Raw genomic sequence first — 71,838 nt, forward strand, 5'->3', positions numbered from 1 at the left:
TTCTCGCACAAAAAGTGTTCTCGTTGCTTTATAATATTAAGGTTGAAACACTGTACTCACATGAACTGTTTTAAATATAACTTTAGTATCTTTCTGGGCATTGAAAAAGGAAATTAACCTGCTGGCAACGCAGGCCTCACTGAGCCATCAGATTTCATCAAAAATATCTTAATTTGTGTTCTGAAGATGAACAAAGGTTTTACGGGTGTGGAACGACATGAGGGTGAGTAATTAATGACTGAATTTAAAATGTTTGTGCATTCACTCATTAATGAGAAGTTACTGATTAGATACAATATGGTTTTAGTTCCCAGACCTGGGATTAAAAAAGGTATATACAGTTTTTAAATGCATTAGGAGGGTTAAAAATAAAGGTTCCAAAAGAGGGTTCTTGCTGCGATGCCATAGAACAACAGTTGTGGGTTCCCTAAAGAACCTTTCAGTGGACAGTTCTTAAAAACATGTTTTTTCTTATAGTGTGCAAAAATTAACATTTTTTTCCACTATAAAGAACCTTTTGTGTAATAGAAAGGTTTCCATGGATGTTAAAGGTTCTTAATGGAACCATTAATGACAATAAGGAACATTTATTTTTAAGAGAGGTCTCAGGCTTTTGTATATATTGTAAATTCTATATGCAAATAGCAATTATAAAATAATAGCCTATAAATCCCTATAAATATTAATAGTACTTTAATTAAAGCATTTGTTACTGGGAAAATTACTTTGCCAAGTCGAGATAAAAGGAATTTAATTATTAATGAGACACTCATTATGTAATGAGCAGAGGTCATTTCCTGTACATTGTCATGTGGTGCACAATTCCACAATACCACAGATTTGAGAACCCATTTTTCCCAATCTTCCAGTTTTGAGCAGGGAATAAAATTTAAAAATATGTTCTTTTTTTCTTTTTTTTTTTACATTAAAATGTCTGGACCTATTAAAGTAATGTAGTGTCAAACTGTCATATTAAACAAATTGCTGTGATTTCCCTGAGGACAAAATCAAAGGTTTAGGATAATGCTGATGACGGGGCAACAGGAGGGGATGTGGGCAGTTCCGTTGTGTGAACATCAGAACAGCTCAATTAGGCTTTTCAAAAGGGACCTTTAAACAAACTTGAAGGTTCTCCTCCAACAAACAGCAATTTGGCAGTGCCAACAATCCCATAATTCCCCTTCATAAGGGCAGCCAATGAGGGGGACCGCAAATAGTACATACAGTGTGTGTGTGTGTGTGTGTGACAAAGACGAGAGCTGCTCACACACAGGGAAGAGTTCACAGGGAACTCATTAACACATTCAAGCGTCCATCGCAGGCGGTGACCTAGAAATAAGGGACAATTCTACAAAAGGAAAAACAAAACAATAAGGCCCTTCTTTTCCATGGATGGCATCCACTCAATCAGATGGATCCAATTAGAAAAGACGCTACAGTCTTTATAAGTATGGATACCATTGTGGCCCATACACCTAAAACTGTTCCCATCAGCGTAAACATTGTCTGGGAAGATAGTGTGCATATCCCACAAAAAGGACAGACAAGGCAACATTAACAGATGCCCTAGTAAATCTTGATTATGATATAAGAAATTATGACATTAGTGATAAGATGCCCTAATAATAAGCTATAAGAGAAAACAAATGTCTAAACAACAACGTAGTGGCATGAAGCAATCATCATTCATGAAATATTAATATGACACATGCTTTTCAAAAGAATGACTGTTTGTTAGTGCCTATGAATCATTTATTAGGCCAAAGTGTGGGTCTGAATGATGCAATCTACTTAAATATGCATGAGAATGTCATCACTGAACAATCTGAGAGCGCCTTAAAATAAAATACAAGCTAATCTTCTTTATGATAGAAACAGATTTTGATTAGATAAGTCAAGCTAGGTACAAGTGGAAACTATACAGAGAAGACCTGTATGACTTTCTTTCTTCTGTGCAATACAAAAGATATTTTGAAATTTTTTCAAATGTTTTTGTCCATTCAGTTAGTCATTGGAATTCAAATTAACATTGGCCTGAATATTTTTCAAAATATCCACAGTAGAAAGCGTCATACTGTAGGTTTGGAACGACATGAGGGTAAATGTCAAAATGATGACAGAATTTTCATTTTTGGGGTGAACTACACTACCATCTAATATGATGATTTGCTTCTCAGGAAACATTTCTTATTTATTAGCAATGTTGAAAATAGTTGTGCTGTTTAATATTTTTGTGGATTCATTTTTAAGGAATAGAAAGTAAAAAAAAAAAAACACCATTTATTTGAAATAGAAATCATTTCCAATAATGTAAAAGTCTTTACCTGCACTTTACTGTTAAAGGATTAGTTCACTTTGAAATGAAAATTAGTCCAAGCTTTACTCACCCTCAAGCCATCCTAGGTGAATAAGACTTTCTTCTTTCTGAAGAACACAGAGTTATATTAATAATTATTCTGACACATCTAAGCTTTATAATGGTAGTGAATGGGATCAACGAGTATGAAGCTCAAGAAAGTGCATCCATCCATCATAAACGTACTTCACACGGCTCCGGAGGGTTAATTAAGGCCTTCTGAAGCGAAGCGTTGCATTTGTGTAAGAAAAATATCCATATTTAAAAAGCCTTCCGTATTCAACTTACGAAGACAGTGTAAAACTCTCGCAGTTAAAAACGCTTACACTATGTCCTACGACTTCCGTATTCAAATTACGTAAAAAGCGTAACTGACACAATGTAAGTTACGCTTTCTTCGTAAGTTGAGTACGGAAGGCAGTCTGGCGGAAGCTAGATATTTTACTTTATAACTTGTTAAATATGGATATTTTTCTTACACAAACTCACTTAGGGTGTACTCACACTAGGCACTCTGAACCGTGCCCAAGCACGCTTGACCCCCAAAGCCCGGTTCGTTTGACAAGTGTGTTCGCTCCGTTCCATGCCCTGGCACGGTTCGTTTAGCCGTCCCTGGCCCGCTTGGAAGAGGTGGGCCAGAGCGCGGTTCACATGCAATGTGAGCGCTAACCGCACCCGAGCACGGAACAGATACTACTTTTGTGTGCACTACTGTCATCGTTACGATGGCAAACATCTTTATTACTACTCTGATAGTACATTTATCAATTCATGTAATTAATTCGAGTGTATTTGGGTTTATAACAGGGTCTGCTTCTCACCTTATTGATGAACAGGAATTGTATTTTGTGAGTAAAGCTGCAAATTCCTCCATTAATGTCAGCTGCCTTCATAATAATCCTCTGATACGTGCAAGAGAAAATCGCTGCACGGCATAAATGATAAATATATTAGGCAGTATCTTAGCGAAAGTGCATTTCTTCCTGTTTTTTTCCATTCAAGAAGTTGCATCGTATATGACGTAAGCGTGCTCCGGTCGGGAACGTTAAGTGCAACGTGAGTGTGGGCCAGCGGGGGAGTGGGGAGGGGGGACAATTGCACTCGGGCTCGGTTCAAGGCAACCGTGCCTAGTGTGAGTACACCCTTAGATTCAATTTCTATTAAGATGCTGCCTTGGAAGGAAGCTTCCTGTGTAGGAAGTAGACAGCAAGGCAGCTCACTAGGTTTTGGAGCTGATCTTAAATGTATAGTAAAAGAGATGAGATTGCTCCTCAAGCAGTTCAAAAGTACAATTTTCTCTTTGATGCTAAATGGCCAATAAACAACCAGACCACAATGACGAAACTCCAGCTGTCCTGTTAAGTCAAACAGGCTTTCTACATCTTTCCCCACACTCCCAATCCAATCCGCACTTCTGTCCCTGAGGTCATGGAATCCGCTGCAGTATGAATGCCTAATGCTGAACTGGCCATGGCCTTAAACAATAGCCTCTGTGTGCTAGGAGAGTACTGTACGGCATTGATGACCCAGAGGCCTGTGAACCAACACCATCGAGAATGAACCAGCCATCGGAGAAGAATTGATTGGACAAGAATATACAGATATATATAGTGGCATGATCTCCAGTTTCAGTTCATAACACTCAAGTTTTATCTGTAAGAAAATCCTTTTAAGACCTTTCAATTTATGTTTTTTTATTATTATTGAAAAGTGACATGTCTTGGCTAAATCAACAGCTTCTTCAGTGCTTTCCAGAGGCTGAAGAGCATCACAAGTTCTGCTAGCAAATACAGAGTGAATTTAATACTTACATAGCAAGGGAGCTAGGCTTAACGTTAAATCGATTCACAAGAATCGCCAATTTCCACAACACCAAAACATACTACAAACAGCCATTTTCTATATATTATCTTCCATAAGTCTCAGAGACACTTTGATCAAAAATACAAATACACCAAATTAAAATGAAAAGATACTGGGATAAGAAAATTGTGCAAATATAACAAATGCATGTGAGTTAATTCATAATCCTTCTAGACTTCCTATAAACTTGCAAGAAACTATACAAGGTACATATGTCTTCTTTTGTAAACATCAACAGGCAGTTGCATCTCTAAGGCCGTTTACACTTGGTATTAAGATGCGCTTTGGTCGATCGGATCACAAGTAGACGAGGCAGACACATACCTGTTTACACCTGGTGTTTTAATCTATCTCTTTTGTCAACTTTCGACCACTTCTGTCCTGATTTCTTTGAGGGGAGGGTCTGTGGGTGGGTAAATGAATGGGTTTTTTCTGATCTTTCGATCTAATGGATGAAATAAGTTCACACAATTTACATGTGATCGCGTTTCGTTCGTTTCTGCTTTGACAGCCACAAGACCACGCCAAACACGGTGAGTGCATGTTAGAAATCAGGAATGGTGGAGAACATTGTGCTTGGTACATTTTTTTTATCTTTAAACCAAACTTGGGTCTTCAGCCTACAAAGTTTAAATCCGGTCTGGCTCGCGTGCTTCCTATGTTTATGCGTTAGGTCAGCAGGTGGAAAGTAGGCACTCTTTTGTGGCTGTCGAACGCATTCGACCACATGAGCGTCTACACTACGAAAGCAATCCGTTCTAATACGATTTCAACTACTTCTGGAAGTGGTCATAAGTGGACAAGCTCAAAGCGTTTTAGACCCCGTTTACACCTGTATTATTTAGCATCATCCACTTGTGATCCGATAGTCCAAAACACATCTTAATACCAGGTGTAAACAGGGCCTAAGACAATGTGTTTTGTAATGAACATGTGGCTCTTTGTCCCTATTTTTACAAGTTAAAATATCCAGTTTGTGGACATCTCTCCCAAAACAAAGCAAAATAAAATCAGAAACCGCACAAAACTATGCCGCCTGTGAACAACAACATCTCTGGACTGGTTTATTCTGTATGTTTCAGCCCTTGGTAATGTGTACCCCTTAGGTAAGGTACAACCTTAGCAGTGCGTTCCTGCTATTGGGAAGGTAGATGGATCCCTGCGGACTACAGTGCTATAGGGTGAAAGCTCCAGCTCGGTGGTGCCGTCCTGATCGTTGTCATCACTGTTGGGCTCGGAGGACTTTGGTGGGCCGCACTCCTCAAAGCAGCAGCAGCAGCAGTCCAGAAAGGCTTTGCTGAAGGGCCGACAGAGAACCAGAAGCAGCACAGGTGTAACCGCGGACTTGCAGAACAGCATCATCTGACTCACCAGATGCAGGATATCCAGCGTGCGACGTGGCACACCTGTAGCCATGTACACCGATACGATGTTGCTGATGTTCTCCGGAATGATGCAAAATCCATATAGGATAGCCAGAGCAACAACAATGCAGTTCATTTGGCTCTCCAACTGGATCTGATTACGGTTGCCTCGGACGCTGGCGCGCTCGGCTTGGCGGATCTTGCGTGCGGTCACCACTGAGCTGATGATGGTGAAGAGAGTGGGAAGGCAGAAGTAGCAGCCGAAGTACCACCAGAGACGAGCACTGTTGTAGGTGAGTCCGAGAACGTAAAGCGTGTCCGGGAGAGCCGTGGAGATTCGGACCACACAATGTTCGCAAGGCGTCACCTCCGGTGGCTCACGCTCCTCTTTCACCAGCTGCCGGATTAGAAGCTCGGGCAGGGCGAGGAGAAGAGCACCGATCCAAATCACTGTTAGCTTGGCTGCAGTGGAGGTGCAGTTCTCGATCATCTCGTAGTACATCTGGACGTTGCTCGCGGCACGGAAACGGTCAATGCACAAAGCACAAAGAGTGAAGGTAGTTACTCCTAAAGACGCCACCTGCAAAGTAAAGGGGATGTGTGGTCATTACTAATAAACTTTTAGAAAATCCTTCCACTGACAAACCTGGAAACAGCGTTGGGATTAGGGGTGGGAATCACAGAGTACCTCACGATACGATACGATACACGATACATGGCTCACAATACCGATAATATCATGATACAGCAATTCTGCAATAATCAATATATTGCTAGACAATCCTATAATGATACATCACAATATCTGCCTAACTATGAAAACAAAATGCCCATGAAAAGGTTAAGTGCAGGTTTTCCAGACTTTGGACTTAAACGTGGCCGGGGCATCTATTATTTTACTCACACTGCTGTCCGTCATCCCGTTAAAAACCTCTTTTTCTTGGGCTAGTTAACTTATGTTCACGTTTCCCTCATTCATGAGTTGAGCGCCACCTCAAGGAGACATGAAGTAGCGACGCTGGGAGCACGGATATATATTTAAAGCACCTTATTTTGTTAATTAAAATATCGATATTTGGGACCAGTGTATCGATTCTCGTATCGCACGGAGAAGGACAACGATATATTGCCCTATTGATATTTTGTCCCACTCCTAGTTGGGATCTTAAAGGAACATTGCGGGTTCAATTAAAGCTAAGCCTAATTGACAGCACTTGTAGCATAAAGTTGATTACCAAAAAAAGAAATTCAACAAGAAGCAAAAATTCTAGGTTACAGTTGAGGCACTTACAATGGAAATTTTTTGCTTTTAAAGCCTCCAAAAATTGGAACCATTCACTTAAATTGTAAGGGCGTTAAACCGTAACCTTGTTTTCTGATTTTATTTTTATTTTTTTCTCTCCCAGGAAAACAAGAAATGAGTCTGAAAGCATTTGTGGCATAATATTGACCATAAAAATGAAATCGATTGAGCAAAACTTGTACTGAACTCCTGAGTCTGTGGAACAATACGGAAATTCAATCCTACTAGATTGTGCATAAATACCACAGCCTTTCCATTTAGGGCCATAGACTTCATTGTTAGGCTGAAACATTGTGATCAAGTAATCGGGTTGCTTTGAATCAAGGGTGTAGGCATTGGTGCTCTGTAGTGTGTCAGGAGATTAAAGCCACAACTATGGCACCAATCAGGTCAATTCCTCAAAAACACAAGATATAATCTGAACGCTGCCCCAGGGCAATCCCACATCTCTTTGTGTCTGCAGAGGAGACACTCCCCCTTACTCAAAAAGACAAAACACAACAAAGATTGTCTGTCCTGACCTACACATACACATTTGCATTGGATTTCTGTCTACAGACACTTTCACACATACAGCCTTCATGTTAATTTAACAGCATTTTTAATTTAGATTATTTTTTCACGCATGATCTAAATTAAAATGCCAACAAATCAGCTCTGGAAATTTGTTGGCTTAAGAATGTTACAAGGACACTTCAGTCTGAATGTTATATGATACAATAGCCATAAGATTATTGGTTTGAGCATGTACAATACGCAGTTAGGGTGCTTTGATGAAAGAAGTCTTTCAAGAATTGGAATCAGAAAGTTAAGTAGCAGACGCAAACACAAGCCAAAAATTGTGATTATCGTATGTTGTGGAATTACATTGTGAAATTGGACAGATGCTAAATGGAGTATCTTATGCAAATACGTGAATCTAGAAACTTGAGCAAATTTAATAACGCAGCGCAAGTAGCCCTACATGTTGCAATCTCAACGGTGCCACAAAAAGTGTGCTATAGCTGTTAATGGTGTTTCTTTCATGTCAATAACTGTCTTGGGTGAGAAACAGTACCAAAAATCTTGCTAAGCAAGTTTGTTTAAGTCAATATGTACAGTAACTTACTTGACTAATAACACATATGGCTGAGTAGCACAAACATTTGAAGGAAACTTTAACACCTTCCTTAAGTATAGTTTTGTTACTAGCAGACAAATATTTGTGTAAAAGTATGTTTCTGCCATAAACGTTCTGGCATTTCAGATTCAAATAATAAATTTTAAACAGTTTAGATATTAATAAGCATAACATGCTGATACAGATAAAATGACGAAAGCAGTTATATATGAATAGCATATGCATTTACCAGAAAGTACAAACCAGCAATTTAACCAGTTTCAGGTGTAAAAGTGGCTTACTGTATGCAGCGTTGGGGAAGGTTACTTTTAAAGGTAATGCGTTAAAATATTGTGTTACTCCCTAAAAAAGTAACTAGTTGCCTAGTTACAGTATATTACGGTTAACATAATTATTGCAGGTTTGCGTAATATTCTGAGCTTAATTTTACTGTTTTTATTCATTTCGAGGAATACCGAATCTGTTTTTGTGCAAGTGAGATGAGTAAATGCTCACATTTAGTCTAGATTAGAACTACAATTCCCTTCATGTTCACACATCACACAACGCCTCTGCACTTACTCGTGATTTCTCTCAATATGGCGACAGGAGAGCGGTCAGTCAATACATGGGAAAACTAAGTAACTTGCCTTACTTTCTGTTTTTTGAAAAAAGTAACTCGGATATTTAGTTGTAAATTTAAAAGTAATGCGTTACTTTTCTAGTTACTTGAAAAAGTAATCTGATTACGTAACTTGCGTTACTTGTAATGTGTTACCACTGACTGTACGTCTCCAAGAACCCGCTAGACTAAAGTCAATCTTGAAACCAGGCTCGGCTCTACAGGTGGACTTGGCCCACCCTAAAATCGATCTTTCTTATATTATTAATGATTGTTTTTAGTATCAATCTCACCCCATGTAGCTACCACAAACATTATTTTTCAAGTATTAATACCAAGAATTTGACACCATCAGTAACAGAAAAAAAAAAAAATGCATTTCAATCACCCATTGAAAGTGACCAACCACACTTCTCTTAATCCAATATGGCGTTTACCTCAATGTATGGAATGATTTTACAGGAGAATTCCCCAAGGAGCCAATCCTTAGTGAGTTCATGGAATATAACAAGTGGCAAGCAGAAAAAGAGGATGACAAAATCCCACAGGGCGAGGTTGGCCAGCAAGGAGTTTGAAATGCTTCTCATGTAGTAATTGTGGCACACTATGCACATGATTGCAATATTCCCAACAATCCCCACAGTGAAAATGAGGATGGAGATGCACATGACAGCATATGCACCATACGATTCACCTGTCACAGGATAAAACGGATTCTTCACCCCTGGGGTTTTTGATCGTGTATTAAAGGGAATGAACGGAGTGAAGACTTCCTCGTCTTCCACAGGTGAGGTGCCCCATTCAGGAATAGACGTGACATCAGTAGGGAAGTCTGTAGGCTGGATCTGTGCTACAGGCTTCGGCAATGACTCCACGCGCTCAAGTTCATTCTCAGGAGATTCGATGGCTTGATTCCTCTCGGGTTCATTTCCGGCCGTCGCTCTTTCTCGTCGATGATAACGACGTTTTACGCTAAATCCGCTGCTTATTACCGTCAGAAGTGATTTTGTTTTGATATATTTGTCCATTTTAGAAGTTTTATTATACTTCTGTCTGAAAGATGCGCTCACCGTTGTGTCATCTCTCCCATTCACCGACATTAATTGTATCGTAGTAACGTTACTAGCCGTTGAAATCACATCTGTAGGTTCCTTACCTGTTTCATAACTGATTTTATTTAACATTACACGTTGTTCCTGGCTGTCTGTGTTGATTTCACGCGCTTTATAGGAGGAAACTATTTTTGACGTTAAAACAGTCGTTTTATTGCTACTCGTGAGAACTACTGAGAGTTCACAAGAAGTGAGCAAACAAAATACAGTTAAAAATTGCATTTTCCATTGCGTTTCCAGTAAGTATATCCCTCGAAAATATCCAAACCTGATAAATCCAGTATTTTTAAGGCGTAGTTGTAGAATAAACATCAAGTTTCGTTCCACTCGCTGGTCTCTCGTTTAGATTAACATCTGTAGTTTCCATTTTTTTTAATCACAGGAGTAGTATTGTAACAGCAGAATTGTGAGGAAAAAAAATGTGGAAATAGCCTACTTGGTCAAACAGGTGTTCAACCAAACAAAACAAAACTAGTTCAAGCCCTTGAACCTCGGAGATATTTCCAAGCGTTCCGTAGAAAATGAAAAATACACGTCAAGGAAAGATCATCCAGCATCTCGATAAAGTGAAAGTCCTTGAGTGCCGTTCATGAGCTCCTGAAGCATCTCTGATGTGGAGCTCTGGCAGGGAGGCACCGCTTTCCGATACAACACAGTGAATGCGCCACCTGGTGGACTGAAACAGAACGCCATTTTGTTTCTGGCAACAACCACCTGCTGTCAATGCTCATCAGTTTCACTACAGATGGCTTGTTAAGTAATGCCACACACAGGTCCAAGCAGAACAAGTAGGCTATGACAACAAAGGTAGATGTATTATAAATAGAAATATACTTTATTTTATAGATACGAATTTATGGATTGCATTTGACCATAAAACATATATTTACATTTCTTAACACAAAACATTTCTGGCAACTCTGATTTTCAAACTGAATCAAACTGTCTAACTTAACTTCTCTATTCTTCTCTAATTTCTGTGTTAGTGATCTGGTAGCAAACTTTATTTCTGTCATCGTCCTTTACAGCGTAGACAGAGAGGCAAATATCCAGCCATGGACGTTCTTCTGCAAAGAAAATATAGAAAAAAGACATTTTCTTACTCTAAATACTGAAGGAAATGTAAAGAAAAAATCTTAGGAAATAAAATCTTTACCCAAACTGCTTTCTGGTGGTTGAATTGTGTCCATGATGGTCTGAATCTTGTCCTGCAAATCCTGACTACCTGAAGCATCTACAGCAGAAACATGGAAGAACTTCTCCTACAAAAAATAAGATGGAGACGATCAATAAAGCCTATTTCAAAAGAGGAAATAGCGCCCTCTGCTGATCAGGTAATGTACAGCATTTTTACACTTTTGAGAGTCTACTTAGATTTCAGAAACTAAAGACATCAAGTGACTTGTTCACTTATAGTAGTTTTTGTTTAAATAAAAAATGGAAAAATGATTTTACTACTTTTAACAAGATAAATATGTGCACTTTATTCAGATATTTAATGAAATGGCATTGATGTACTCACAGCGTTCTCCCACAGCAGAGCCTCTAATGTGTCCGTCTGATCATCCAGTTCAAACTGGATTAACAATCTGTACTGCATCAGCTGAACTCCCAGAGCTGAGTGACAGAAACACAGATGAACTGCCTAAATATACATTCGCACATTTTTTAAGTGTAGCTGAAGTGTCCAAATTCTTTTTAGGACAACAGTGTCACAAGAGACATTCAAAATGTTGGAAAAAGAAACACAGAAGTGATGCAAGGATCAGCCTTTTTTAAACACGCACCCGCAGACCCAATAAAAAAGAAAAAAAAAAAGATAACTCTCGGCCACATATTTTGAGGTCCCCGTTTGTGACCACTCTTCCATCTTTTCTTTTTTATATTTAAAGGTGCAGTAAGCGATTTCTGAGAAACACTGTTGAAAGTGGATCGGACCGAGCACCAGACACACTTGTAGCCAATCAGCAGTAGGGGGCGTGTCCACTCATGATGGGGGAGGAGAGAGAGTGAGCAAGAGGGAGACTTGAAGAAACACTGTAGAAAGAGAGATGGCTGAGAGACATTACAAAAGAGAAAAGGTCAAAGGAATATCACAGGAAAAAGAAGGGCTAAGATCAGGCAAGAGCTTTAGGACCCACGTTAATATTAGAAAAGCTTTAGAGACATAAGCAGGAAGGCCTGAAAATGGACGCCATATGTGAGTAACATTGGTTTTGCTGTTTCACAGAACCAAGATATGCTGTTGTTGTAATGTTAGCTGTAGTAACAGGACAGTTTTGAGTGTCATTGTTTGTCTGGAGCTGGTGTGCTGCTCTTGTATATACTCTTGTGTGCTGTATGTTCATTTTTTGTTCTTCCTTGCTTCGCTTTATTTTTCATGAAGCATTATTTTACTTCGCTTCAGCTATGATAAAGGGACATCCATCATGCTTTTTGGAGGCGGAGCAATGAAGGGAGGGGTGTGTTTGTTTGGAATGATTTCAAATATCAACAGTGTTTCTCAGAAATCGCTTACTGCACCTTTAATTATTTCTATCCATTCAGTTCATTTTATATTTTATTACACAATCAACAAAATTTAAATACATATTTTTTTCTCCCCATATTTCTTTCATTTTTCTTATTCTCCTCTCTTTTCATTTCCATTGTTTTTCTTTTGTGTTAATAACACCCACCACCCAAAAAACACAATAAATAAATACATATTTTACAAAATGAAAATTAACTTGTTTTCACTAATATCATGCACTTTTAACCACACCTTTACGACATAATACTTAATAAAATATAAGATGTGGGAAAAAAGTATTCTTTTGCTCTTAATTTCATGTTATCTCCATAGATTGTACTTTGGAAACTAACTATAAACCAATCATTTACAAATGGGGATTCTTGCCTTCTCCAAAATTTTGTTATTGCTTTAAGCGCTATAATTCTCAATATTCCAAATAAATATAACTAATCTTTATTAAGTAACACAGGTCCTATAACCCCAAGACTATATTTAGCATCTTTATTATATTTGGTTTCTTAAAGATTTGTTCTATTATCTAATTACTTATGTTCAATTTTGTCTTATTATTTTACAAGTGTAAAAAATGTGTGTAAAATGTGCACCACAGATATTGCATAGATGATATTTTCCCCCTTTTTATTATAGTTGCGCCACTCAGAACTGAACTGAGAATGTTGTTTCAATTCTTATTTTAATTTTAATTTCAAGTAGAATAACAAAAATAAAAAATGTGAATAAATTCATGTATTATAAAGTATATTTAAAAATCATGTATTATAAAGTATATGTAAAAAACATGATTTAATAATACATTATATTTTTCTGTATGAATGAGTCATCATACAACATCTAGAAACATTAGACATTAATAATCAATGTTTCATGTGGCACCTATAGAAATTTGTTCTTAGTTTGTTTTGATGGCTGTATTAATTTTCACATTACAGAAGTTAGATTAGATAAATGTTTAATCGTAAAAATATTCTACATATCAAGTAATAAATAGGCATAATTAGTCCAAAATGATGATATACTTATTAATTTTTTTGAGGAAGTACCTTCAGCAACCGCCTGTTCATCCCAGGTCTCCACTCCAGCAAACACACGGTTTTCAAACGTGTTCAGAGAGCACCGCTTACACCTGAGACACGCACACAAATATCCATTTAACTAAATATAGATGTGATCGTATCCTTCCCTGGGGTTTGTCAAACGGTGTTTACATGATAAGAGATGTACACACTGAACACCAGGGGAGTTTAAAATGAAATATGTAGGCCTGTCCTCTTACCCATAATATCTTTTGTCTCAGAGAACAGGAAGGGAGCTGTGAGATCCATCAGGGTCATCCTGCCGTTCTCAGATCTCACGGGAACCAGGTTTTTGTAATCGCGTGATAAAACACAAATCTCATCCAGCGTCGTTCCTGTGGATACAAAGCTATATTTTTAAACTAATGTCAAAAATATGTATTAAAAAAGCTTTTGTTTGTAGTCGGACGCACCCTCAACGAATATCAGCTGCATGTGAGTGCTTTCCCCCACCATGTCTCTGGAAATGTGCATTGAGATAGTTCTGCCGGGTTCTCTGGAGCTCGCTGACGAAGTGGCGGCCCACTGCTCATCGCAAGGTTGGTTATCTCTCGCAGAGTCCCGAAAGACTTTAGCAACAGCGCTGTCATCGGGAACGTCTTTCCTGTCACATACAAACAAAGAAAATGTAGACTACCATTCAAAAGTTGGAGTCAAAAAGTTTTTTAAAGTCCCCTATACTCACCAAAGCTGCATTTACTTGATTAAAAATATTATTACAGTTTAAAATAACTGTTTTCTATTTGAATATATTTTAAAATGTCATTTATTCCTTTGATGGCAAAGCTGACTTTTCAGCATCATTACTCCAGTCTTCAGTGTCACATGATCTTTCAGAAACCATTCTAATATGCTAATTTGATGCTTATTTCTTATTATTATCAATGTTGAAAACGGTTGTGCTGCTTAATATTTTTGTGGAAACTAGATACATTTGTTACAGGATTCTTTCATGAATAAGTTCAAAAGAACAGCATTTATTTAAACTAGAAAACTTTTATGACATTAAACATGTCTTTACTGTCACTTTTGGTCAATTTAAAGGGATAGTTCACCCAAAAAATGAAAAGTATCCCATAATTTATTCACCCTCAGAGGTTAATCTTCCACCGGAAATCGACTTGCGTACAGCTGTTACCGGAAACCAGTGATTATAGTTTCTAAAGTTATAAATATGGATATTTTTCTCACAAAAACGCATTGCATCGCTTTAGAAGGCATTTATTTATCCACTGGAGTCATACAAATTACTTTTATGATGGATGGATGCACTTTTTGGAGCTTCAAAAACTCAGGCACCAATCAGTCCCATTACAAAGCTGGAAAGAACCAGGATTTTTTTTAAAGGTGCTCTATGTAAGTTTTTGACTGTACTAAAGCATAAAAATACCATAATATGTTCGCAGATATTTATTAAACATGCTCAGTTCACATATTCGTTTCTCTGAAAAGCATTGCTACAGCCAGTTATTTTACTTTCCGTGTCGGAATTTCTGTTTTTGTTTCGGTCTGTGCAAGACCGCACGTTGCCAATTTACCCAATAGTATTTCGCCACTCCGGTTTGCCAGTTGGCGGAAAACACATGCAGCGAATTGCAGCCATGGAAGCCAGCGAACAAACTGGGTCAGAGATCGCAGATTCTACCCGATCTAAAAAGCCTCAGCATCCATCTAAAAATCTGTATGAACAGGAGCATATTAAAACGCGACCAACTCATCATAAATCAATAAATCAACTAATTATCTTACAGTGTGTAAGTCTCCTCGCCTTCCAATGTCAATTGAGCTCGCTCCTGTTGCGTGTCTTCAAACTGGCAACCCGCGAGAGCATTGAGTCTGAGGAGGAGGGGGCGGGGCAAACAATATTTTGAATTTGGACTGCAGTACCCATTTCAACCACTAGCTGCCATTCTTACACAGAGCACCTTTAATGTAACTCCGATTGTGTTCAACTGAAAGAAGAAAGTCATATACACCTAGGATGGCTTGATGGTGAGTAAATTATGGGATAATTTTCATTTTTGGGTGAACTATCCCTTTAAAAAACATATTACTGACCCCAAACTATTAAACAGTAGTGCAAATGTAACAAAAGGAGCATGTTTGTTTGTTTATTTGTAACATGCCAAGTTACATAACATGCCTGATTTAAATCTTAACTTTTGCAGTTTTGTTCTGCTTAATAGCCACCAGGTGGCAAACAAGACACAGAACAAATCTAGAAGAATAAATCTGAGGTTCGTCTGCTCCTCTAGAACAAAATGTACATAAAATATACTTCTCTTCTAGGATCAAAATGAGACCCATTTTGAATTAAAGATGCCCGTGAACTAGTATAAATCACACAAATGTATTTAAATGTTTAAATTTTATTTAAATGTTTATTGTTTATGTGTTTGTTAATGATTACTCTGCTCTGATTGGTCAGATGGCCCAGTCTGTTGTGATTGTTTCGACTCTGCTCTAATTGGTCAGATGGCCCAGTCTGTTGTGATTGGTAGACTCCGCTCTAACTGGTCAGATGGCCCAGTCTGTTGTGATTGGTCGACTCCGCTCTAACTGGTCAGATGGCCCAGTCTGTTGTGATTGGTCTACTGCTTACAGAACGAGTGGGAAAAGAAACGGCCGAAACCATACCAGATCTTCCTCAGCACTTTCATACACAGTGATTTGAACAGTAACAATGGCGTCAGTTTTAGCTTATCAATTCAAGCCTCATCCTTTGGAAGTGCATCAAAGGACAGAAAACAGCGTTTTCTCGACATGTCAGCAACACAAACCAGACTCTTTCAGTATCAGCTACAACTACAGTGTTTGAGGGTTAAAGCAGACGTTGTTCACGGGCAGCCAATGAAGACCATAGGCTGGCATTATGCAAATTTGTTACAAACCTATGTAGGTTCATGCAGGAAGTAAGACTGGAATTACTGACGACTCGTTTCAGGCAGTTCAGAATCGGTTCTTTCTTTTGGGAGAACATAACTCCATTTATCGAGCACTTTGATCTGTGAAACTTTGCAGACCTTTTAGTTTCACAAACAGATACATTACCTTTCTTGCAGAGTGTAATATTTGAAAAATCATAATAGGGGGACTTTAAACAACTAACAATTATGTATACATTCAACCTTCTCAGTATTCTTTTCATGGATGGGAGTCAAGAGCAGGTTGCAGTAAGCGTGGGACTCACATTGTTTTACACTTGGAGCAGAAGAGCTTCAGGCACTGGTATAACTGCTGGGGATGGTACTTCTTCACCCGGGCTCGGACATGACATGACAGCGGGGGTGTGGAGCGCTTCACCTGGGCCAGTGTGAGCTGCTGCATGTTGTGCTCACATGTCCGCACTGAACAATCACATATTTATAATACAAACAGTTTGTCAGAGCTGCGGCTTAGTGGTTAGAGTCACCATGAAACGGAAGTTGCGATAGTCTTTTCTTCTTTATTGTTATGTATATCTGAGTGAAACGGCTTGTCAAAGAAAAAAAAAAAAAAAAAAAAAGTACGCCGGGACTTGATTTTGTCTATTGGAAATACAAACACGATTCCAAAAAAGTTGGGACACTGTACAAATTGTGAATAAAAAAGGAATGCAATGATGTGGAAGTTTCAAATTTCAATATTTTATTCAGAATACAACATAGATGACATATCAAATGTTTAAACTGAGAAAATGTATCATTTTAAGGGAAAAATAAGTTGATTTTAAATATCATGGCATCAACACATCTCAAAAAAGTTGGGACAAGGCCATGTTTACCACTGTGTGGCATCCCCTTTTCTTTTTATAACAGTCTGCAAACGTCTGGGGACTGAGGAGACAAGTTGCTCAAGTTTAGAAATAGGAATGTTGTCCCATTCTTGTCTAATACGGGCTTCTAGTTGCTCAACTGTCTTAGGTCTTCTTTGTCGCATCTTCCTCTTTAAGATGTGCCAAATGTTTTCTATGGCTGAAAGATCTGGACTGCAGGCTGGCCATTTCAGTACCCGGATCCTTCTTCTACACAGCCATGATGTTGTAATTGATGCAGTATGTGGTCTGGCATTGTCTGGCATGTGGTCTGGCACTGGCATTTGTTGGAAAATGCAATGTCTTCCCTGAAAGAGACGACGTCTGGATGGGAGCATATGTTGTTCTAGAACTTGGATATACCTTTCAGCATTGATGGTGCCTTTCCAGATGTGTAAGCTGCCCATCTGAACTGAGCGCTGATAACAACTTGGGTTGTCCTTGTCCTCTTTAGTCCGGATGACATGGCGTCCCAGTTTTCCAAAAAGAAATTCAAATTTTGATTCGTCTGACCACAGAACAGTTTTCCACTTTGCCACAGTCCATTTTAAATGAGCCTTGGCCCAGAGAAAACACCTGCGCTTCTGGATCATGTTTAGATATGGCTTCTTTTTTGACCTATAGAGTTTTAGCCGGCAACGGCGAATGGCACGGTGGATTGTGTTCACCGACAATGTTTTCTGGAAGTATTCCTGAGCCCATGTTGTGATTTCCATTACAGTAGCATTCCTGTATGTGATGCAGTGCTGTCTAAGGGCCCGAAGATCACAGTATGGTTTTCCGGCCTTGACCCTTACGCACAGAGATTGTTCCAGATTCTCTGAATCTTTGGATGATATTATGCACTGTAGATGATGATAACTTCAAACTCTTTGCAATTTTTCTCAGAGAAAGTCCTTTCTGATATTGCTCCACTATTTTTCGCCGCAGCATTGGGGGAATTGGTGATCCTCTGCCCATCTTGACTTCTGAGAGACACTGCCACTCTGAGAGGCTCTTTTTATACCCAATCATGTTGCCAATTGACCTAATAAGTTGCAAGTTGGTCCTCCAGCTGTTCCTTATATGTACATTTAACTTTTCCGGCCTCTTATTGCTACCTGTCCCAACTTTTTTGGAATGTGTAGCTCTCATGAAATCCAAAATGAGCCAATATTTGGCATGACATTTCAAAATGTCTCACTTTCAACATTTGATATGTTATCTATATTCTATTGTGAATAAAATATAAGTTTATGAGATTTGTAAATTATTGCATTCCTTTTTTATTCACAATTTGTACAGTGTCCCAACTTTTTTGGAATTGGGTTTGTAGTATAAAAATAATTAATCATGTCCACGGATAAATTTATAATAAATGCTGCAATATTCCATTAAAAAAAAATAAGAATGGTCAATTTTGATTTCATGGTGACTTTAACACGTGATGCGACATATCCAGCTGTGGTGAAAGTGATGTACAGTAGGTTTGAATCTGGCTCTTAATATTTACTCTTCACTTTTACTGTAGAGCAGGACGTGACTGTTTGTTTTTTTACCTGTATAAGAAGGTCCTGTATCTGCTTCTCCATCTGTAATAAAAACAATAACATTTTTAATCATTAAAGCTTATTTATCGTTTTATTCATCTGTGGTGGAGAAAAAGCTTTGAGAAGTCATTAAAACCTAGTAATATATAATATATCTATACCTGGTTCTTCATCATTTGGCAAGACTAGAAGGAAACATAAGCGTATACAGATGAAGACCAGCTGAGCACGACACAAAACTGGATATAAATTGGAAACCAAAAGAGGCGCTACCAACCTACAGCCTCTGGCGGTGTGTACCAAATCTCCAGTAACGTGCCATCATTTACGTCATCATGCTCATCCAGATCGACATGATTCTCCAGCACACTGAATATGGATCAGTAAAGAGAGAGAGAGAAAAAAAGAAGAAAGAGACATGAAGAGAGAATGTCAGGTAGACGGCTAAGGGGCCATAGAAGTTATTTTATAATGGAAATGAAATTGACTTAGGGTCTCTCATTTAATTTGCCATCAAAATACTCATGACTTCAGCAAATTCTTATATATCCAGACTATGTGTGTGTGTATATACTGTATATATACACACATGCATGCATGCACACACCAACACCACCGTTCAAAAGTATGATTTCTGAAGGATCATGTGTCACTGAAGACTGGGGTAATGGCTGCTGAAAATTCAGCGTTTCCATCAGAGGAATAAATGAATAAATTCAATTTGAAATTGTATATAAATAAATAATATAATAAATAAATGCAGCCTTTGTGAGCATAAAAAACATGAAAAAAAATCTTACCAACCCCAAACTTTGGAACGTTATTTTGTGTTTGTGTGTGTGTGTGTAGAGAGATTGGTTCGATCTAAATTGACATTGTGGATTCATAATCTAATTTAAATCTGGAAACAATCAAAAGTAAAACAAAGCAACATTACGAGACAAAATAAGAAATATTTAAGATTCTGCACCATTTTACATCACTAATCAAATTTGTTATGCTGATAATATATTTCTTGTAATGGAAATTAAATAAAAACAGGCATTTTCAGAGGTCTTCAGACTCGCCTCTTGAGGGACTGTAGATCAGGGCTCTCTACAGGAAGGCTGCGTAAACCTCGTCCATATGTGGTCCCTCCATGGAGGTGGAAACTGAGATGTTCAGGCTGATCTGGCTGCTGGTCCGGAGCTTTCTGAAGGAGTGAATGGAGATTGTAGAACCGCAGGAACGTGCCGGGCTGAACGCAAACACAAACAGAAGGATGTTTTCATTACAACGTCAACTCTAAAGACTGATGATTCTGGGAATTCTTCAAGTGCGAGCTGCTCTTTTCAGGTCCTGCCACATTATCTCCACAGGATTCAAGTCTAGACTTTGATTATACCACTCTAAAAATTTCATTTAGCTTATTTTCAGCCATTTAGACAAAGAAAATTGTAACCCTTTTCAAACTACTATCTCAACTTTCCCCTTAGCTGTTTTGGAAAATGTCTTTAATGCTACATTCTGTACCTGTAGAAGTTTTAAAGTGGCCACTTCACTCTCTATATAAAGCCTGTCTGTGTTCTTCTAAAACTAATTACCAACTAAAATGTAGCTGTTTTCTTCATCTCAAGCCTACTGGGGCAATTACTTTGACAGGGACTTCTCCTAATAAATAAATGAAATAAAGACTTCAAAACTATGCTTTGTCAGGTTGAAATTTCATTTGAAGAAATGAAACCAGTCAGAGAGAATTATGCAATTAAAGAGAGAATCAGGAAGGAGTAAATATTTGTTCACCATACTAACTAACTAACCCACCTGTCAAAAGTTTGGAATAATTAACATTTTTATTTTTTATTTAAAAGTCTCTCATGCTCACAAGGCTGCATTTATTTGCTTTAAAAAATATAGTACAGTAAAAACAGCAGTATTGTGAAATCACAATTTAAACTCTTTTCTACTTATACTTTAAAAATGTCATTTATTCCTGTGATGCAAAGCTGAATTTTCAGCATCATTACTTCAGTCTTCAGTGTCACATGATCCTTCAGAAATCGTTCTGATATGATGAGTTGATACTCAAGAAACATTTCTTATTATTATCAATGTTGAAAACTATGGAAGAGGATAAGGGCCAAGCAATAATAAATAAATAAAACCATCTTGAGATTAAAGTCATTATAATGTGAAATTAAACGAAGTTATTTTGAGAATAAAAGTTGAAAAACAATGTTCAGAATAAACTCATTACATTTCGAGAATGGAGTCGTGTTTAGAGAAAAAAAAAAAAACGTGTTAAATTTTGAGTAAAATAGTCAAAATACAATGTTGAGAATAAACGTATTAAATTCTGAGAATAAAGTTGTGTTTTGAGAAAAAACTTGTTAAAATTCAAGAAAAAAAACATGCATTCGATCAGTGTCATGTTCATTTCATATTGATGGACATGAAAGAGTTGGATCACTTAGTCAAGTTATCTTAATGTGGCTTAAAGTCCTCTATCAATATGAAATGAACATGATCGAATGCATGTTTATTCTCAACATTTTATTTAGACTTCATTCTCAAAATTTAATGAGTTTATTCCCAACATTGTATTTAGACTTTTTTTTTTTTTTCACAAAATTTAACAAGTTTTTTCTCAAAACACGACTTCATTCTTGAAATTTAAAAATATACTTTTGACCTGTATTGTAAATGCATAACTAATAATTAAAAAAAACAAAAAAACTTCATCTATACCTTTAAATCTCTATACTAGCACTTAAATGAATAAAATGTAACTGAATTTTCAATTATCAGTCCAGCAGGGGGAGCTACGGCACTAGAGTTGAACAATAGAGTCTCAACATTACAGTAAGAAGATGGAAAGAAAAAATTTGTTGGTCCCCTGAGATCACTATAAGCAACATGAAGACAGACAGAGAGACCCTGAATCACTTAATGAACACTTGTGCAACATGATTGTCTTTATATTATTATGGACTTTAAATAGACAAGAAGTGGATATGATATCAAAACACTTCTAAACAGTCTGTCTCAGATCTCTGTTCTTCATTTGTAATCAGGTTCTGGGAGTCCTCCTATAGCTGTACACTTTTGACGTCATCTTTGGGGTTTCGGGCGAAAGTCATCTCTTTGTTTACCTGATTTTACCTCCTAGTCTCTGTTTGTACAGAGATCTGAAGTAAGCCTTAGTGCTGGCATTCACAAGAACTGGCTGGATGCAATACAGCCCCTAGACAGTGCTTCTATACAGCCTAAAAGGCATTATGGAGGAGCAAACCAAATCATTTGAACAAACTGAATGGTGGCATCAATTATTCTGCATCAATATTTGATTGAAACTTATTCCAGAAACAGAACAAGGTGGGTAACCACATTCAGAGAAAACAGGCTTGTTTTCCATGAGTGCAAATGTGATTCAGCTCATTACCATCTTGCTTGATAAGCTGACAACTGAAAACTGGGGTGTGAGATTGGAGCTAAAAAGAGGACTTGGGAGTTTGGCTCGACAAAGTTGGCCTTGAAGTAATATGGTTGGATCTTTTGAGGGAACCAAATGTTTTCGCTCATATCCAACAGCAAAAACAGACACTAAACTCCCAGACCAGTGCTTTCTTTCTTTTGGACAAACAATCAGACAAGAATTGAGCATCACAATGTTAGCCTGTGCCACTATCATTTACAAAACACCAACGTTAGTTTCAACAACCTTGAGATATGAGTGATATAAAGTTGTCTGGTCATGAATAGAAATAAATGGATATGCTGTACCATTTTATTACAACCATTATTATCACCACCAACATCACTTTCTGAATTTGAATACACACTTAAAAATAAAGCTTCCACATGGGGGATTTTTGCAACAGTGTCATAGAGAACCATTTTTGCTTCCACAAAGAACCTTTCAGTAAACAGTTCTTAAAAAGAGCCTTTTTTTTTTCTTAGTTTTAAGAACATTTGAATAATTTAAATAACCTTTTTCCACTGTAAAGAACCTTTAGTGCAGTGAATGTTAAAGGTTCTTTATGGAACCGGAGATTTCAATAAAGAAGTGTATAAAGGAATAGTCCAAAAATTAAAAATCAGTCCATATTTACTCACCATCATGCCATTCCAAAATAGAGGCTGATATATATCAGTTTTACCAATAAATCACTGACGATAGTTGCTTTTCCGGAATGTTGGTTACTAGCAAAAACCAATTAGGATTGTTTATTTTTTTTATACATTTTCAATCAGTTGTATTCTTACAAGTGCAGATTATGTGGTGTTATTTGGAACATTCTTTAATTAATTTTGTATGTACCCATTGCAATTTAATTTATTTGGCATTTATTATCTGTACTTTAGTATATACACAAATTACAAACCATTTTCAAGGATAAAGTATTTTTACTGTTTTACTTTAAACTCACTGATTTTAAAATCTACTGATCATTTTCCCACCTTAGTTATAAACCCTATATGATTTTTACCCCCCTTGGAAGACAAAAGGTGATTTTTTTTTAAAAAGAAAAGAAAGAAAAAAAATAATATAATGGCAAATGTCAAAGAAGCATTTATTGAATATGAATTTATATGAATCATAGTCCAAGTGCTTTGAAGCACTTGAATGAATACAAACAAACCAAATTTAAAAAGGTACACTATGCAACTTTTTTGTTCAAAAATAACAAAATTGAATATATCATAAATAAATCAATACATTTAATACATCAATATATCAATCCTTCTACAAAACATGTTTTTGTCTTACTTTGATTCACTATGGTAAGCCTGTCATAAGTGTTTATATTTCAGACCTGTTGGGATGGTTTTCGAGGGAAATTGCGTACTTACGTCAATTGCTCAAGTCGCCCGTACGCATCTCGTCATACCCGTAAACAGAGAAAAGTTGGTCCGAGAGTGCCATAGGTTAGTTTGTCACAACGAGCAAGAAAGGCTGACATGGAGCCGCAAAATATCGAACCTCCAGGGAATCACCCGTTTTAAACAAATGCAGAACAGAAGTGAGTCTGCTGGCATAAAGAGAACGCGACAGAGCTTGTAATAAAACAAGAACAAACATTGGCTTGTCTTTTCAGAGATGCCGAGAACTGAGAGATTTGAAATATTGTAAAAGTGACACGGAGATGGCGTTTTTATTACTCAACAGGTAAGTAACAGATAAGTTGCCATATGTAGCTCTCAAACAGAGTTCATTGTAAAGCATTATCTATTGTGAAGCGTCGTTTCATTATAGTTACTGTAGCGCTGTGCTGGAATTTATTTTCAAGTAAGTAGCGTATCTATTAATGGGTAAAGCTATAGTAACGTCTTCAGCTAGTCAGCTTGAGATCCTTTCCATCTAAACTGTTTATATCTTTTAAGCCTAGTAGTGAATGTTTTATAAGCAGTAAGAACAATGTAGAGCCAAAACAACGTTCTTCAGCAAAATGAACGCAGTTCTGTTTTTTTAACCGCTAGAGGGTCAAAAGTTACTTAATGTACCTTTAAACAGTTATTCACTGAAAATTTTCCATCATTGATGCCAATGACGATTAGTCAACACATCCGTTCCTAGAAGACTTGGAACACAAAATTGCATGGACCACTTTTATGATACATTGGTGTTGCTCGTAAGTCCCAGTCCCAATTCAGTTATATTATATAGAAAAGGAGCTTCTATAACTTCGCAGAATAAGTCACACAGGTTTGGAATGATGTGAGAATGAATATATGATGATAATTTAAAGTTTTGGATTAACTATTCCTACATCCTATCAGGCTTGCAACATTTTCCTTGAGAAATGACTCCGAACATAAAGCCATCGGTAGAGACAAATCTACATATACTTGGTATTCTCCTACTCGAGCTCACTGCACGGTTGGTTACGCACAGCAGGGGAAAGAGCCGGGCTGCTCGGCACAGGTGTACACTAGCTTGGCGTGAAGCTCCTCTGACGGTGCTGGCAAGGCCAGCAGAAAAACTGCAACATTCCTCAACTCTCCTATCCTACATGGAAAATTCCATTACCCCAAGCTTTGTTGATGTGTGTGGCTGGATAACACAAACATTGTCCAGACCCTCATCTATATGGAAAAAACGAATGGGGATTGGGAAGCAAGAAAAGCTGCCTTTCATGAAAACAAACCAATATTCGTAACACGTGCTGGTAAAAACGAACAAATACAGGCAAAGCGCACACTTAAAGTATTTTGTGAAGACATCAAACAATAATTTAAAACCCATAAGGTTACAGCCTAAAGTATATGTGTAAATGTAATAGATACAAAAGGTAACACACTGAAAAACATATGGCGCTGACCAGATGGGTGAAAAAAGCTTCGTTTAGCAACATAATGAAGTGTTTCATGACCAGAAAAACGTACACTTGGATCATCCATCAATATGGATATGAAGTAACACACAACAAATTACAAAATGGCCAATGCAACACCCACAAACTTACAGGAAATTCCAGGTTCAATATAAGTTAAAGGGATAGTTCATCCAAAAATGCATTTTGAAGCCAAAAATAATGCATCAAATATGACATCAGCCTAAATAGAAAGTCTCTTCAGATGCAGAGCAAGTTACTATATTTTGACAATTATTCCAAAGCACAAATATTTGGAATAATGTGTACTATGAATGTAAATAGGGTAAATTTTGATTTCATGTTCACTTTAACCTGGAATTTTCCTTTAAGACTACATACTGCATATACTATCCATTATTGTACTCATAAAAGCATTGTGTTTTTTATTTCTCTAGTCCAGGCTAGAATATGGACTCCCAAGCCTCAAAAAAAGACTAGCTTTGCAGATTTTTGAAAGAGTCTGTTACTCTGCAGCTATTCTCTCTGCACTCGCTTCTCTTTTCAAAGAGAAACGCTGCATTTTGTCAGCAAATACCGTGCTTAAGACAGACCCTCCATTGTCTGACAGCTGACAATTCCTGAAGTGCCCTACCACATGCTTGCACAAGTCATATTTAATAAGAGTGCTAAGAATATCAATTTCTTTTTTCATTGGTGTAGAATAATTTTGAGTTTGAGGAAAACTTTAAAAATTTTTTGTTTTTTATTATTTCTAGACAAGTGTGAAAATGAATGTTTTGTTTCAAAACAGGGATGGGTCATGACAGTCAATTAAGATTACTTTGATGTATATACAGTTGAGCTCAAAAGTTTACACACCCCTTGCAGAATCTGCAAAAATGTTAATCATTTTAACAAAATAAGAATCATCATGAAAATTGCATTCACATTTTTCTAGATTCTGCAAGGGGTATGTAAACTTTTGAGCTCAACTGTAATATATTTCTAGAAGAATGCTTTAAACAGCATGCTGATCGTTAGACAGTTAAAACTAGGGATAAACTAATAGAAATTCTGGTCCATTAACAATAATTATTTGAATGTTTTGACAGGTAATTAATAAATAGCCACGTTTAAATTAAGCTATTTTATATGAATAAATGAAAAATAAAATGCTAAAAACTAAAATTACTAATTTTAAATGATACAAATGAATTTATGCATAACATATTGTAGAGTAAGAAAAAAAAAAAAAGTATTTTCACTTTTAGATTTTCTAATGATTAAACAGTGTAAATTATTACTGTTTTTAAAGATTAACCCTAAATAAGTGTTGTTAGGTGTTGTGTTGTGCTTTTCCACTATATAGATACTGTATAAAAAACCTTTATGGAACCATCAATGCCAATAATAATAATAATAATAAAAACTTTTTTTTAAGAGTGCAGAATTTTGATTTTATTTTTCATATGTATATGGGTCATTGACGAATATGGTTTTTAAAAGTGTAAAAAAAAAAAAACCATAATGGAGATATAATTAATTTTGAAGTTTTACTAAGTGTTAACAATGAGATTGTGGTTTTTATAATCAGTTAACACTGCTTTTGTCATTTTTTACAAGACAGACAAAATTTGTCACCAAACAGTCATTCGGTTTAGCCAAAATTTTGGTTTAACCAAATGACACTTTTGGTTATACCGAATGACGATATTTTCAAACAATGCTAACAGGCTGATATCTAGCAAAAGGACAATCAAACATTTTATATTTAGTATAAAGTTTTTAAAATATTACAAAATTTTCCATGTTTTATAGCGGTTGTACCGAATGACCTGATGTTTCGTGACATGTGTATGAGCAAGTAAAAACATGAATTTTTCAGATAGTTAAGAGAGAGTTAGTTAATTTGCTTCATGACCATGTGGTCCTTTGCAGGTGTCTGAATGATGTCACATCCTGTCACATGATACTGACCACATGACTTGATCCAAAATGGTCCCTTTATATTGGTTACTCTGAATGCCATCAATGAAATTCATTTTTCCAGATATTCTTTCTCATAACAAAGTGACAACTTCTACACATAATTTTAATACCATTTTGCACTATGTTGATATATGAAGTTATAAAATCATGCCAGAATAAAAAATATATACATTTATTACATTTTAAGATATTTTAATCACAAATGAAGTGGCTGTATTGGCCTTTGGATGGTTAAACCGAATGACCTTTTGACACTTCAGAATCTTTAAAATACCTTTATATGTAGCAAAATATTAAAACCTTTTGGATTCAATAAAAGAGATCTACTACCTTACATACGTTGGATGTCTTAGCTTTGTTTTTTATTATTATTAATGCCTTTGGACGAAAAAAAAAGCCCTGTCATGTCATTGACCCATATACATTTGCACATCAGTATTTAAAATATCTCAGACTACTACAGAACAAATGTCCTATGATGCAAAAACAAAAACAAAAAAGCCATGAAACTTCATTCACATCCTCTCTCTCAGTGGATAAGTGTCATATGCTGGCTGTCTGAAGCGATTACAGGCAGGGGCCGTCTGGGTGTTAAGTTAACCCAGGTGCTTGATTTCTCTCTCACTATGAATAATTGATAGTCACATGTGTATAGAGGCAGGATGTCACAGTATACTGCATCAGCTCTAGCCATGCTGCAGGTGCTCATTTTCATTTAGGATGTTTTAAGCAGATCGGACACCCTTTCCTTGAAATCCCAAGTGGTCACAGGAGCTGCATTTGAGATGCATATTACTACCAGGTATAAACGGCAATGTGCCTCGCCTCACCAAAATGCAAAATATTAATACCAGGCTTCCATGGGAGCCTATGATAATCTGGTCCCATGGCTCGGGTCTGTCCTCCAATGTAATGCTGTGATTTATTCAGCTGTTTCAGAACTCATTAACATCTCTTAGAAATGTAATAACTCACCTCTCCTCAACAAGGCGCACAAATTGAGGTATCATACATGCCTGTAGCACAAAAGGTGTGGAACAAGTTATGCCCGGAATTGTAATACTTAGGATTAGGGGAGTTGAAAAAATCTGAAGTAAAAGTGATTCTTGCCATCCACACTACTTTAATCTCTATTATTATTGTATGAGGCATCCCAGTTTATAAGCAAGATGACAAAAGTGCATTTGGCAACTGGCCCGGGACTCAGATGATGCAAATGGCACAAAAAGCATGCAACAGAGACAATTTCACAAGACAGGCAGGGAAAACCAATAGGTGAAATATCTGGTGTTCTCTGTGTTCTCAGAGATTCCTCAAGAAGTTCCAGTGGGAGGGATAAAAACACAATACCAATTCTAACGCTGACTAAAATAGGTCTTTACGCTTGATGCCATAAAGAATGATGAAAATAAAGTCAAAATAGTACAAATTTATTGTCATTAAAGTGGAACCTTCCAAATGATTTGTAATAAAACAATAATATACTGTATGTCTCCTTTAATGTGAGCCACAATAAACCTATATGATATGTGGACGGTGAGTGATATATGAAGTCCAAGTCAAAAAAAAGTGTGTGCGCAGACCCCCACAATGAAGGCTCCCGTTCACCGTGACAGCCGTATTGATTTGGCCTTCTCTCTCCTCTCTCATAAAGCTATCTCTCTCAGACCACTTAATCCTAATGGCTGGCTTTATTCGCCTTTTCTCCCTCCTCAACACCGAGCTCAAGCAATTTCACACAATATTAGAGACGATTCGGCCCAGGATATTGATAATGGTGGGGAAATATTCTGACTCAATGCAATCTTTAGTGGATAAATTGCATTTCTGATCATTGGGGATTAAGTTACCAAATAAAAAAAACAGTAATTTCCTTTAACATTTTCATTATCAGTGTATTTTACTGATACTTTGCATGTCGGTCAGACATGTTTAAGCCAGTGGTTCTTAGCAAGAATAAAGGCGTGGTCACATTTACCATTGCTCAGCGAAATTTTGCAGGCCAAATACAATAGGAATATGCACAATTGGGATTTTTGTGTAAGGGTGAAAAAGTTCCCCACGCAGATTTCATTCATGTTCAAGTTGATCACACGAATTTGCCTGCACTGACCAACAGAACGCTGCTTGGTTTAAAAGTGACTTCTTCTGAGCAGTGCTTCATACATCTATAAGCTATTGACAATTTTTTGCTAATATAACCGCACCTTAAAGGCTTAGTTCACCCCAAAATGAAAATTCGGTCATTAATTATTTCACCGTCATGTCGTTCCAAACTCATAAAACTTTCGTTCATTTTCAGAACACAAATGAAGATCTTTTTGATGAAATCTGAGAGATGTCTATCTTTCCATTGACTGCCTTTGCAACTACCACTTTGACGCTTCAAAAAGATCATAAAGAGATCCGAAAACTAATCCATATGAATTGAGTAGTTTAGTCCAAATTTTCTGAAAAGACTCGATAGCTTGATCGGAAGCTCAAACGTACTTCGTAACCAATGAGGTTCATTCTCGTGTGTTACGCAGCAGGCTTGAGCTTCTGGAAGAGGTTTGTTCTTGTGCGTCATTCATCCTTCATTTGGTTGAGCTTCTGCCTATGTTAACTGATCAATGTTTACATGCGAGTAAAAGCCTAAATTAAATCTGTTCATCACAGTGTTAATTTCGTTAACGACGAAAAATGTTCGTTGACGACCTTTTTTTCCATGACTAAGACTAGACGATGAGAGATGACACCAATGTCATTTAACAATAATGTGACTAAAACAACACATGCAAATCGTTGACGAAAAAAGACGAGACTGAAATGTGGCTAAAAGACTAAAAACTTTACCAAAATCACTCTTTTGAAATCACTTTTTGTGGAGACAAAACATTACAGACGAGCATCCATGCTTACAGTTGCCAGATTTCCAGAATTTAAACCCCCAATCAGAGCTTTTCTGTTTAAAGAACACGTTTTACTTAATCTTTGCAATCTGGCAACCACGCACACGCGCTCTCTACACTGAGGAAGAAGCGCGGATGATCTGAAAGCACAGACAAGTAAGCTGCAGTTCAGCGATCTTCATTTCAGATTTTCTACTTAAATTAAAGTATCATTCAGTTGGTCTATATTGCGCTGCTCGTTTGCTGACTAAATCTGCAACCAAAATGTAGGCTGATATCCAGCAGTGGTTCTCAAACTGATGTACGCGAACAAAATGCTGAGTTTTGCCGTACATTTTATTCTACTCCACCTTAAAATAACAAAAACTGAGCATGTGTTTCTAGCAGGTAAACTGCCGTAAATACACAACATTCAGTCAAATTACCTCATCTTTCGCGGTCAAAACTGACTGCATCCACGCCAGCAAATCCCGCTACTGCTGTTCTCGACAATATAACTTTGTAAAAGTGGGGATTTAGAAATTACTAGCATGAAGAACAAATATAGACACAGACTGCATATAGATTTAAGATTAAAACTCTCTTCGATACAAACACATACCCTTCTGTAAGTTATTGTTTTTGTTGATCATATTATACGAGCAAGAATGCAATGTTTCCTGAATATCCCCACGATTTCAAATGTGACGTTGATTTTATACAACACTTCAACAAACAAAAGGGTAATATTAAGTGATGTACATTTTAAACAGTATTGTCAGTATTTTTGCTCTATTTTGCAACGAAAGCCACAGCAGAACCGCAGCGCACAAGCTGTTTCGTGAACGAATCTGCAGCTTTGAACGAAACGTGAATGATTCAATGACCCATTCATGAATACAGCCGCTTGCTTTGATACTGAAAGAATGAATGACTCGATGAAACAGTGACTTACCGCCACCTACTGGCGGTTTAACGTAATATTTAGAAGTATCACTTCGTTTTTATCATCATTGTATTTATTGAAATTTTTTAAGCATTATTTATTTTATAAAGGTATTTATAAAGGTAAAAAAAATGCACTGGAAAAATCGATTTAAGAGGGCAAACATTGTCCCTTAATGGAAAAGGTGTAACTGCAGTAAGTGGATATGAGAGGGTGCACAGAAGGATGTTAAATCCCTCAGGGGGTACGACACTCTAAAAAGTTTGAGAACCACTGAAAAGGGATATGTAGAAGTGCTACTGCTAAGAGTGCAATGTCAATACAGCCTGTTACCTTGATTCAAATTTTTCATAAGTGTAAATGAGTTGGTCTAAAGAGAAAAATTATAATGACTATTTTGTCTAAAGACTACATATAAAATAGCTATCAAAATTAATGTTGGTAACTGAGCTTGACTAAAAGTAATGACTAAATTGACAATGACTTTTCGTCGCCAAAACTAGACTAAAATATGAAAGACAAAAATGACTAAAATGTGACTAAGACTAAGGAGCATTTTCGTCTGAAGATAAAGACTAAGACTAAATCAAAAATGGCTGCCAAAATTAACACTGGTTCATCATAACAAGCGATTGAGTCTCTTCAGAAAATTTTGACTAAACCACTCGATTCATATGGATTCGTTTTCCGATCTCTTTATGAACGTTTTGAAGCGTCAAAGTGTTCGTTGGAAAGGCAGTTAATGGAGGGATAGACATCTCTCAGATTTCATCAAAAAGATCTTCATTTGTGTTCCGAAGATGAACGAAAGTCTTATAGGTTTGGAATGACATGAAGGTGAGTAATTAATGACAGAATTTTTATTTTGGGGTGAACTAACCCTTTAACTTGCAAAGTGGACCAGACCTTATTCCTAACATGAACCATGAACCAAAGCAAAGCTCAATCAAGACTGGCCATAATGTAATTTGGTGCCGTTCCATGATGACATTCATGTGGCATTACAGGCACGGTCCAAAACAACACATACTGTAGGGTGTACCTCTGTGGCCTTTTGCAAAGCCTGCATTGATACAGGCTCAAACAGTGGACTACTACCCAACAGTCAATGCAGCATTACGCCATCAAAGTTTGGACTTGAAGGAGGACTCCAAGAGTTGAGGGAGACAACTGAGACAGGGTCATAATTTCATTCTAGAAGTCTTAGAAACCAAAGTTTATTACCAATTAAACCTTTAAACTACTGGGCTTCTGCATTGTTGAGCTACCTTTAATGAATGAGAATAATATCAGCAAGCAAACAAAAAATATATTAGCTTGTCACTCTTCTAAAAAGGTAAAAGGAACTAGATTTGTATCATAAAAGCAGTGATATGCAAACGGTGTCAAAAGCTTGATGGATACTCTCTCAGATACTGTCTATGAAATAACATTTACCCATGCACAGCTCTACATCGTGATGAAATTATAAATAAGAGATGGCACAGGCTCTCTTTATCTGTAGGTAAGGGTAGCTGACGTATTGGGATATCTTTCTTTCTGTCAGTCTAACTGATAGTTTGTGGCTGAATAGATGCTTTAACAACATCATGGCCAGCAGGTGATGGATAGGCCTGTTGTTTCGCACTGACATATTATAAGGAAGTCAACACATACAAGAGAACTGTATGAAGAACTCAAAATCTTTAACATAAAATCAAACAATTCTCTGAAACTGCACAGTTGAGGAAGTAATTAGATCAATTTGTAAACTAATTACAAACACACAATGAAGGAATTCAGCAGGGGACATGGCTGAATAGAAGCACTAGCATCAAGAACTTGAATAGCCAGAAACTCGCTGTTTCCTTTTTTGAACACTCGGTTCACTCCACCCACCTTTGTTCAAAACTCACATGGTGCATATTCAAAAGAACCACTATGCTGAGCCAAACAAAAATGCTGTACTGCTTAAAAAAAAAATAAAACATAAATCACTATCCTCTTCGAACTATTGAAATAATGAACTAAATATATACTCTAGTTGTACAATATAAAAAAATGATTCATTGTGCTTTTAATTGTGTATTCAAGGTGTCAAAAAAGTTTTTTTTTAGCCACTAGACTGTCATGGGAACAACTAAACATAAAAAAAAAGAAAAGAAACAAACTTGGGCTCCAAAAAGTAGCATAAAAGCCCTGCTCCTGTTTAAATATTTATAGAAAGAATGATGGCAGAGTAGAAATGTAGCCAGTAGTTCTGGAGATTATACGTTTCAAAAGTTGTTATAAGACAATCAATTGGAGAGGACATTTTGATGGGTTTTTACAATTGAAACAGGCAACGCAAGAATGAAGTGAGAGCAGCAAACACAATCAGTAGACTGAAGAGGAGTGAACGCCACTCAGATAAGCCATGAGAAGATGTGCCCACAAGTGTCCTACCTGACACCCAATTCATCATAAAAGTGCTGGAGTAGGTGCGTGGGTCTGCTGCGATGGTTCAAACAGGCATTATTAGTAACAGCATCATAAAGTATGCTCGTGTGGTCGTGGTTGTAGGCTGATCAAATGAGAATACCGCTTCTGTAGTATAGGCTTTCTTGCAGGAAGTGCACCCAAGTTGTTCCCATTTGAATCTTGACAACATTTGTCCTTATAAACACGTTTTCCAACCAACAGGCAACATAATCTAGCATATCTATAAAACAAGGGTGTCGAATCCTGCTCCTTGAAGACCTTTCTACAAAAGTTAGCTCCAACAAGCCTGCTTGGAAATTTCTAGGCTCCATCCGAAATCCCAAACTCTCAAAGTACTTATTTTGAATAAGTACTTACTTTGTGAACATTTAAAAGTATGGTTATATAAAGTATGATTGTGGTATGATAGAGGTGTATTTGTCCCAAACAGTCACGGTACGGACATCATGGTTCAGTGCATACTGTCAGACGACGAATACAGTCGGTCACAGAAGATCCACACTACAATCCAGAAGGGGGTGCGCGCGGTAATGCAACAGCGTTTGCTAACCGCCACAACAGGAAAAAGTGCAGAATTAGAAGAACAGATGATCTATGTATAGATATATTTACGTGTAATCTCTCAAGTCTCAACCGTAGAAAGACATCAATAAAACAGCTTGAGAATCTCTCACGTAGCATTACATTTACCTCAGGCAAGTCATTTAGTGTCCACAGCATGTTAGTTCACTAGGGAAATGAAGGGAGGGGAGCATTTCACTAAATATATGCACTATATTAGCTTACATATTCATTATATTTACTTTACCTGTTACTAATGTTTTAATTATTTAATATATGTTTAAATAAATTTGTCATGAAAACAAGTTATGATGGTAACTGTGTAAATGATCATATTTCAAAAATAAATTGGAGTAATAATTTTATAATTAGATTTAGAAGTCAATGCAAAACCTGCCATATGTTCAATTTATATGTTTTTTATTTGAGTATTGATTATTATATCTTAAAATAAATAGCAACTGAATTTAATAGTTTGGGCTCTGTTATTAATTGTAACCTTTAATATTATAGTAATGTGCAAGAAAGGGCTCCCTGTATACAGATAGCTGAGATAGATTTTTTTAATCCTTAGGAAAATGTTAATTGTAATTGAATTTATTTAAAGAGAGAGACACAATTTGTTCAATAAACCATGTTTAATAAAAAAAAGAAGAAAAAAAAGAGGCAATTTTATGTACCGAACCCAAAACGAACCGTGACTTCAATACCGAGGTATGTCGCGAACCATCATGTTTGTGTACCGTTACACCTCTAGAATAGTATGAATGTAATCCGGATGTACTACATTTGCCATGTTGTCATTGTCATTGTCATTTGACCTACCACCGTCAGTTGGGTCGCTTCACTGTCATTCACAAATTCTCTCCCTTGGCCTCATGGGATAGTAAATTATCTGTCAAATGCACACTTCAGAATCTCACTGGAGGAAATAGGTCATCCGGAAAGTATGCAATTTTGGACGCAGCCTAGTACCTCTTTGTACTCCTGAAGACCTTGATTAGTTGCTTCAGGTGTGTTTAGTTAAGGTTAGATTGCAACCCTCCACAAGCAGGATTGGACATACCTGCTATCGAACCGCTGCAAGATCAATGGCAAAACTTACCTTTAAGTCTTGAGCTGCCTCCATGTGATTGTCATAGACCAGAACATTGGCTGTCAGGTTCATCCTGTCTTTAGCAACAGTGGATTCTCCTTCTATTGCATCAGATGCAACTGCAACGTTCAATAGGGGATGTTCACACTTGGTCCCATCCCACACCTGATCACATTGGGCAACTGTTAGTTGTACAAATTGGATTTAAGATTCAATGATTTTGAAGATTCAGATTCAAGTTAAAATAGCAGAAATCACCTTAAGTAGGATACAACGACTATCCATGACAGCCTTTGCCAACAACTGGCAGGTAAAATCAAAGTACATCCCGGGATGTACCGAGGACAGAGAGACAGTGGGGTCATTGGATATCAGAGACTGGCTGGCAGCCCATTGGCGAAGCTCCTGCACTGTATTTTTATCGGATTCTCCAAAGTGAAATGATTTGCTGGAGGTACGAGGTGCTACTGGGCTGTCAGTTATTCCATCGAATGTGACTGCAGACCAACCATAAGTGTTCAAGAGTGTCATGGAGTCGTTGAACATGTCTGCCTGGGAGGATATGGGAAAAGATACACTTAGCCTTAAAGCTTGAATGACTTGAAAGTAGTGACACTTCAGAAAATCATCTTAATACATGTCGCCAAGACATTTACTTGGGTATTAGAACTACATTTGAACAATGTTTTTGAGATTTAGGGTGCATTCACACTGACAGCTCTTTAGTTGTTGGAGGTCGGCAAGCTGCTGTGTTATTGCATGCTAGTAGCCGGTCCTACCAGTGTTACCAAGTCCGCGGTTTTCCCGTTTTTTTTGTTTTTTGTTTTTTGTTTTTAAACGCTGTTGCCACAGGTTGTTTTTCCATGTCCGCAGGTTGTAGCGACCCCAAATATCATGATATTTAGCCACTGGAATGAGAAATTTACCAGGGGAACCCCACCAAAAAATGCAGATTTTACTAGTTATGGGCTAGTTCTGAGTACAAATCGGGCGGGTTTTATTGTAAAAACCTGGCAACCCTGGTTCCTACCTGGTTCCTAGTATCCAACCCCATCAGGAGGCGGATCACATGACAACTATTTTCACTACCACTGTGTGTTCACGACATCATGTCACTGCTCATTTTCATAAAGCTATACTCAACTTGCTCAAGTTTCACAAACTTTCATGACTGTTGTTTGTTTAAAATTTTACTGCAAATCACTGTCAATTTAAACGCAGATATCGAGTACATACGATTCAGCTCTATACAATTGAAATGCTTAACATAGAACGTGATGCTTTCCAGACACTCCTTCATAAATGTCTTGGCGACGTATATGTGATTTCTGGGAATATGTGGTACTGCTTGATTACTTTAAATCAGGGGTGTCAATTTCTGCTACTGGAGGGCTGCGCTCCTGCCGAGTTTAGGTGCAACTTGCTTAAATGCAATTGTCTGGAAGTTTCTAGTAGTCAGGTGTGTCGAATTACAGCTAAGGTAGCCCTCCAAGACCAGAACTGGACAACTCTGCTTAAAGCAAATAAGTGGTTTAGGCTTACTTTCACCATTCTGAAGAATGAATAAACAGGTCAAGCCTCCTCACCTTGAATCTGTGGAGTCGAATAATGTCCCCAACTCTGAAGATGACTGGGTGATCCTCCAGTTTTTTAGAGAAGATGTTGCAGCTCACTTTAACATCTGATTGATCTGTGATCTTTAGTGTAGAGCAGTAATCTAGTGACAAATAATGAGGTACTGACTAAAAAATATAAGGCTTGAAGTGGTACTGAAGTTTGTACTGCTAATAATGACATAAGCCACACTTATATATCAACTTTTATAATCACTTACAGAGTGTTCTAATTACATAAAACGAATGAAAACAGTTTATCACATTTTGCAGTTTTCTTTAATTTGATGTTGCTTGCACAAGCATCACTTCTGCATTTGCCCAAGACATGCATTTAGCATTTCAAGACTGAGAATATGCATTGATCCAGGATCAATTGGTCACCTTTTGGACATGATGCACAATTCCCTTCACTGATTACACTGAATGGGTGCTTACATTCCCGTCACATCTCAAAACATTGTTATTTCAACAAGCCAATTGTGACAGAGATTGATTTTTGGCATTTTACCATAGAGTACATGTCATGATCCAATCCATTATCAATGAACTAAAATGTATTGATTTTAAAAATTGCATGAAGGTAGTATGGTTATGCACCTTGAGAAAGTGGTTTGGCAATAATTGGCTTGCATCAGCTTTTCTTGAGATGCAGTCTGCGACTTGATGGTATAAACAATCTTATGCTAACACTACAGAGAGCAAACTACATTGTTCGCAATCAGCAGTACAAGCCAAGGTCAGTTTTGTTTGTTATTGAAATGTTATTTGATCACTGAAGTGCAAAGAATAATGTACAAACTAAATATTCATTAGAGTATTTTTTTCTCTGTTTTGACGGCAATTTCGAAAGTGCCCCTAAAAGCCGTTTAGAAAGTCATCTTTCCTTTGGACTCACTCTCCAGAGGAATCAAATAACAATGGGAGAGCCTATTACAGCCTTGCTGGGATGAAGGAAATTCACTGACCTGAACCTTTAGAGGGGAAAGGCAGTTTGAAGAAGGTCACCACACCATAGACGTTCACCACTGTCTTGTGCTTCAACATGTTTAGAGGAACATAAGTGTATTTGGCCTTTACAGAAACATGGAATATTGCCATTAAAGGAATGTTCTTGCTTCAATACAAGTTAAGCTCTATCATCACATTTGCGGCATAACCCCAAACAGAAAACTGAAAAATTGTACCATAGTACAACATGGTTACAACAATGTACAGTAATTATATCAGATATCCATTGTTAATGTCAACAAATCCAATGTATGCAAGAAAATGAACACTGAGCAAGTTTCCCTGAATTTCTTCATTTCATCTAGACTGAAAATGTCTGGAGGCATGTAGTGTTAAAGCTCTTGATCTGGCTCAAGCAAATGTAAAAGAGGTTGGCAAATTAAAAGAGATGCTGTACTCAAGTGAAGGAACAGCCAATCACACAATCAGAGCCAGTAGACAGAAGCCAATTTAGATATAGAATCTCCTTGATCTCTGAGGGATAAACTGCATATATGGTTTTAGGACAAAGTGGGAGAGATTTTTCTCTCATATCTACATGAAAAGAAATTCATACTGCACCTCTGAACTGGAGGGACCATGGGAGGGGGCTGCTGAGGGACATACCTATCAAACATCCCAACAGAAGCAATTAAAAAAAATAGATATTAGAGTAAGAAATATGGTTGAAAGAGGATGGTGGGGATTTTAAAATGCAAGCACATAACACTCACATAGACACAGGCATCTTTGCCATCCATCTCCAACTGACAAGGATGTAGTTTGTCTCTGAGAAAAGATGGAGACTTTCTGATAGTGAAGTCTGCCAATAGGACAACATCCTTAAAAAAAAAAAGAAAAAAAAAAAGATTGTTGTAATGCATTTCATGATGTATTATGTCAACCATAATAATAAAAAAAAAAAAGTTCAGTAAATCATAAATTAATAAATTATATTAAAAATTGAAATAACACCAGATAACACTTTAGTTTAGGGTTCAATTCTCACTATTAACTAGTTGCTTATTAGTATGCATAATACTAGGATATTGGCTGTTTATTAGTACTTATAAAGCACATATTAATGCCTTATTCTGCATGACCATATTCTACATCCCATAATCCTACCAATACCTAAGCTTAACAACTACCTTACTAACTATTAATAAGCAGTAATTACAACCCAAATTCCGGAAAAGTTGTGACGTATAGGTTTCCAGCTGCTGAAGAGTTCGTGGTCGTCTTTGACTTTGTTGTAATAGCTGCAGTATGTGGTTTTGCATTGTCCTGCTGAAATACACAAGGCCTTCCCTGAAATAGACGTCATCTGGAGGGGAGTATATGTTGCTCTAAAACCTTTATATACCTTTCAGCATTCATAGTGCCTGCCCATACCGTATGTACTTATACACCCCCATACCATCAAAGATGCTGGCTTTTGAACTGAATGCTTATAACATGCTGGAAGGTCTCCCACCTCTTTAGCCCGGTGGACACGGCATCCGTGATTTCCAACAAGAATGTCAAATTTTGACTCGTCTGACCACAGAACACTTTTCCACTTTGAAACAGTCCATTTTAAATGAGCCTTGGCCCACAGGACACGACGGCGCTTCTGGATCATGTTCACATATGGCTTCCTTTTTGCATGATAGAGCTTTAGTTGGCATCTGCAGATGGCACGGTGGATTGTGTTTACCGACAGTGGTTTCTGGAAGTATTCCTGGGCCCATTTAGTAAAATCAAATTTGAAATTAGATCATTTAGTGGATAAAAGTGGAAAATTTCTCCATTTAAACATTTGTTATGTTATCTATGTTCTATTGTGAATAAAATATTGGCTCATGTGATTTGAAAGTCTTTTAATTTTCATTTTATTAAATCTGGAATTCAGGTTGTAGGAGTTTATTGTTGCAAAAGTCATAGTTAATAGTTAGTTATAAGTGAGAATTGGACACTAATCTAAAGTGCGACACTGTATCATTTTTATTATTAAAACTTCATTATACACTTTGTGCAAAAGCCTGATGTATCAAATATGACACATAAAAAGAAAGGAAAACCCTTTATACATACATATATATATATATATATATATATATATATATATATATATATAATTAGTCTAAAGATTTTTTCTGACTATTATATTTCTTTATTATTGTCCTTAGATCAAGTATATGGGATTTTCTGTGCTTGTTTTATCACCTACCAGGCAAAAATCATAAATTTGATTACTTAGAAACATAACATCTGCACAACAAGCCACATGATTTGAGGTATCATTCAAGTGTGTAGCACAAACAGGATTATTTAAGTCCACAATGGCAAGTATGAGCAATAACAGAGATTCTTGCATTGGCAAACACCTCTAACAATGACCTTGAGTGAAAAGGACTAACCAAACAAATAGCGTCTCATCCCTTAATCTTTAGGATCAAATTCAAACTTGTGATTATTTTTAGACTTCAGCATCTGGATAAATTAAGCTGACTTACAGAACGCATCTAAGAGTTTAATCCTTGCTCACAGATATTCAAAGATTAGACCGATAATGTTTAGATCTATCATTACATTGAATTGATGAGCTATCATGATACTTGGCAGTTTCTAAGCTTTATCTTGTGCCACTGTTTTAAGAATCGCTGTTACCCATGCCAAATGGCAGTTTTATAATTTGTCTTCCAAAAAGCTCCTGGCAACAACAAAGAAAAGTGGAGGTTGTTTGTCAAAAACTGGTTTTCTACACTGCACTTCATTTTTTGTTGCTGTCATACAATGAAACGCTTATGATGACTACAACCATTGCAGATCACCATGTTCAACATCTAACTTCGAGAACAGTAAGACTCAAAGCCAAAGTTTAGTCCATTTCTGGAAATAAGAGTGGTGACAAGGCACATTTTTTTTTCCAGTAAGTAACAGATAATTTTGAGAGAGACACAAAGGAGGATCCTTGGGGAGTAAACGACAGAGTTTTGACTGAAGGCACGTCTCTCAAGGCCGATTTTCTCTCTCAAAGCCATTGTCTGTCAATGGGGAGCTGATTTGAGATGTGACCATTGTGTTGCTGGAGGAGAAATGCAGAATAATACTGGCTACGCAACTGCAGTGCTTTGCACCCTCTCAAACCATCTTCACACAAATGAGGTTACATCAGATGACCTGTTTTCAAAGTAAGTGAACTCAGGCAGAAATATTTGCCGCATAGATATGACAGGGCTTTCATGTAGTTAGATTCTTTATACGGTCTCTTTAATCTACTTCTAGAAACATATATTGACATCCTCAACATAGCAACAGTATTTAGGAGAACATTTGAGCAATGTGCACAGTTTCATATTTTTACCATAAATTACCTTTTTAACTGCTTATTCATTTAGAAGATGTTTCTAGTGATTTGCTCAAGTTCACAGTTGTAGTTGTTCTTGAATCGGCCCTTCTGGGACACAAACTTGTGACCTTACATTGTATCTTAACCAGGCACAACATGACAAGATTTCAAGATTCTAGACCAACAACATTTTACTGTGGGCAGGACTAACACAAATAGAAACCAAACAACTGACAAAAATGTCTCGTCATGCATCAATTGTCACAGTTCCCACTTGTTAGGACAAAATCTGCTATTAAAACAGATGAGATGTGATTTGCCATATCACACAATAGGAATGTTAATTTCAACATTTACTAATACATTATTAAAATCAAAAGTTGTATTTGTTAACATTAGTTAATGCTCTGTGAACTAACATGAACAAACAATGAACAGCTGTATTTTTATTAACTAACATTAACAAGGATTAATAAATACAGTAACAAATGTATTGCTCATGGTTAGTTAATGATAGTTAATACACCAACTAATGTTAACAAATTAACCTTATTGTAAAGTGTTAACATTTGTTAAAAAAATAAAATTGGTATTTTTTTGTTACTCGCTATTTTTCTGATACATTTTTATCCATAGAAATATGCCATTCACTACAGTAACGTTAAGTGAATGGCACGTTTCAGTACTCAATCGATTAATCAAGAATCAAATTCATTGTCGATTGTTTTCTTAGTCGATTTTTCCGATTAGCTGTTGCTTTTTATTTGGCTATCGAGTGTCAGACTAATTTAGCAATCTTTCTAAAGGCATATTTAAAACAGTTCATGTGAGTACAGTGGTTCAACCTTAATGGTATGAAGTGGCGAGAATACATTTTGTGCCCCTAAAAAAACAAAATAACGACTTTATTCAACAATATCTAATGATGGGCGATATCAAAACACTGCCTCATGAAGCTTCGAAGCTTTACGAATCTTTTGTTTCGAATTAGTGGCTTGGAGCGTGTATCAAACTGCCAAAGTCATGCCCCCCAGTGGTGAACCACTGAAATTACGAAACACTTATGACGTAACGAAGCCTCGTTTACTGAAATCACATGACTTTCATGCTCTAAACCACTGATTCGAAACAAACGATTCCTAAAAGCTTCGAAACTTCATGAAGCAGTGTTTTAAAATTGCCCATCATTAGATATTGTTGAATAAAGTCGATATTTTGTTTTTTGTGGCACATAACATTAAAGGTTGAACTACTGTAGTCACATGAACTGTTCTAAATACGTCTTTAGTACCTTATTGGGCATCTGAAAGTGTTAATTTTCTTGCTGTCAATGGAGGCCTCACTGAGCCATCGGATTTTATCAAAAATATCTTAATTTGTGTTCTGAAGATGAACGAAGGTCTTATGGGTGTGGAACAACATGAGGGTGAGTAATAAATGACAGAATTTTCATTTTTGGGTGAACCCTTTAAAATGCTAAAAATATTTGTAGATAAATATTGACATTTATACATAAGTAGTTATAGGTTGTAACGGTACATGTATTCATGCCTAGTCGTCATGTTACGGACATTACGGTTCGGTGCATGCAACCAGACGCGAATTACAGTCGTCACAGGCGATTCACACTCCAATCCAGAAGGGGGCGTGCATGGTAATGCAACGCTGTTTGCTACCAGTAAAAAGGGCAGAAAAAGAAGAGATGATCGATCGATATGTTTACATGTAATCTCTCAGCCAGTGTTTCAACTGCGGAAAGATATCAATAAAGCAGCTTGAGAATAATATCTCACGTACCATTACATTTACCTCAGGGAAGTCATTTAGTGTCCACAGCATTTCGCATATGCACTATGTTAGCCTATTCATTATATTTACTTAACCTGTTAGTAATGTCTTGATTATTTAATGTATGTTTAAATAACTTTGTCATGAAAACAAGTTATGACAGCCACTGTGTAAATTATTATATTTCAAAAAATGAATTGGAGTAGAAAATTAACTTCATAATTAGATTTATAAGTTAATGCAAAACCTGCCTTATGTACAATTTGCATTTTTTTTTTTATTTGATTGTTGATTTTATATTATAGCAACAGAATTTAATAATTTGGGCTCTGTTGTTAATTGTAACCTTTAATATTATAGTAATGTGCAAGAAAGAGCTCCCTATATAGTTTACAGCATTAGCTGAGAGATATTTTTTATCCTTAAGAAAATGTTAATTATAATTTAAGTTATTTAAACACAAAGACACATTGGTTGAAAAAAAACAAAAACAAAAAAAAAACAACAGTTTTTTAGTTTTCTCCCCCCTGCTGTACCAAACCTGTACCGAACCGTGACTTCAAAACCGAGGTATGTATCAAACCATCATGTTTGTGTACTGTTACACCCCTAGTGCATATAAATGATTTTGTGAACAACATCATGGAAACATGCCTCGCTCTTTTCAACAATATTTTGACTGCGTTTTGCTTCTTGCATGTTTGGTCAAAATGCTGGAAAAAAAAAACAACACAAGTGAGCCATTATAGAGCAAATACACAAACCCTGAGATGAAAAACATCAAGATCTACTTTAGCTATATCACCCATACCTCCTCCTCCATCCTTTTTATAGCCTGGTGCCCTAAAAAATATGTACATATACATATATTTTCCAAATACTCTCATGAATATTTTAACGTTTCATAGAAGCCTACCCCTTGTCTGACAGACTCGGAGAAGTCCTTGGCCAATGTGCCAAAGAAAATGACGTTGATTGATGTATGTTCAGTGGTACTCTGAGGGAGGTCCTCCTCTGAGAAAGAAAGTGAGAAAACAGCAAGGACAGAGTGAGACCGGCTACGCTTTCATTTCAAGACTCAAAATCTGCAGGGTCGAGAGCTAAAAATCATAGCATGAGAGTGAGTTTGAAGCATGCTTTGAAGAAGCCACTCCAGGCAATCAAATTGGCCTCATATTGTGCCGCTTTTCTCTAGATACATCACAGCATAAAAACCAGTGGTGGTATATTAGTTAACATTTTAATGGAGCAAAGCCATGCAGTCTGGATGGCAGATTTTTCTATACAAATCTTTTAAAACCCAAAGCGCCAGAACTGCTTTAAACAGGATGCGAGGTGTGAATGCCAGACAGATTGAGTGTCGCTGCTGACAAAACAGATCAGCTTGATACGTCTCAGGCTTGTTCATGATCTTTGTCTTTGAATTTAAATTCAAATGGGGAAACTCACCTTTGATCTCAGCTCTAAGCATTTCGATGCCATCTTTCTGTGCGCAGGATATCACGGGACCTTTGTGAACCACTCTAGCCTATCCAGAGGAAATAACTCCTATAAGCACTTTAAAGAACTGAATAGCAATAGTTATGAAGTATTAAGCCACTTCCTCACCATATAATCTTAATGCAAATACAAAGAGAAAATTCTAAGTTAAGCTGTTATACACGCAAATAAACTAACCTTCACAGTTGTTAATTTCACTCAAATCATCCTTGTTCACATTACTTAAAAAAACTCATGTAACTACATGAACTTAATTTAACTGAGTTGTTTCTTCTAAAAATGAGTATTGTCAGCTTTACTTAAAGGGTTAGTTCACCCAAAAATGAAAACAATGTCATTTATTACTCACCCTCATGCCGTTCCACACCTGTAAGACCTTCATTAATCTTCGAAACGCAAATTAAGATATTTTTGTTGAAATCCGATGGCTCAGTGAGGCCTGCATTCACAGCAATGACATTTCCTCTCTCAAGATCCATTAATGTACTAAAAACATATTTAAATCAGTTCATGTTAGTACAGTGGTTCAATATTAATATTATAAAGCGACGAGAATATTTTTGGTGAGCCAAAAAAACAAAATAATGACTTATATAGTGATGGCCGATTTCAAAACACTGCTTCCTGAAGCTTCGGAGCGTTATGAATCTTTTGTGTCGAATCAGCGGTTCGGAGCGCCAAAGTCACATAATTTCAGCAGTTTGGCGGTTTGACATGCGATCCGAATCATGATGACACGCTGATTCATAACGCTCTGAAGCTTCATGAAGCAGTGTTTTGAAATCGGCCATCACTATATAAGTCGTTCTTTTGTTTTTTTTTGCCGCACCAAAAATATTCTCGTCGCTTTATAATACTAATATTAAACCACTGTACTCACATGAACTGATTTAAATATGTTTTTAGCACATTAATGGATCTTGAGAGAGGAAATGTCATTGCTGGTTATGCTGACCTCACTGAGCCATCAGATTTCAACAAAAATATCTTAATTTGAATTCCGAAGATGAATGAAGGTCTTACGGGTGTGGAACGACATGAGAGTAATTAATGACAGAATTTTCATTTTTGGGTGAACTAACCCTTTAAGTGGTTGTTCAGTCTACTTAACATTGCTGAGTGAAATGCACAAATTAATGTTGACATAACTAACTGGGCAGTGAAATCGTAGTTCCCAGCATGCTTTGCAAGGGACTGAATCCAACAATTCTTTTTTTTTTTTTTTTGAGTGTATATCAATTAATTGGTTTAACCAACATTTTTTTACTGACATTCACAGCAGTTTTATGGCACCATTTTGGGGAAAACACCTTTTTTGGAAACATCCTTTTTCTTTTCTTTTTTTTGATAATAATTTAACTTTTTAAATAACTGCCATTCATCAATTCTCAAAAAAAAAAAAAAAAAAAAAAAGTGCAGCATAACAATTAAGCATAACTTTTAGCCCTGATGAAGGCTTGTGTGCTGAAACGCGTTGGCAAAATAACATATTAATCTTTTAGCTACATTTTTTGTTTATTTTGACCCCTTGACGCCACAAGTGTTGCAGGTATTGTCCATAAATAGTTTTATTTTTATTCCATGCACCTGGTTAAGCGTGTTAAGTTGCACCAGATTAATTATACTATACAGCATAACAATTAGACAGTGGCCAAAACAGCTGAAATTTTTATTTTAATATTTGTCTATATGCATTTTAATATATATATGTAATACATTTGTGACCATTTAGAAATCAAAACAACTGATTATTACTAATAATAAATATTATATATTATATTGGTAACACTTTACAATAAGGTTTCTTTAGTTAAAATTAGTTAACTACTTTAGTTAACATGAATTAAGAATGAACAATACTGTTTTTGATAACAATACTATATTTGATAACATTAGTTAATGCACTGTGAACAAACAAACAATGAACAGTATTTTTTAACTAACATTAACAAAAATTAATAAATACTGTAACAAATGTATTGCTCATGCTCAGTTCATGTTAGTTAATACATTAATACTAACAAATGAACCTTATTAACTAATGTTTACAAATGTTTTACAAATATATTTAAACTAATAATAATAATACTTTCACACTTATGTTTATAAGTTTATTAATGATAATAATAATACATTTAAAAATATAAAACTGATAATAATAATAATACATTATGTATTTATAGTTGTAATCTAATGATCATTTTTAGTCGTTGTGTCAAAAAGCAGAATTTTTAACATTAAAAATGATTTCCTCTTATAACTTATATAATATAAATGTTATATAACTGCATATAATATTGTTATTGTTATTAATAATATAATACATTTAAAAAATAATAATAGCAATAATCATAATAATAATAAATTCTTATGTTCTGCAGATAATACATTCTTATGTTTTTAGTTGTAATCTAATGATCATTTGTAGTCGTTATTGTGTCAAAGAGCAGAAACAACACCATTATTAAAAATAATTTCCACATATAACTCATATAATAAGTTATATAACTGCAATAATAATAATCTGCATTGTCATCAGTCATAAAGCAACATGGATTAATAGTACAACGTTTTGCTCTAATGAGAATTAATGCACACATGCCATATTTTTTAGAAAACAGTAGGTCATAAGATAAATTTTTTTGTAAATCAGTGTATAAAGTTTAGAGGATGTCTGTGGTTGTTACAACAGAAACCACTAAAAGAGTGACATCAAACCTTAACACATCTGTGCGAGGGGTCAGAGGTCATTGTGAGGCTTGTTATAGATGTGCGCTGCAGATGGGAAGGGACCTTGGCGTCTAGGTCAGATGAATCATTGACTTTTTGTACAGGCATGTCCGTTTGATAATAGCTGTAACAATAAGAAAAATAAATGTTGAGTATATGATGCCAAGCAAAAGAATAAATGCGTCATTAGAAACTAAAGCAACACACTATGCCAAAGTCACATGGCAAACCTCTCAGAAACAATTAAGCCCATGTGGCATCGAGCCACAAAAATAGACGTTTGAATAATTGAGAATGAAGAATTGCATGTACACGTGTGTGTCCATGTGTTTACACTGATAAACGTCTACCTAAATGCTTCTTGAGAAAATGGTGTGGATCACAATTTATACTAATTAATTCTGAAAAGACTACCAGTGTAGCACGCCGTCAATCAGAGGAAGTAAACCTGAAATGAAAAACATCTCAAGCGGCTCCATTGAAACATGAGCGTGTACAACAGCCCATTCAGATGAAATGAAGTTCCATTCTATGAATTGGATGAGCTTCATGAAGACATGAACATCTGGGAGAGCGTTCCATCGAGGGTCTTGATCTTTTATAGACCTTCTGGCCTTTGCAGCCCTCGAGCACTGTAGAGTCTCGAGTCTCAACCCCTCGTAAACAACATCTGCTGGATGCACATCGCAAGAGGGCTCCAATCTCTGATGAATCAAATCATAAAACAGGACTAGACGTGTAAAAATGCATTGATCTAATAATAAAAGTTCAATGCACTGATTACAGAATTTAATAATGCCATCTAAGATTCTATGACTTAGCTTGATTTAAAGATGGTCTTTATGCCCTATACATGACAGATTTGGTCAGGACATTTTGTGTTATATGATCCAAATCCAAATAATATAAAGCCTGATGTATTATTTTGTCAATATCTCACTATAGAGCAAAACTACGCTTGTGGAAAAAGAAGTACATTTTAGCATACGTAAACTACGGAGCCCCTAAATGGACATGGTGTTGGAAAAATAAATATGAGATTTTTTTCAACCAATATGTCAATGATTTTGCATTCTCTCGCAAATGTTTGTGCTCCTTTGAGAAACTTTGTGTTTGTGAGATCTTTGAGAGCAAAAGCAAAGATTCTTGGGAGAATGTAAACATGTTGCGTTTTGAAATATATTTTTTCCTCTCATCTCATATTTATGTCCCTTTAGAGGCTACGTAGAACATACTTTAGACATACTTTAAAGGAATATATTTTAGCATGAACTGAATGTAATGTTTTCGTAAACAATTTCATGTTAATTGCAATTAAATAAAATGTTAGAGACCTTGTGCTCCTCCACCTTCCGTTTGAGGATGGCCCACAGATGCTCAATATGGTTTAGGTCTGGTGACATTCTTTAGCAAGGCAGTGGTCGTCTTGGAGGTGTGTTTGGGGTCATTATCATGTTGGAATACTGCCCTGCGGCCCAGTCTCCGAAGGGAGGGGATCATGCTCTGCTTCAGTATGTCACACTACATGCTGGCATTCATGGTGAACTGTAGCTCCCCAGTGCCAGCAGCACTCATGTTGCCCCAGACTGTGACACTCCCACCACCATGCTTGACTGTAGGCAAGACACACTTGTCTTTGTACTCCTCACCTGGTTGCCGCCACACACACTTGACACCATCTGAACCAAATAAGTTTTTCTTGGTCTCATCAGACCACAGGACATGGTTCCTATAATCCATGTCCCTAGTCTGCTTGTCTTCAGCAAACTGTTTGCAGGCTTTCTTGTGCATCATCTTTAGAAGAGGCTTACTTCTGGGATGACAGCCATGCAGACCAATTTGATGCAGTGTGCGGCGTATGGTCTGAGCACTGACAGGCTGACCCCCCACTCCTTCAACCTCTGCAGGAATGCCGGCAGCACTCATACATCCATTTCCCAAACACAACCTCTGGATATGATGCTGAGCATGTGCACTCAACTTCTCAGGTCGACCATGGTGAAGCCTGTTCTAAGTGGAACCTGTCCTGTTAAACCGCTGTATGGTCTTGGCCACCGTGCTGCAGCTCAGTTTCAGGGTCTTGGCAATCTTCTTATAGCCTACGCCATCTTTATGTAGAGCAACAATTCTTTTTTTCAGATCCTCAGAGAGTTCTTTGCCATGAGGTGCCATGTTGAACTTCCAGTGACCAGTATGAGAGAGTGAGAGCGATAACACCAAATTTAACACACCTGCTCCCCATTCACACCTGAGACCTTGTAACACTAACGAGTCACATGAAACCGGGGAGAGAAAATGGCTAATTAGGCCCAATTTGGACATTTTTACTTAGGGGTGTACTCACTTTTGTAGCCAGCGGTTTAGTCATTAATGGCTGTGTGTTGAGTTATTTTGAGTGGACAGCAGATTTACACTGTTATACAAGCTGTACACTCACTACTTTACATTGTAGCAAAGTGGCATTTCTTCAGTGTTGTCACATGAAAAGATATAATAAAATATTTACAAAAATGTGAGGGGTGTACTCACTTCTGTGAGATACTGTACATACTTGTGTCATTTCATAATTTCTTCTATGGTCTTTGAAATATGATTCAAATTTTCGTCCAAAACGTCATTTTCGGGTTCGGGCCAAAATCAGTCACTGAAACAGATGTTTAATTAGCGCTTCTCCGATGGCATGTTTTTACTGTGTTCAGCATCTATTTCGTGCACACAACGTGGATAAGCTACAACAGTTAAACACATCAGCTGTGAGGACACTAGCTCTGGGTTGACAATATTAATTTCTCAATTTTAATTGGTTATGACATGGTTTCTAAATCTAAAATCTTTTAGTCTGTGATGTTGATGCGCGAACAAATCTTCACTAAACATTTATTGTGCCTACCTTCCAATAATCGCAAAAAGCTTTGTTACTTTTAATATGAAGCTAAGCCTCAACTTTTTCTGTCAAAATTCTGTCGATTTTATTATGAAATTCAAACAATAAATGTCGTTTTGGCACTCTTTAATATTGCATTACAGATCACGGTAGCTGTCTCGGTTCAAGAGGCAGCACGGATCAAGTGCACATAAACCGATTCTCTCATCTCCTCTTTACTACGAGTTATTGCACAAAATAAACATGGGTGAACACCAGAAGGTATGTTGAAAGATACATTACAATGAAATGAATCCTGTTTCATGTAGGCCTAATCACTCAATCTGCGTTTTAACCAGAAAAGGACATTAATAAAACAGCTTGTAGGCTATACAATAGCCACGTTTCAACCACAGGAACTGTCCCCAGGAAGTAGGGACTTTGGAGTGGTACTTGGTGTGTTTCGACTGAAGGGACCAGGGTCTAAATTAAATTTCGGGTAAAAATTTCCCCCTCAGAAAGACCCTGCTCACGAGGTAGAACTTTTTCCAAAGTTCAGGAACTTTCAGGGGTGGGAATTGGGCGCTGAACATGCTGTTGAGTTCATGCAGCCTTTTGATTGGTTGACTCCACGCAGCGTTTTATTTCAACCACCATTTTTTAAGTCTGTTGCGGTGCGTGCAGTAAGAGTTGTCTGCTATTCAAATCAACACAATGGAGGTTAAAAATGGAAAGCCACGTGCAGTCCTGCGTCACCGGACTAATTTGCCTAAACTTCACGGTACTTTAGACCGCGATGGAAATGCAGACAGCAACAGGTCTGGGGGAAAAGAAGTTCCTGGGACAAATTGTTCTGGGTAATTTCGGTGGAAACGCGGTTAATGTCACTTAACGTAACATTTACGCTTCCTCCAGAAAGAATGTCTATAAACTCAGTTAACTAGAAAAAATAACTCTAAAGAAGAGCATTTTGCTAAATATATTCACTGTATTACATATTCATTATATTATTACTTAATCTGTTAGTGATGTCTTCATTATTTCATGTATCTTTGAATAAATCTGTCATGAAAACAAGTTATTACAGTTTATTGTCGTTTAATTGTTTATATTTCACCAACAAACTGGAGGTAAAACAATTCTGTTACTACAAAGTTGATATAAAAACTGCTTTAAATGCAATTTAAATATTTGTACGGCTCAGTTTTAGCTATTGGAGTGTTGATTATTAAATAAGTTTGATTAATTAATTGATTATTTATTTTAAGTTTCACTTTTTTACAACCAAGTGCATACTGAATTTTTGGTTTTGTCCCAGATTTTTTTATTTCAGTGCATCCTTACAAAATAAATAAATAAATAAATAATTACAAAAAAAAACAATTAAAATGCACTTTACAGTAAAACTTTTAATTTGACATTATTACAAAGTGAAGAAACAGTCATTAAAATGTGTACTCTAAGCATACTTAAATGGCCTTTTATTTCATTAATACATTACCAGCAAGTACAGTTTTTTAATTATATACTTTAAGATTTGAAGTACACTACAAGAGAACATTCAATACACACTTCTTTGTAACAAGAGTATCTCCAATTATGTTTTTAGCATTTTCTGTAATTATGAATCAATCAAAGCGGATCGGATTGTGACCCGTTTTCTGATTTCACAATGCATTGCATAGTACGATTACAACTGAAATCACATGTCAGAACAAACATTTACTCTCTAAACAGGACATAAAGAGCGGCAGAGCAAGCTGGAAGTGGAACCAATGGACTTCAAACCTGTCTGTTAAGCCTTAACTCTCTTGGCAACACTGAGTAATTCGGGACTCGATTTGGATGAATCTGTTGAAAACACCACCTGACTACTTGCCCCCTGTTAATTTGAGTTTGAGGCCCCTGGGTGAGAGTGTGTTAAACTGAGTAGGCTTATGGGTAAGAGTGTCTCCATCTTCATTGACCTTGAAGAGAGTTTTTAAATACACCCAAAATGAAGCTCACAGGTGAAAGTCCACTCTGACACGACCTCTCATCAGACCGAAAAGCCGATAAATCCAACCATTTACACTTCACTAAAAGCACACTGAATGAATCTTAGCATTGTTTAGAGAGTGGTTGAAATTAACACTGTCATGCGTCTCCTCACCTACATTCAAAACTAAAGAACCGTGACAATAAACGGTGACTGAACTGATGTTCGCATTCCCGGCTTCAAACCTGTCCCTGATTTAGATGTCTTGGCACTGCAGATATATTGCACTGCACATTTTGATCCAGTTGTGCTATTCGCCCCCAGAAGACATCATTACACAGGGCATCAGGATGAACCGTAGTGATGTTGTTAGTGCTTATGAATATTCCTACGCATTTCTCCCAGGCACTCCAAAAAGGAAATTGAAACCTCCGAAGTGGAACGGAAAGGAACTAAGCTTGCACAAAGTGAATTAGGCTTTACTGTTAAAAGCACAGAATTCAAGAAAAGACAGAAAAATCAATACATTGTGTGTCTAATTAATTCCTGAAGGGATTTCTCAACTCCAAATAAGAATTAATTAACCCAGACAACATTTTTTTTCTCCCTTTTGCAAAATCATGACCTCAAAACACACACTAGGATTTAAAGTAAATACACCATTTTACATCACAGCAACACACAACCACTTACATGCTGAACAATCTGAACATGCTTGATGGACAACAGTAGAAAAAAAATCATGTTTGCAGGGGAAACGAAATATTTTTTTTGCTGGAACAATTTTTTAGGTCTTTAATATTCATTGAAACTACTCAGTTCTAGTGATTTCTGTTAAGTCTGGCCAAGAACCAACAACTTAGGGTGTTCACACAGTTCAGTTCTCTTGGTTCATTTGGTCCGGACCAAAAAAGAAAATTATACATTTAGTCCTGGTTCGCTTAGCATTCAAACTGTCATTTTTAACATCGAACTTAAAGATACAAAACAGAAGAAGACAACATTTTATGACGTATATTTGAGATTAAACATACCGAACATCTAAACAATGCTGTGTGCTGGGCTAAATGCGCTTGTTCTATGTGCATTCATATGGTGGTATTTTTACCAGCTGAGAACTCATAAATGAAATGTGTAAAGAAATGAAAAAACAGCAGGGGTTCCTCTGACGCACACACAAACAATGATCTGCTGCAAGGATACAGCGGTTCTGTACTAAACTGTAATGGGCAATGTAGCTCCTATGATGAGAAGAACCAGGTGCTTGAGCATTCTGTCCTTTTTAGGGTCGCATCTTGTGACATCATGTCATGTTTTTGGTTCTTTTAGATGTGTTTGGTTCATGTTGCGTTGATATTCATTCGAACCGCACCAGAGTTTGTCTGGAAGTGGACCGAGATCCCCTGAAAATGTCTTGGTCCGCTTGTTTGGTGAGCACCAAGGTCTAGATGGCAGCATTCACACTTATTCAAAAGAACCTCGTTAAAGGTGCAGTATGTAAGAATTCTGTCTGCTAGAGGCCTATTTAAAACAAAAGCGTAGCTTGATGACGCCAAGTTTGAGCGCGGAATCTTGGGACATGTGGTCTTCATCTCAACGGACGGTGCAAAAGAATAGGAATAGGACTCGGGAAGAAATCATGTTCATGGATGCGATTATTAACGTTATTGTAGTATGAAGCAGAGCAGGACCGAGTGTTGTGGGAGCTGAACGAGGCCGCTGGAGCGATTGCGCAACACACGCCGCCCGCAGTCGCTGGCTCCGATTCCGCTTTTCCGGTCATGAGTATGAGATAACGCAGCTCTGTTTATCATATTAGATACATTTGAGTGTGTCGAAAATGTTATAACGTTACTCTGTGCGTTCGCTCAGCAGCTGCTGTGAGACACTTGTTGCACACTTCAGTAAACTAGATCGATTTTAGAATATCATATTAAATGCTGGATGGCTTGTGTTGATAAATGGCATGCAATTAATTTTAAAACGTATTATATGATGGAGAAAATTCTGTATTACTTTTACTAAAAATAAAGCTGCATCTGATTATGCTATGTTAGCTACTTGACAAAATAGTGTTTTTCTCTAAGGCATGGTAAAGCATGGTACTCGCAAAAAAAAAAAAAAAAAAATCAAGAAAATTAGATTTAAACAATAAGACTAAACGTGTTGAGCTATATAACAATAATTAGTTTTTCTGTTTATAAATATATCAAAACAGTTGTTCCCTTGTCTATTAAAACGTGTAATATATTAAAGCGTCTTTGGTGTTTCCATGGTTTCTACAAGATAAAACCGGAAACCGAGGCAGACTGAGAGGTAACGCGGGTATGACGCAATTGACAGGCGACTCCTCACACGTCCTGGAGCCTTGGTTAAAATTGCAATTTTCTTACGATTTACAAATAGTTGGAAACATTTGGGTTATTGTAAGTACTCAAGTGAACAAAATATATAACACTGGCCTAGTGGTTTTTGGATATTTTACTGCAAAATTCTTACATATTGCACCTTTAAGCTAGTTATTTTAGTTTATAAAGTTTTAAATATGGATATTTTTCTTACAAAAACCCATCGCTTCACTTCAGAAGGCCTTTATTAGCCCCTGGAACCATATGGATCATTTTTATGATGGATGGATGTGCTTTTTTTAAAATCGTAAGCACCATTCACTACCGTTATAAAGCTTGGAAGAGCCAGGATATTTTTAAATATATCTCTGATTGTGTTCGTCTGAAAGAAGATAGTCATATACACCTAGGAAGGCTTGAGGGAGACTAAATCATGGGATAAAATGTTTATTTTTGGGTGAACTATCCCTCTAAGTTGCCTTTTATTTCAATAATATTTATCTACAAGTACATTTTTAAAAAAAAATATACTTTAAAGATTCGAAGTACACCACAAATGCACACATTCAATACAATTAAGCACACTGTATAAAACAGGGGTGTCAAACACACGGCCCACGGGCCGAATACGGCCCACAAAGGTGTCCAATCCGGCCCGGGTGATTTGAACTACAATAAAAAAAAAAATAGAGATGCACTAGTCCACTGGCCATAAATCCAAACATTTTTTAGTTTTATTTTGGTCAATCTTTATTCTGGGCATGCAAACAAACTGCTTTGTAATAATTTACCAAAATTTCATTTGTGTGGAAATATTTACTAAGCCTGTAAACAGGACGTTAACACAGGCACAGGCTGAAAACAGACATAAAGAGGATAACAGACGCGCCAGTGGAGAAAATACTCAACCAAGCTCACTGTTCGCGAAAAATAGGAAGAATAATATATTAAATTGGGGTTGATATGAAAGTATCTCTGAAGGGAACTGTCTTCAGAAAAGTTGATGGCTTTTCCTCTTATCTCCGTATAATGTAGTAGCCTATTTATTGATGCAGCGCTGCTTTGTGTATAGCTGTAACCAAGGAAACGCTATATCACTGCTGGTCCATAAGCGCCACCTACTGTCAGAGAGTGAATTTGCATTTTCATTCAGTCCGTCTGCTGATTTTGTTTTGTGCAGGTGTCTTATGTAAAATAATTTCACAAAGCTAAAGTCAGACCACGCTGTTTTTGCTGTTAATCTTGAAATCATACAATAATTTAAATATACAATAATTTAAATAAAAAAAAAAACTGCTCATGCACATAACATCTTTGTTGGGATTGTGATAAAAATGCAGTGTTTGCCTCTGAGCTACACATATTGTTTGAACAAATAAATTTGCTTAAAAAAAAAAAAAAAAAAAAAAAATGCAACCAGTATCACAATCAGCCAATTTGCTTCTAAAAAACTGGAATTGGCCATGAAAAATCAAAATAGGTGCATCACTAATAAAAAAAAAAATTAAATAAAGCATTATTTTAAAAATCTAATAGTTTTTCGCTGTAAAACAAATGCAGTTTTGAAGAGCAGTGTACTAGTTTTCTTGCAAATTAATTTGTTGTTTATATGGTTAATATTTTTTTATTAATTTTTTTTTAATTAAATAATTTTTTCCAATCCGGCCCTCAACCTAAAATGAATTTGACACCCCTGGTATAAAACAAGTGAACATTGCAGAAGGTTAACTAGTGAACTTGCTACTAAGAGCTTCAAATGAAACTGTGAAAATCTTTCAAAGACATGATGCAAACCATGGCAAATCGTGATTTTTCATATGATATTTTATCCTGAAGTGTTTCTGAGGTTATGATACAAATAAGCTGAGAATTCGTTTGATTTATTATGTTATAATTATCTTTTTGTCTCATAATTGTATCTTGTATGTCACAATTGCAACTTTTTATCTCTTAGTATAACTTTTTACGTCATAGTTTTGACTTTTTATGTCACAATTAAGCATTATTTTCCCCCATATAATCAAGTCTGGTACAAAAATTACATTTTATGCGTGATAGTCATAAAACAAATTGGTTGTAGACTTGCAAGGTGCTTTAAAAAAAAAAAAGAAAAAGAAAAAAAGATCAATTTACAGATATGGGCGCTGCATAACTATAATATCCTTGGACTGTACAAACAAACCTTCCACACATTTACTACCCTGTGCTGTGTTTAAATAGATATATTCGAGCGTAAAAACAGCAGCGAGCTTCAGGAACATGTTAATGTGACCCTTTGAGCTCCTGATAACAAAACGCTTCAGTAATAATGCCAACATCACCACAGCTAATGTTAGAGGAAACAGCTCCTCAGGCACATTTACCACAGAAAGAGGCACACGCTAAACGATAATGACAATGGGGGAGAAAGAGATACGGTCCACTTTATTTTTTCGGAATCTGTGGCGAAGCAAATGTTGTTTAGCTGCAATAACCGCTGGCCTTTATGTAATTGAGTTTATACATTGACATTAATGCAGAACAGCTGCCATTACTGTCAGTGGTAGCGATATTACACGAGCCATCAAACTGAAACTATATCGCTCGGGTTTAACTTAGTGCACTTCAGTAAACATTTATCACTAAAGTATTTATATTAGGACTCCCAAGAGTATGCATCTTCCGTATCACAAATAGACGTTTCATTGCAGAAAGTAAATGTTTACAAATGCACTTCTTAATGCCAAGCAAATGCAGCAGCTGCAGAACCAGCAAAAGTATAAAACACTTGCACAACTGAGGTAAACAACAAAGTTAGCTTGTTTGCTCTAGCTAACTTCCTACTAAAGTTATTCAATGCAAGATGTCTAGTGTATTCATTCCGCATATATATTTTCTTTTTGACAGCTGAAAACAATTGCATTCAGCTGAAATGTCAAACTCACTGTGTTCTCATGAACCGCACGCTGCTTTAGCTTCCTCCTCCTCCTGATGGTTTGAATGGGCGCTTACTGTACCGGATATTACGTCACTGAACCACGCATTAAAATCCCGCGGAAATCAAATCTGCCTTGAGACAATGGTATTTATTGACAGTTAATACCTTTACTTAAGTATGAAATACGAAAGCAAAAAATTCTCCCACAACATAGGTTATGTGTATTTAAAATCTATGTTAATGAATTGTAGAAAAAAACTTGTCTAGAACAGTAAAGTAGGAGCCTATCAGTTCTTTAAAGGGTTAGTTCACCCAAAAATGAAATTTCTGAACCACACATAAGCCGCAACGTCATTTTTGAGGTCTTTCGAGGTCCAGAAAGGTACTAAAGACACTGTTAAAACAGTCAACGTGACTACAGTGGTTCAACCTTAATGTTATGAAGCGATGAAAATACTTTTTGTGCGCAAAAACAAAACAAAAATAGCGACTTTATTTAACAAATTGAACTGTTGTCAATCATACGCAGTTGACGTAGTGAACGTAGTGCAGGCGTTTACGTCAGAACGCAGACGTAAAGTCAACAAAGTCGTTATTTTTGTTTTGTTTTTTTGCGCACAAAAAGTATTGTCGTCACTTCACAAAATTAAGGTTGAACCATTGTAGTCATGTTGACTATTTTAACGATGTCCTTCCTTTATCGACCTCAAAAGGTGCTCAAAATGTTGCTGCTTATGTGTTCAGAAACCCTCGGATTTCATCAAAAAATATCTTAATTTGTGTTCCGAAGATGAATGAAGGTCTTACGGGTTTGGGACGACATGAAGGTGAGTAATTAATGACAGAAATTTCATTTTTAGGTGAACTAACCCTTTAAGATTCATAAGGCTATTGCACTGACAGGCTAATATTGCTCCTGAAAACGTTTATTATTATTAGCAGTTTATCATAGAAGGTTCATCTGTTTTGAGAACTCTCCATATTTAACCATGTTTCAGTGCATTTGTTGGCACATCACTGTGGAGAATTGAGTCCTGTGCTAAGCTGGTCTCTGCCTAATATGATGTAGCCTCTGGTTACTTCCCTGGCATTGCTGCAATGAAACTCAAAGATACTGTGAAATCCTATAAAATGTCAGCCAGGAAGTGCCTGCCCTCCAGCATCCCACCTGCTTGATACTGCAGGTTCCTCTTCATCCCATAGGATCCTATGACAGGATCCCTGTATGAGCGAGCCAAAATTCTCAAAGATCTTACTCCAGGATGTCTGCCTGCTCAATACTAATTTAACATTATGCAAGTACATGCTATAAGATTCTTGGCTGGCTGTTGGACTGACTCAAGACCATGATCCTGTTAGATTTTGAACACAAGGGGCTGCCATTAATGAGGCACAAATAATGTGTAAATCAGACACTTTTTTATCAGATGTGTTTGTAATTTACACCTTTTCGTGACTAGGCATGCATGTTAATTTATATATGCAAATTTTTTTCTCAATGTAAATTGGTCATTTGCAGTGGCATTCGCAAGAGAACATAAACTCTTTAAAGTCGGCATGAAACAGAAGTTGCGAAAGTCTTTTCTTCCCTATTGTGACATATATCTGAGTGAAACGGTATTTCAAAAAAAAAAAAAAAAAAATGTAGGGCGGGACTTGATTTTGTCCATGGGGAATTGATTAAATGGTTCGTGGTTTGCTATTGATGTGGTTTGTAGACAAGCTCATGAATCTCAGACCTATTTGACATGACAATTTTGTAGCACAATGAATCTTATGGCAATGCATCATTTCTAGATCTTTCTTTGTAATAAGTAAATCCATCCAGCACAGAGTTGTCAAAAGTACCGACTTCTGTACCTAGTCAGTCACAGACATATCTGTTGAGCGCGTGACATTTAAATATAACTCTGAGACATATCTGTTGAGCACGTGAACACAATGGCCAATCAGAGGTGTTTACGAATCCGCTCAACCGTGCTCAAAGCATCACATTTTTAAAATTTCAGTATCGATTGGTACCGAAGTCGGTACTTTTGACAAGTCTAAAGCACACTGTCAATTACACTCTTTTCACAACAACGATGTACTAAAAACGGTAAAGTTTTTCCTTTGCATTTTTCACTTATAGACAACAATGCTGTGAAAACGGTCCCCGCTCACATGGATCCGTGAAAACAACTAAAAAGGCTGTATTATGCATGCCAGGCCAGTAGCTGGCGATGTCACTTTTTGTAAAGAAACACCATGCGCCTATAGACTGACTAGGAATTATGTTCATTGCGTCACTGTTTTCACAAATTACACAGAGAAAATAATGGTATCGTTTTCAAAAACTTGCACTTTGAAACCTGTTTTTAAAAGTTTGCGTTTTCAGTGCGTTTTTCGTACAAAAACCCATCTCTTTGCTCCAGAAGGCCTTTATTAACCCCCTGGAGCCGTATGGATTATATTTATGATGGATGGATGCATTTTGGGGGGCTTCAAAACACCTCCCCCATTCACTACCATTATAAAGCTTGGAAGAGCCAGGATATTTTTAAATATATCTCCGATTTTGTTTGTCTGAAAGAAGATAGTCATATACACCTATGATGGCTTGAGGGTGAGTAAATCATGGTATAATTTTCATTTTTAGGTAAACTATCCCTTTAATGCAAGTCAGCACAGGCCTTTGACTTGGTTGATGTGTCTTGGATCATTCAAAAGTGACAAATAAACTAGGCATGTGCTAAGTGTATCTGTCAGAAGTTTGTGCTGTATTTAGACATAAAAGTTTGTGACAAACAAGTGAAGACAGGTTTGGCTCATTTCACACTTATAGTCTTGTAGTGCACACATTCGCACATTCTCACAATCCCCAAGCTGAGACACTGGGGATATGACTGTATTTCATGTGTATCACATTTTTATTTGTCTCTCCTCAACAAACTTTTCCAGGTCAAAAAGTACTGAAGATGTCACAGCCAATTGTAAGGCTTCAAGCTGGCCAATTAGGTGATGCAGAATTCTCTGCTTGCTTAAAATTTTTGGTTCTTCTTTGGTTTTGTAAAATCAGTTCCACCTTATTTTTCAAAAGTTATCTGTACACATCAGTAGTATGTGAAATGAGTATAAAAAAGAATAGTAAAAAAGCAAGATGCTATGATAAATAACAAAATAATTAAATAATTATTTTTTTTAAATGGAAAAAATAAATGATTAACAGTTGCTATACTGTAAACATTTGCACCATGAATTCAGTCACCATGAATTCAGAATTGACAATTTGTATTTTATATGAAATATTGCAGTACTTATCAATATCAATATCAATAATTCACCCGTGCACATCGTTACTAATAATGCCCTAATAATCTTTAATCAAAACAACATCCCCTCCGTTTTGCAGCTACATCTCTTCTCTGATGCTGTGTTTACTGGTGTGAGAGCGGGACAACCTGTCACTCACATGAGATCGACCAATAGCAAACCACAACTATCCAATCAATTCCTGAGAGACAAAATCAAGTCCTGCCCTTTATTTTTTCTTGTTCGAGAAGCCGTTTTACTTGGATATACGTCACAATATGGTAAAAAAAGACTATCGCAACTTCTGTTTCATGCTGACTTTGAACTTTACACTGCATCAAAAGCGAGGCACTTATGTGCGACACACTGAATGGTCAAAGATGTCCATCTAGCACATGTTTACATAGAAAAATAATTAAAAGCATGCAGCACAGCGCAATGCGAAAGCACCTTCTGTGTGAACTAAACCCTGTTTATCCCACTTCAATGGGTAGAAGCATCAAAACACACAAGAAACAGACTTTGCTTACAAAGACAGATGTAAGCATTTCACCTCATCTGATTTTGTTGCAAACATGCTTTCAGTCCTCAGCGATGTACAGAATGAAGATTAATCCATCTAAATAGCGCTAGCTTTTGTAGGCATGCAGAATGGAGACAGCAAAATTATACATTCACGAGGAATTCCCATGCAAGTGATTTTTTTTTTTTTTCACTTCTTTTCATGTGAATGTTGATTATGGGGTGTTGAGGGTCCATTTTCAGGTAAGGAATCAACCTGTAAGTTTTTGTGGAGTCAATTAGCCTAAGGAAGAATGTCTCTCAGGCTGAATAACTCCAAAGCATACAAAATTAAGCTTGCCACTTACATTAGTATACCTGACAGACCTCGGGTCCTATAGTCGAAATCAATACAAATGAAGAGTTTGTCATTTTGGGGTCATCTCATGACCACATGGTATGTCTTGGGGTTCTCACAGCATCAACACCAGAGCCTTGGAGACCTATTATGAGTAGGCCCTGGACAGAGGCTTTGCTTCCAGCACTTTCCTGATGAAATGCCACATGTTTTATGGGTGGTGGACAGGGTCATAATGAGCCCATGGAGAACCAGACATCTGTCAGCGCAGGGCTTGTGTGTGTGTCCATATGTGACAAATATGAAAGAGAAACTAAAGAGAGGAAGACTGAATGAGAAATAAGAACGAGACCAAAAGATACAAGACTCCCGTGGACAGCAACTTCAGTAGTCAAATGGTACAGACACACATTACACCTATAAGGAAGTTCTTGGGCTTGAGAAAACGTGCAGATTGTACTGCCCTGTTTGTCACTGCTGGCATTAGTAAAGGTAATTTATGGAGAAACTACAGATTATTGATCCAAGCTCTAATCTGAGGTGATTTCCCCCCTCATTTTTAACCTCTTAAAGGTTTACATCTGATTTATGAAAACTTTAAAAGAGAAAATTGAATTTTACATTTTCCTAAAAACATACACTCTAAAAAAAAGTGCTATATAGCACTAAAAGTGGTTCTTGGCTCGTAATCATAGGGGAACCGCTTTTGGTTCTATGTAGCACCATATCTTTAAAGGTGCTCTACAGCACCTTTGTCAAATGGTGCTATGTAGAACCCATAAGAGGTGCCAAATCACATTTTATTTCTTCAACAAAAATGGTGCTAAAAAGCACCAACAGTGGTTCTTTGGCTTGTAAAAAACCTTTAAATGGGCTTAACAGGTTCTTTGTACGGCAGTGGTGCTATATAGCACCTTAACCACCCCAAAGAACCACTGAAGAACCGCTGAAGAACCATACAGGGGCTTAACAGGTTCTGTATACAGGTAGCGGTGCTATATAGCACCTCAGTCATCCCAAAGAACCAATGAAGAACTGCTGAAGAACCACTGAAGCACCACGATTTGGTGCTATACAGCATTTAAAGTGGTTCCCCTATGATTACGAGCCAAAGAACCACTTTTAGTGTATACGTGAAACTGTGTGAAAATTAAAACCACAATAGTGCGTCATTATGTGGTTGCTAATGTGTTTTTTTTTTATTATTTGTTTTTTTACCTTTTTTAGTTATGTGCTTGCTATATGGTAAGTGGTTTCTTACACCATGTCCTAACCAGTGTTGGGGAAAGTTACTTTTAAATGTAATGCACTCCCTAAAAAAGTAACTAATTGTGTTACTTAGTTACTTTTTATGGAAAGTAATGCGTTACGTTACTTTTGCGTTACCTTTTCTCATCTGGGCCGGGCTGTTTGTTTGTTTTTATAACAACAAAAAGTTATATTTTTTGGCAAATGTAAAGGCCCATTCAGGCCAAAAGTGAAATTAATAAGCCTCAGGCTGACGGAAATGCAAATTCACGCCTGTAAAGTAGAGGGCGCAGCTCAAACAAACAAGCCTTTCAGCTGTGCTGCCATTCAGGAATACAGAAGAATAAAACACAGGAGAAGAAGTAAATGAGTAAATGTATGCTTAAATTTAGTCTAGAACTAGTCTAGAATAACCATCATGCTTACATAGCGCAAACAACGCCTCTGCACTCTTGATTTCTCTCAACATGGGGACAGGGGAGCTGTCAGTCAATATATGGGAAAACAAAGTAACTTGCGTTACTTATTTGAAAAAGTAACTCAGATATTTTGTTGTAAATGTTGTAATGCATTACTTTACTAGTTACTTGAAAAAAGTAATCTGATTACATAACTCGTGTCCTAACCAGATGGGATTCACAAATCACAGCCAATCAAAAGAGCGTTGCACTTGCAATGAAATGAATAAGTACAAAACCAATAAGGCTGGAACCAATAAGCTACAGATCAATCCCTTACTTACAACCTGTTAATGGCTAACCAGGAGGATTCCCAGGGCAGACTGCTGGGTAGACATGCTGGAGACAGTGATGTGGCTTGCTTTAGCCAATTTAAAGGGATAGTTCACCCAAAATGAACACACACACACATTTTGTTTGAAACAACATTCTCCCCTTGTCTGCCATGCATTAAAACGGGCTTCACAGTGAAAATTCAAATCCCTGTGACACCATAATTAAACTATGAAATTACATGTTCTGCTTATGGTTTGTTCCCCATGGCACTAATTAGGACTTCCTATTTAATGGCACAATGAAAGCAGTGAGTTGCATTTGTAATATTTATTTGGTTTGTCAAATTTTTTCGAATCAATGTGTTATTATCAACTGCGTCAGAGCAATTTTGGAAAGATGGTGTGATAATGACCCATTTCAGACAGACTAGTCTTTTGTGTGGCAGCAGTATTTTTAGACATATTAACCAGGGAATTATTTCCCTTGGCTGTTTTTATACCCCACAGCTATTTTGGTAAAACATATAATTTATGTAACTTACAATATATTTAGGAAATGTTTAGGTTCATGAAATAAGATGTAGTCCAGATGATTGAACGTGCACAAGATTATAAAGGTAATAATGGAGTGTAAAAAAAAAATCAATCCCCTACAGACGCAAACGGGAATAGTAAACAATATGTTAATTTCAGCAGTCATTCTGACCTGCTTCCATACAATGCATGCTAATTTACAGCAACTAATTAGTGATAAAACGTGGTGAACTTTAGTTAAACAATGAAGTTTGAGGGTGTTTAATCAGCCGCACTTGAGCTTAAAACACAAACGTGGTTGAGAAAGGTGTAGGAACTCATTTGAATGGTTTGCTGTCATTGAGGGCACATGAAGTGGAGTCCACAAGTTCTTATGTTCAATTCTTTGATAATTATATACAATTACGCAGGGAATAATTAAATCCATCATTATCTCAAGTACAATGCACAAAAAAGAGAGCAGAACGAGAAAATGTTTGATTGTGATAATTACTGAAATTATTACGTGAAGACATAACCTCATAATTCAGGAATACTTCATTCCCAACCAAGGCCTTGAAACATAGTTAACAAGAAAACAAAGTTAGTGAACAGTTTTATTTTTTTTATTATTTTTTTTATTCACCTTTACAGTATATCATAATCAGGGCTAGAGAGATCAACTGGAAACAGATCATACAATGCGTTTATATGAAGTGGCCCTTAATTATTTATTTAACTATATAAGAAATATTTATAGATCTGGACGTAGGCCAGACTAAACCCCCATGAGCTTCCCCACAAGCACAACAGCTGGTACGTGTTAAGCATCAAATCATTTCTGTTAATGATGTTGTACTATAGATGAATTTCTACAGGCTACAGAAACCTATTCCAATCTATGCATGGTCTCTAATGATTGAAGTGTAATTGATAGGTTTCCCCTTACCAGAGGCACTCGAGAGATTTCCAAAAAGCCAACCCCTAAAATACAACTTCATTCATATTTTATTCAAGCTAAAAGTTTAACCACTGCAAAATGTATAACTCTTCACCCTATTCAACTGAATTATTGATGTTACTTAAGCCTGCAGAGGCAAACGCATCACATTTACCCTGCAACAATGTATACTGTTGTTATGCTCTTCACATCATAACCTGGTTTTCCAAGAACACTACAGTCAAACCAATAAGGTACATTTAAAGTGCCCCTATTATGACTTTTTAAAGGATCCTAATATTGTTTTGGGAGTGTCCTACAACAGGTTTACATGCATGCAAGGTCAAAAAACACTTTCGTTTTCTCATAATATTTAATTTCAGATGGCCCAATCTTTTGCGCACCGCGCGCCCATTGCTATAACTGAATGACAGCTATCATTTCGCAAGACATTGTATACAATGTATGGACAGAAAAGATAGCATCGGTTTTATCGTATCAATTCAAGCCCGAGTCCAACGATCAAACGTCTGAAGTAGTCGATCAACCAGAAACTGATTCGCAGTCACGACTGGAGTAGGATGCTTCTCTATGGTAAGTGTCACCTTAGTTTGCGTTATGTATAAGACGTGATAGCAGCATCACTATTATACTTTATGTAGGTGCACCTGTAGGAAATATCAGAATGCCAAACGAAGTTGAAAACCTCTAACATAAGATAAACATTTAGGCCAGAATTTTACAGACTTTTTCGTCATAAATATTAACAAAGTAAAAAATGGCTATATCATTGTTTGACATTACAATGGGTGTTTACTGTTTACAGAGAGAATACTACAACTAGTTAGTAGTGTCACACTACATGACAGGTAATTTTCAAAAATCCATAATAGGGGCACTTTAAACATATTTTAAACAAAGCAGACAAAGCAGTCTATCTATGTTTATCTTTACAGCACCTGCAAGTCAGCAATGTATTGATATTCCTCAAACACTCTGGTTAAAGTTTGTTCAAAACCAAAACCGCAAATATTAAACAAACATAAAAAACATACGCTGTTTACGTCTAGCGCTTCCAGGTTCTACGTCAGAACGACGACTCATTGTCATTGGCTGGCTCCTGCATCAGCATTACACTCTGCCAATGCTGAGCCGGCGTTCTGATGTAGAACCTGGAAGTCCTGAACGTAAATAGCTGTATGTTTTTTGTGCACAAAAAGTATTCTCGTCGCTTCATAACATTAAGGTTGAACCACTGTAGTCGAGTCGACTATTTTAACAATGTCTTTAGTATCTTTCTGGACCTTGAAAGTGGTGGGTAAATTGCTATCTATGGACGAGTCATATACCTTTTGGATTTCATCAAAAATATTTTAATTTGTGTTCCGAAGATGAACGAAGTAATTAATAACAGAATTTTGAGAATTTTGTTGTTAGGCGACACTCTGGAATACTCGATGCAGACTGGTCAATCAAGCCCTCCTGCCGGCTGAGATTTTTTAGTCTGCTCATTTGGGCAACTGAAACTGATGCTCAGGGGTGTTGCTAATGGGGGGCCCAGAGGAATTGGGGGGCCCATAACAACCTCCCCCAAGGGCCCTTGCAACCCAATGCAATAAACTGTACCAGGGGGCCCAGAAAACATAGCGATGCCACTGCCAATGCTATACATTCATGTCTCTTGTATCACCATGGACTCACTCTCTCTTATTTCATGCAAATGCAATTTGTGCCATCTAGTGTATAAGTTATGGATTGTAATAAAAATGACCTCAGAATACCTCAACAGTCAGACTTTTTTTGGCAAAATAGATTGCAACTGAAAAGCTACATGAGGTTTAGCAAGTAGCAAGGAGGTAACTTCACTGTTTTTGAAGCAGTTAAACTTACAGCTCCACAGTAAGTTTCACACGCTTAATCTCTCTTTCTATCTCTCTCTAAAAACCTTTTTTTAGCTGTGTTTTTACCTCAGGTGTGTATTATTTGTTAATAATTTGTCAGTTATTCCTTATTAAAGGCACACTATGTAGTTTTTCACCACTAGAGTGCTGTGGGAGCGCAACAAGGCAACTGAAGCGATTGCTAATGAGAGACGAGCACAACACACGTATCAAGAGCAGCGGAACTTTTATTATGCCACAGTCCCCGCTTCCGCTTCTTCCAGTCAAGCATATGTGGGGTAAAGCAGCGCTGTTTATCATATTAGATACATTTAAGTGTGTTGAAAATGATGTTATAACATCTTTGTGCGTTCGCTCGGCAGCTGCTATCAGTGGTAAATCAAGAAAAAAAATCAAGTTTTCTGTCTATAAATGTATCCAAAGAGTTGTTCTATTGCCTAATAAAACATACAATATATTAAAGCGTCTCTGGTGTTTCCAAGGTTTCTACAAAATAAAAACGGAAATCGAGGGTAACGCAGGTATGATGTCATTGATAGGCGACACATTGGACACGGCCCGTGTCCTGTGTAAAAATTACTTATTTCTCCGGATTTAAACATTCTTGGGATAAGGTAAGTACACAAGTCACAAAATATATAACACTGTTCTAGTGGTTTTTGGATATTTTAATCCATATTGTGCCTTTAATGTTCGCATGGCTCACAATATCTTTCTTTTGCACAAATCTATTTGAAATACAATTAAACAATTAAATGACCGCAGCGCTGGCGATACTGATTTACTGCCGTTCACCCTTACGAGTCATTAGAGAATTGAGAAACTTCAAACGAGTGCACACTGAACAAAATGAAAGGAAATACTCATTTATCCTCTCATTTCTGAAAGGAAAGCTGTTTCACAGAACACCCCCGGCCACACGTTCATTCACCTTTGCTTCCACGCCAAAGTGATTCTGAAAAATGTACAGATATAGAGCCTTATATTTAGTTTGACGTTAATGGCTCAATAGGTTCTTGTTTTTCTCGTTTTCTTTGTCCTTGTCTTTTTCACTTTGTAGCTTTTGCTTTATAGTCCTGTTTTGACATATTTCATTGGCCTTAGCTAGTGAGGCAGAAAAGAATTCAACCTTGCAATTCCTTTTTCATATCTCTCTTTTGTTATTATTGTTATTTTTTGTAAAACCTCTCTTTTGGTGTTGGTGGACTTACTAACCAAGGGGCCGTATATAATGGAACTTCATTCATCCAGATAAAAAGAATGTTGTTTCCACAGCAACAGGAGCCCATTAGACAGACACAATATGAAGCATCACTCACAGGGACATAAGATCTCTGACTAGTTCATTATTCCACACTTTACAAGGAAAATTAACTCACATTTTCCATGTGAGATGTTGTCGGGCTTTAATGACATTCAGTGTCTATAAAACTGTTTTATCACAATATGTTGAAGACATCATTAAGATATTTGACTATGGTAATCATGGATGTGGTGTCTGCAGTAATACCGCACAAACAAGAACTATATATCTTTACCAAATACACATTCTTGGTCTTATTGTGAATTTCTATGAGCTGTCTTCACAAACTTTTATTAAAATCGAACCAGCTTTTCAGCTGACATCACCAACATCACCAACTGCAATATCCTTTTGCAAAATGTCTCCACAGGTACGTTTTTTCAGTGAGTCTGGGTTGCTTTTTTCGAATATTTTTGACATCTTTGGCCATGAAGAGGTTCATATTGACTTTACACACCATAAGCAAAGGGTCATGTGATTGTGTAAAGTACAGCAACTGTGAATACCATATGGGATGACAATGACGGATATATCATACATTCTCTCTGCACAGATGACTAACCAAGCCATTTAATTTAAGTTATGGAAACTTAATCAGTCTCATTGAAATGAAAAGCATAACCATCTGCCCCCCTCCCCCTCCCACCCTCTTGAAAGTAATTACCTCACACTAACCGCTAGCAGTGTAATGTTTTGATCTGTCCTCCAATTGTTTAATTTCATGCAAATGTATTCTCCTCATGCTCACAGTAGTTCTTGGTGCAGTACAAGGCAGACAAGCGCGAGATATCTGTACCACTGCACAGTTAGATTCAACACAAAGCGCAGACAAGAAGTCATTTATTTTAATCAAAACTTATGAAGTTTGGTGTGTGACTCTGGTTAATGTGAAGACTGATGCGAAAACGAAAACAAGTGCACAAGCAAGCTGCACTAATTAACATTAGCACTCATCAATTAGCACTCTTCTTTTTTTACCCCAAAGTATGTCTTTTTTTAATGAAAATATCTTTCCTTATAACAGTGTAATATTCTGAGACAACTATAAGTTCAGTTCCTTAAGAAGTGTAAACATTGTAGCTACATCCAAAATCATGGCCATTTAAAATATATTATGGAAGGGTAAATTGCAAAAGGTAATTGCAACTTTTTATCTCACAATTCTGGCTTTTTTTTTTCTGGCAATTGCAAGTTTACATCTCACAATTCTGTCTTTTTTTCCCTTCAGAATTGCAGATATAAACTGAAATCTGAAGAATAAAGTCACAATTGGGAGAAATGTGTGGCTCAGTGGCTAGCACTGTTGCTTCACAACAAGAAGGTTCCTGGTTCAAGTCCCGGCTGAGCTAGGTATACTTTCTGTGTGGAGTTGTGTGTCTGTGTGGGTTTCCCCCCACAATCCATGCAGTATAGGTGAATTGGAGCTGCTAAATTGTGTGAATGTGTGTGAGTCCCAGGCCATGTAATGGGGAGGGTTGGGGGAAAGATCTAGCAACCTACCCTGGAAAAATCATTGCCAAGATTGGACAGTCAGCTCACAATTCTGACATTTTCTCACAATTGTGAGTTTATATCTCACAATTCTGACTTTATAATTTGCAATTGCGAGTTTATATCTTGCAGTTCTGAGAAAAAAAAGTCAGAATTGTGAGAAGTAAACTCACAGTTGCCAGAAAAAAAGTCAAAATTGTGAGAAATAAACTCGCAGTTGCCAAAAAAAAAAAAGTCAGAATTGTAAGGTAAAAAGTCACAATTACCCTTTTTATTTTTTATTCAGTGGCAGAAACAAGCTTCCGAATTGTATATAGTATGAAGTAGGAATGAAATCGAATGTTATACATCTGCCATGTTGTCACATGTTACTTGCAGCCTCAGTTGTGTTGCTTCACCGTCATTTACAACTCCTCTCCCGTGGCCGTGAGACTCCCGGGTACTTTTCGCCTTCTGTTTTATTAATACTATGAATTCAGTAGGGCTGCCCTCTAATAGTCGACTAACCGTTAGTCGATGAGAAGAGGCTTAGTCGACCAAAATTTTATTCATTGCTTTGAAAAAAAATCCACAGGAAGTGGCGAAATCACACACTCTGTGACAGACAGAATGTTAACAGCTGGTCTATGTGGTAATTACAGTACATCGGGCAGGACATCCAACGTTACTTTAACGTTAACCTAGAAAAATGTGAGCTATTCAAGTGTTGTAAAAGCTGAATAGTAGCGCGCTTACTGCATGACAGCTAACGTGGAGGCGCCGGTGCGATCACTTGCACTTAAAATACTCTGTCATTTTTGGTCATACAGATAAGAGTAATACATCTTTTGAATCTGTAAAGAGCTACTTTTACTTGCGTGCACTCACAATAACAACAAAACGTTGTGCCTTTGTAAAATAATGAAAGGAATCAGGATGCGATTTCTGCTGTCTCTCCGTGAACTTGAGCGCACCTTAAAAAAAAAGGAAAAAGGAAGAACCGAAAGTCCATGTAAACTTGCCTCACAGACATGAATAATATATCTATAGAAAGCGAAATATCTACTTTTAAATGAACCAATTGAAATGGAAAACAAATATTCTCAGGTTATGTAATCCATATGAAACATGCATATGGGTGAGTGCACTACTGCGGAGAGGAAGATTCAGCATCGTCAACGTCATCACTGTAGTTGAAGATAATGAAAACACTAGTTTATCAAGCAATTATTAAAATGTTTATTTAAAAAAAAAAACAGTCTCCTTGCTGTTTTCCCCTGACGCATTCATAATCATTACGTCTGCCGGTGCGCTGTGGCAAGCTTTATGCGTGCACTTGAGCGCTGATTAGTCTATGCAAGCATTAAAGGCTCATTATCATGATTTACATGGTTTATTAATAAACGTGTAATTAATCGACTAATGCTTAAAATGAATGACTACTAGTCGTCCAGAAAAATCTTTAGTCGAGGGCAGCCCTAGAATTCGGACAGACTACTCTTTTCATGTAGGCATTTTCAGATGCAGGGTGTGTCTCTGTGTTGTTTTCAAAACATTTCTCAGTGGTTTTTTTTCCAGAATTCCAACCAGTTCAGCATAGCAACACTGGCTCAACCAATGGCACTGGTTTGAAGGTGGAGCTATCTGTTTGTTTGACCAATAGCAGAAGGGGGAGTTCCGGAAACCTGTTTGAAAACAGCTGGTGCCTATAGTGCCACAGAAAATACAAACTTCACCTTTAAAGGTGCAGTATGTAATATTGACAGCTAGCAGTTGAAATGGGTACTGCAGTCCAAATTCAAAATATTGGAAAGAGTTGTTTCCCTGCCCCCTCTTCCCTAGTCAACACTCACACAGGTTGCCAGATTGAGGACACGCAACAGAAGCGAGCGCAATTTACAGTGGAAGGCAAGGACTTACACACTGTAATTTGATGAGTTGATTTATCTGCATTTTAATATGCTCCTGTTCATAGAGACTTTTAGAGGATTTTTAGGTTGGGTAGAATCTGCAATCTCTGACCTTGTTTGTTTGCTGACTTCCATGTTTTTCACCAACTGGCAACCCGGGGTGTCGAAATACTATTGGGTAAATTGGTAGTGGGCGGAATCACACAGACCAAAACAAATATATTCCAACAAGAAATGCACATTTCAAAGTAGAATAACTGCTGTAGCATTGTTTTTCAGAGAAACGAGTATTTAGTACTTAACATGCTTCCTAAATATCTGCAAACATTTGATATTTTTATGCTTTAGTACAGTTAAAAAATTACATACAGCACCTTTAAGAAAAAAAGGGTGATAAAAAAAGACCAAAACTGACTTCATACATCACTTTACCTTTTCATTCAGAGCAGTGATTCTCTTGGTTTTGGGGATGCCTGAGGTGATCTCTTCATGGAGGAGGAACCTCCAGACACAATCAGTAAGTATCAAGCAACAGAATGAAAAGAACACTTTTCCCTGGATATGGACCACATATTCGTAAATTAAGAATTTACATTCCCCAGAAACTCATACACTCATACACTCAGGATTGAGTGCTGTTTTTCTTTGGGAATCCATTGCAGATTGGAAAAATACACAGTGCTCTAAAAATCCATATGGGGTCCATTAAAGAGCGATTGTCATATAAGAACATATCAAACT

The 71,838-nt window shown here is 36.9% G+C and overlaps 2 protein-coding genes across 2 annotated transcripts; both read right to left on the minus strand.

The window, feature by feature from the left end:
* Positions 1 to 3,384: 3,384 nt before the first annotated feature.
* Positions 3,385 to 10,436, minus strand: gpr37a (G protein-coupled receptor 37a). Its single transcript, XM_051884659.1, has 2 exons — positions 9,045 to 10,436; positions 3,385 to 6,163 (listed from the first exon to the last, which is right to left on the minus strand). The coding sequence occupies exons 1-2, from the start codon at positions 10,029 to 10,031 to the stop codon at positions 5,339 to 5,341; spliced, it is 1,812 nt and encodes a 603-aa protein (XP_051740619.1). The 5' UTR covers positions 10,032 to 10,436; the 3' UTR covers positions 3,385 to 5,338.
* Positions 10,437 to 10,531: 95 nt separating this feature from the next.
* pot1 (protection of telomeres 1 homolog) lies at positions 10,532 to 56,989 on the minus strand. The gene is given in 20 exon segments (XM_051884658.1): positions 10,532 to 10,786; positions 10,876 to 10,981; positions 11,242 to 11,336; positions 13,296 to 13,378; positions 13,529 to 13,547; positions 13,550 to 13,663; positions 13,742 to 13,932; positions 16,519 to 16,675; positions 18,660 to 18,692; positions 18,812 to 18,835; positions 18,928 to 19,019; positions 19,718 to 19,887; positions 34,878 to 35,033; positions 35,127 to 35,420; positions 36,455 to 36,585; positions 37,450 to 37,555; positions 38,054 to 38,098; positions 38,206 to 38,313; positions 43,510 to 43,607; positions 56,937 to 56,989. Coding segments are annotated over 18 exon segments (1,950 nt in total). The 5' UTR covers positions 38,233 to 38,313; positions 43,510 to 43,607; positions 56,937 to 56,989; the 3' UTR covers positions 10,532 to 10,679.
* Between the last annotated feature and the right edge of the window lie 14,849 nt (positions 56,990 to 71,838).

The sequence above is a fragment of the Ctenopharyngodon idella genome, chromosome 24 (genome assembly GCF_019924925.1).
Source record: "Ctenopharyngodon idella isolate HZGC_01 chromosome 24, HZGC01, whole genome shotgun sequence".
NCBI lineage: Eukaryota > Metazoa > Chordata > Actinopteri > Cypriniformes > Xenocyprididae > Ctenopharyngodon > Ctenopharyngodon idella.

Bases quoted from the DNA above. Each gene is read 5' to 3' on its own strand.
- gpr37a (XM_051884659.1), bottom strand. From the start codon at position 10,031: ATGTTTATTCTACAACTACGCCTTAAAAATACTGGATTTATCAGGTTT. The intron at 6,164-9,044 runs GTAAACGCCATA...TTTACTTTGCAG, and splicing joins AAATCATTCCATACATTGAG to GTGGCGTCTTTAGGAGTAAC.